Source organism: Sesamum indicum, linkage group LG5 (assembly GCF_026168435.1).
Source record: "Sesamum indicum cultivar Baizhima isolate 11 linkage group LG5, ASM2616843v1, whole genome shotgun sequence".
Lineage (NCBI taxonomy): Eukaryota > Viridiplantae > Streptophyta > Magnoliopsida > Lamiales > Pedaliaceae > Sesamum > Sesamum indicum.
In genome coordinates, this window is record NC_142661.1 from 2519632 (window position 1) to 2573301 (window position 53670).

The 53670-nt window shown below is 33.2% G+C and overlaps 7 protein-coding genes across 8 annotated transcripts; 4 read left to right on the top strand and 3 right to left on the bottom strand.

Annotated features, from left to right (window-relative positions):
* The first annotated feature begins 2066 nt into the window (after positions 1 to 2066).
* Positions 2067 to 6943, top strand: LOC105162704 (hydroxyproline-rich glycoprotein family protein). The gene is made up of 5 exons (XM_011080798.3): positions 2067 to 2584; positions 4494 to 4606; positions 4939 to 5289; positions 5521 to 6244; positions 6510 to 6943. Exons 1-5 carry the CDS (start codon positions 2347 to 2349, stop codon positions 6578 to 6580), a joined length of 1497 nt encoding a protein of 498 aa, XP_011079100.2. The 5' UTR covers positions 2067 to 2346; the 3' UTR covers positions 6581 to 6943.
* Positions 6944 to 8511: 1568 nt separating this feature from the next.
* Positions 8512 to 16716, top strand: DPE2 (disproportionating enzyme 2). Of its 2 annotated transcripts, XM_011080796.3 has the most exons (23): positions 8512 to 8864; positions 9387 to 9797; positions 10030 to 10147; positions 10250 to 10305; positions 10404 to 10531; positions 10696 to 10822; positions 10963 to 11159; positions 11347 to 11425; positions 11562 to 11600; positions 12181 to 12300; positions 12392 to 12493; positions 12640 to 12723; positions 12811 to 13053; positions 13151 to 13276; positions 13403 to 13477; positions 13580 to 13651; positions 13763 to 13882; positions 14069 to 14166; positions 14375 to 14534; positions 14645 to 14743; positions 15137 to 15334; positions 15973 to 16066; positions 16257 to 16716. In XM_011080796.3, the coding sequence occupies exons 2-23, from the start codon at positions 9444 to 9446 to the stop codon at positions 16490 to 16492; spliced, it is 2925 nt and encodes a 974-aa protein (XP_011079098.2). In that variant the 5' UTR covers positions 8512 to 8864; positions 9387 to 9443; the 3' UTR covers positions 16493 to 16716. The 2 variants fall into 2 exon arrangements, with proteins under 2 accessions (XP_011079098.2, XP_088736720.1); XM_088880594.1 differs by lacking the exon at positions 8512 to 8864 and having other exon boundaries at positions 9658 to 9797; positions 9920 to 10147.
* Positions 16717 to 16861: 145 nt separating this feature from the next.
* Positions 16862 to 21288, top strand: LOC105162702 (phosphatidylinositol 4-kinase gamma 8). Its single transcript, XM_011080794.3, has 5 exons — positions 16862 to 17835; positions 18480 to 18531; positions 18660 to 18725; positions 18998 to 20391; positions 20696 to 21288. The coding sequence occupies exons 4-5, from the start codon at positions 19005 to 19007 to the stop codon at positions 20878 to 20880; spliced, it is 1572 nt and encodes a 523-aa protein (XP_011079096.2). The 5' UTR covers positions 16862 to 17835; positions 18480 to 18531; positions 18660 to 18725; positions 18998 to 19004; the 3' UTR covers positions 20881 to 21288.
* Positions 21289 to 24794: 3506 nt separating this feature from the next.
* On the top strand, positions 24795 to 25758 carry LOC105162701 (3'-5' exonuclease). Its single transcript, XM_011080793.3, has one exon. The coding sequence runs from the start codon at positions 24974 to 24976 to the stop codon at positions 25640 to 25642; it is 669 nt and encodes a 222-aa protein (XP_011079095.1). The 5' UTR covers positions 24795 to 24973; the 3' UTR covers positions 25643 to 25758.
* A 2876-nt stretch (positions 25759 to 28634) lies between these two features.
* Positions 28635 to 30877, bottom strand: LOC105162700 (cytochrome P450 98A3). The gene is given in 3 exon segments (NM_001304410.1): positions 28635 to 29282; positions 29635 to 30032; positions 30394 to 30877. Coding segments are annotated over 3 exon segments (1530 nt in total).
* A 6030-nt stretch (positions 30878 to 36907) lies between these two features.
* On the bottom strand, positions 36908 to 40462 carry LOC105162699 (peptidyl-prolyl cis-trans isomerase FKBP65). The gene is made up of 12 exons (XM_088880420.1): positions 40222 to 40462; positions 39888 to 39974; positions 39540 to 39800; positions 39160 to 39237; positions 38988 to 39068; positions 38573 to 38749; positions 38410 to 38496; positions 38149 to 38309; positions 37917 to 38040; positions 37647 to 37792; positions 37396 to 37523; positions 36908 to 37302 (listed from the first exon to the last, which is right to left on the bottom strand). The coding sequence occupies exons 1-12, from the start codon at positions 40385 to 40387 to the stop codon at positions 37203 to 37205; spliced, it is 1596 nt and encodes a 531-aa protein (XP_088736546.1). The 5' UTR covers positions 40388 to 40462; the 3' UTR covers positions 36908 to 37202.
* A 6182-nt stretch (positions 40463 to 46644) lies between these two features.
* Positions 46645 to 48900, bottom strand: LOC105162698 (WAT1-related protein At5g07050). The gene is made up of 7 exons (XM_011080789.3): positions 48559 to 48900; positions 48407 to 48469; positions 48178 to 48294; positions 47850 to 48093; positions 47582 to 47740; positions 47251 to 47402; positions 46645 to 47133 (listed from the first exon to the last, which is right to left on the bottom strand). Exons 1-7 carry the CDS (start codon positions 48759 to 48761, stop codon positions 46923 to 46925), a joined length of 1149 nt encoding a protein of 382 aa, XP_011079091.1. The 5' UTR covers positions 48762 to 48900; the 3' UTR covers positions 46645 to 46922.
* Positions 48901 to 53670: the final 4770 nt, after the last annotated feature.

Consider the following 53670-nt stretch of genomic DNA (forward strand, 5'->3'; position numbering starts at 1 on the left):
TCCATTATTTTAAATATATTTTTTTATAAATAAATTATAATAAAATGAAAATCAACTTTGTTAATAATTTAATTTAATAATTATTATTTGAATAAATATCATGGTAAGAATTAATCTAAATTTTTGGAAATCAAGATCTTAAATAATGTCAAATAACAAAACAAATATTAAATCTCGATATTGTTATTTTTATTTTAATATATTGTGATAAAAGAAAACTTACCAAAATATTAAATATAAGAAGATATTTAAAATATTATGTAGCTTATTATTATTATTTAGGGAAAAGTATTATTTTAGTCCGCTAAGTATGCCTAATTTTAATTTTAGTCCGATAACTATGTTCATTTTTGTTTAGATCTAGTAACTTACGAATTTGCTTACTTTTAGTCATCTGGCAGATTTTCGGACAATTTTACCTCTATGCAACTTTTGAAAGGCAGTTTTAGTCCATATGCACTCATAGGGATAAAATTGTCCGAAATTCTGACAGAGGACTAAAAGTAAGCAATTCTGTAAGTTACTGGACCTAAACAAAAATGGATATAATTATCGGACTAAAATTAAAATTAGACATACTTAGCGGACTAAAATAATACTTTTCCTATTATTTATTATTATTAGAATTGTATGTGGATTATGGATAAAGGGATAAATATTTGGACATCCCTTTCCCACGTTGACTGCAAATTGAAGCAAAGTTCACCACACCTCAACAAGTGCTTTCACTTTCCTATTTCAAAACTGAAACACACACACACACACACACATATATACATATATATATATTTAATTACACTTAAATTCTATAAACAAATACAAAATTATGTTTTTTAGAAAAAATTCTAAATTACACTTAGAACCTCTTAAAAAATTCATCATTTGCACCTAACCCCTTTTCGTTATAATTTGAATAAAAAATATCGATATTAACAAAAAATTGCATAAATTTTTAATTTCCCATACAGTAATTTTGTTCTTATAAAGAGAAAAATATAATAACATTAATAATTTTAATCCCCTTCAAAGCATAGTCACAACAAAAAAAATAAGATATACACCAATGTGAAGGGGATAAAAATTGTCAATACATGACTAAATTTGTTAAAAAAAATATATATATATTTATGACTAAATTCGTAAAAAAAATATAAATAAAGTAAAATACAGGACCAAAAATATTAATGAACTATTCTTATAGGACCAAAATGTAATTTTGTCCAAATACTTAGAATGTGCATAAAGGCATGTGCAGAAAATATTCGAAAATCACAAAAAGTTGGTGGTGGCTTTTAAATTACTACAAGTTGGACACTCTCTCTCTCTCTCTTGTTTTCTATTTATTAATTTCAAGAATTCATAGTTGTAGGTTGGTTGAGCGCTCTTTCAATTTAAATTTAAATTTAAATTGTAACTATTTTATTATTTTTTATTTTTGAAATTTTTATATTAACTTACCAATCAAATATATTTGAAATTTTCACATACTTGATGATAATTATTATATATAAATGGATAGAATAATACGTATTGAACGCATTATGAACTACAAAATTAATACATTAATTAGGATACTGTATTATAATTCGACAATATTTTTCAAAATTTCCACATTTTAATTGTAAAATAATAATGTATTCGACTTTAATTATCTACTGAAGTAAGTGTATTACAAAATTAAAAAAAAAAATTCAAGAATCTTTTAAATTAAATAGAGTAAAGTATAACGGACTTTTTTAAATTTTGATATAATTATAAATATTTTTTTATTGGAAAAATTATAAATATTATTTTGAAATTAAGGACCGTTTAACAAATACTTCATCGTGATAAGTCATTATAGTGAGGCATTTGTTAGATAATCGTTAATTTTAAAGTATATTTTGTGATTTTTCAAAAAACAGTGAGTATTTATAATTACGATAAATTTAATAGAGTTGGTTGTAATTTATGTTTATTAAATATAATAAAGGATGATTTGTAAGGAGAAAAAGAATAAAAATAAAAAATTGATGTGCTTCACTTTACTACCACATCAAAATATGACAAGACATTGACTTGTCTTTATCTCACAACTGGGGAAAGAAACAGTTGATCTGCTGAAGTTACTCCACAATCTTCCATCCCTAACTTCAAACCCTAAAATTGAAAAATTAAATTAAAAAAGTTTCCCATTCCTCCACCCCTTAACCACTCACTCACCAAAAATTTCCCAAATCTCTCAGTCTTACATAGAAAACAAGAAAAAGGAAAGATAAAGCGCAGGCAGCCATGGCGCTCTTTAGCCAAGAATTCATCAGCAATGGAGCCCAGCTGAAAAACCCACATTACTGAAGTGTTGTGCAAATGGGCAAGGGAGAGGATGTGGAAACTTTCCCAAGTACAGCACTTGATGGTCAGGGTACAAGCCCCGGTGCTGGAAACAGTAATGGCTGCTGCTCGGGCTGCAGTAGGCTTAAAGGGTTGGCGAGTTTCAGATGTGTTTTTGCTTTGGTGCTCGGTGTTGCAGTGCTTTTGTCTGCTGTTTTTTGGCTGCCAGTCTTTCATTTTCGAGATCAGAAAGATCTGGATCTGGACTATGCAGGTTGGTGGGCACTGTGTATTATCTTGTTGGCTTTGAGTTGGAAGTTTTTGGTTTCTGCGGTAATTATTATCAGCATTATGTGGTCATGCAGATCTCTCTTTGTGTGTTGTTTGGTGCTAGTTAATCATATGTTTGGTTTTGGAGCACTGGGTACTACTTGGTGTGATTTTCTGGTTTTGGAGTTTGGATGATTATCTTTTGAGGGGTGGGGGTGGTTGAGTTCTACTGTTTTTATGGTTGGTGTGGGTGCATTTAGTTTGGATTGTGGCGGTGGTTAATGATTTAAATCCCTTATATTCTTGATGTATAATTCTTAGTTCATGAGAAAACTTTCCCTTTCCTTCTTGGGGATTTCTTATCAAGATTGTTAGGGTGGAGAATGAATCAGATGACTACGATGAAAGGAAGAAGAATGAAGCGGCGCAGGATTCATGTTGTTTGGCTTGTAACAGACTTACATTATTGGGCTTTGGGTTTTAAGCTAGGGGAGCGATTCTCCCGTAATAGAAATAATCAAACATTTACAAAGTTAGGTAATGTATTCTCTAATTAAATCTAACACTTGAAGAGAGTATAACCATACAATATAAAGAGAATTTCGTATACAAACATCATTCTCTCAAGTGTTACTCTAATAGCTGCTTAAGATTTCCTTAATCTTAGTCATGCCTTGTCATTCATTGAAGAGAAAAGATATGAATTTATTGGAACCAACATACAGACAAGGCAACAGTTCAATTTGTAGAAGCCATACAATGCTGTGTCGCCTCATTTGTTCTTCCTTCATCATAAACTTATCCTTTTAACCGTGACCATGTCTAACCTTTTCGACCATGACCTTCCATTACAATAATGCTGGCAAGATGCGTGTGTACTTGAAGTCAAGTCACACTAATATCTCCACCCTGATTTGGATTCAACCAAATGAAAATAGTAATGTTACCCCACCTTTACTCGAATTGTCTCAGTATGAAAATTATTATATCTTCCTCCATGCAATTATTTGAATTATTATTTTTTTTAAATTTTGTCGTGATGCTTCAGTATGAGGTTTGTGGAATTCTGATTGAAAAGGTTAAGCTGCATCTACAGTAGTTCCTGAAGTGACGCAATAGAGCTAATTTCATCAATGCGGCCTCTAGATTACAATTGATATAAATGATTAGCATCGTAAGAGAGATACAAATGATGACATGGAATAGTGAAATTCTCACTTAGTACTGCACATTGTGAGGGAACATGAGACAAGACTTAGTTGCCCTTATAGTAAAAGGTGAAGATATGTTTGTGGATCCTGGAGTAAGGGTAGTTTGGAACTTTGCATTTTTTCGCTCATTCGATCCTATAAAGTAAATGTGTATTCATGTATCTATATTTTCATGCATTTGGCAATACAATATAGTAAACATGGTATTACTAGTTCTTATCTAATCTCATCCAACATTTAATACATTTGTCCCATACAAAAAAGTGAAAACAAGCCCTTAGTTGAGTTGAGTTTTTCTTGGCATATCTTTGGGAGGTTGAGATCTTTTGTCTCCTCTTTTTGGATAACTTTGTGAATAACTTTGCCTCTAACTACTAGTAAATGCTTGCAATGCCAAGGATCAACGAAAACAGTCAATTTTCTTCTTCCTCATTTATCAGAAGTTAGTGAGGTATGACATCCTAAATGGAGAGAAAATAATTATAACAAATGTAACTTTGAAAGGACTGGTTTGAAATTTGGAAGGTGTTTATGTGGTTTTCTGATAGTATTTGATGAATACTTTCTTTTTCCTTTTTTTTGGTTGATGAAGAAAAAATGAGGCCACCAGTCATGTTGATGGTTGGCGTGAATTCCAATTTTTCAATTTTGCAAGGTTTTAGTTATTATAATGTAATAAAATATTTATTTGATATTCTCCAGGTCATGATATAGTGGCAAGTTTTATGCTGAAGAAACCAGCTTCTTTTCTCAAAGACTATATCTTGCAACTTGAAGATGATATTTTTGACGAGATGAGCTTCTCCTCTACTAAGGTACTCCTGATAGCTCTGTGTCCGTTTTGAACCTTATTTACTCTTCTCCTTGATCTTTTTGAAAGAGAACTATAGAATGGCATGTCCTCATTTACACTAAATGTTAAAGTATCTATATACGAACCAATACTTCAATAAACTGATCAACATGTCATGATGGCAATCTGCCAACAAGTTTACTTGTGCATTCTGTTAGGGTTAGCAAGAATTTTGCTAGCCGCAATTATTACTTAGTAATGACGGCACTTAGCAATAGCTTAAGGTGGCTTGATAACAGGTAGGATGAACTTATTTTGTGTCGAAATCTTAATTCAGTTTACTTTTTGTGACAGGTAGAAGTAATATCTTTAGAATCGTCCGCTGGATCAAACATAACGAAGGTTGTGTTTGCAGTTGAATCTGATGTGACAACACAAAGTTTGATCAGAGCCTCCTTCGTCTCTCTGGTTACACATCAATCATTTCTCCATTTGACTGAATCGTTGTTCGGGGATCCTTTTTCTTTTGAGGTGCTCAAATTCAGAGGAGGGATCACTGCTAGTCCTGAGCAGAAGGCATTTCTTATGCAAAGTGTTCAGATCCTTTTTAACTTTACCTTGAACTTCTCCATTGATCAAATCATAAACAACTTTGACGAACTTAGGAGCCAACTGAAAACGGGCTTACGTTTGGCTCCATATGAGGTTTGGGATGATACATTTTGTTACTTAAATTATCATATGATATCATTTTTATTGATTTGTGAAGAATATAAAGCTTTGGTCATCTTGTTTTCATTTTTCATCATATGATAATACACTTTGAGATCCACCACATGTGAGCTAGACTCCTAGATGAGGAAGCCTGAAATATTTTCTCCAGAGTCTACAAAATGCAGCTAAAATTCTTCTTTTGCTTCTTTTTCTGAAATGCAGAACTTGTATATTCGACTGACTAATCTAAAGGGTTCGACCATAGCTCCGCCGACAACAGTTCAATCGCAAGTTCTTCTGGCGGTGGGCATTAATCCCTCGAAGTCAAGGTTAAAGCAGTTGGCTCAAACTATCACTGGATCTCACACAAAAAATCTTGGTCTGGATAACACTGTATTTGGCCGGGTTAAGCAAGTTAGTCTTTCATCCATATTGCAACACTCCCTCGGCAGTGATGGAAGCAGTCCATCACCATCACCATCGCCATCACCTTCTCCATCTCCCATGGCGAATTCCCACCATCACCACCGCCGCCACCATCATGATGCCAGTCTTTCTCCTAGGATTGCACCTTCGCCGTCAATATTGAAAGGTGGATCTGTAACTGGGAAAAGATCACCCATGTCTACCCCTGTGCCTGCACCGGCGCCTGGCAAGAATAATGCAGCTGAGCCTCCTGCTTGTCATTTTGGTTACAATAATAGGTATCCGTGGAAGCACAATAAGCACTCTCACACGGCACCCTCTGCATCACCCGTTTATGCACCGCATGCTGCTCCATCACAGCCGAAGCAAACAAAACACGGCACACCTAAAGTGTCACCGGTTCCTGCAGAAAGTCCCTTGCCAAATTTAGCTCACTCTCATAGTCTGCCTCCATCACACAGTGAATATCATGCAAGCGCGCCGGCTGTTGTGCCATTAATTTCTCCCTCGCCGTCTCCGTGTAAGTATATGCTTTGCTTTTTAGATATGTCAAAACAGATCTGTTCTTGTGTTTTTTGTATATCTTATTTCAGAATTTAGTATGACCATCAGGCAAGCGAGCTTCAATCTTGCATCATGTATTTAACGTAATTATGGTGCTTAGAATATTTACTTTGCATGTTGTGGAACATTGTTCACAAGCATATTGTTTCCATACTTTAATTTGACTACACACCTTCTAAACATGTAGAATCATATTTTCAACTGAGTATACTCGTTTGCAGCTTCTGCAGGAATCTTCTCGTCCAACTCTTGGGGTTTGCTGCTGTTAATATTACTTGGATTGCATTTATAGCAGCAGAAAATAAGAAACATCATTTGGTTACTGCCTGGTAAAAGAATGCTTCTGCATATCGATCTGTAAAAAACGAGCAGTTTAAACTGGAGTTTTGCTGGTGAGAGCAATGCCAAAAGGGTATGCTCTTCACCGTTGAGTGCATATATATCGTCAGTTGCTTGTAAATAGTTGATTAAAAGTTCAGTGGCTAAATGCGTGAAGGTCAAAGTCACACAGGTGACAGGCCTACCGTGGCGTGCACTGCCACTGAGTTGTGTATGATATCTCTTCTACATAAATTTGAGGAGGGAAAATCAACAAATGTAAAACAACTTTTTGTTTCTAATCTCTTACAAGCCTACAAGCAATGATTTTTCGCCATTGATGGTAATATATTTCGTTACATGTTATTTCTGATATAGTTTGTTTGTATTGATGGTTGTGTACGAGCATGTCGGGCTCTTTCATTGTTGCTCATACGAACTGTAGGGCAGTGTCGGCAGTAGCTTAATCCAGATTTTCTTGTTATTGTTCCATGTATGCTTGAAAAGCGGAAATCTTTTACCTGAATTGTAACTGCATTGGAAGCGCTAATGGTTATTGCATTTGATGTGTGATTGGTTCTTCCACAAGCTGGACATGAATTGTATTTGTATAATAAATGTAATGTACTTGCTATATCATTAATTTGACTATCAACAGTTTATACACGTGTTTACTAAATAGAATCCTTCTTATACACTTTAAGTCGCATTCTGCTGAAAACTTTTCTTATACGCTTTCAAATTCTATTATTAAACTTACAAGGATACTAAACAAGAACAACTTGGGACATGTGAAATCTCGAAATTGACCCTGTGGTTTCCAATCCACTCTCATTGTGTTTTGGTCTTGAGACAACAAGATATTTGCCTACTTCAGCATGCAAAGCACTTGCCTTGTTCTCATCTTGTCTGCAAAACAAACCAAATTATGAGGATGGTAGTGATGAAAGAGTTGCAATCATCTTTTTCCCATTTCCATATTTTTTAGTGCAAGAATGTCCATTGTCCAAGTAAATATGACAAATATTAGTTTGGCTAGGGCCAAAGTACCATCACATCTACGAAAAGGAAAGCAAATAAAAATGTCGAATTTGACAAAATATTGTAAAATTAGGGATTTATAAATATCTTGGTTCTTCTCTTCCTATAATATTGATAAGAATAAATTACAATATACTCTTTTAAAATTTTTCATAATTACAAATACCCTAATTATTTAAAAGATTACAAATGTCCCTTTGAATAACGGAAGTCTAACAAATACCCTTTTGTGACAATCCATTGTAGGGGGTATTTGTCAGACGGTCGTTGGATTTAAAAGAATATTTGTAAATTTTCAAACAATAAAAAATTTTTATAATTATGACAAACTTTTAAAAAGTTAATTGCAATTTACCCCTATTATTAATATAAAAGGTCACTTATATGCTAATAATATTAAGAATACTAATTCTTTCTCTTTTGATCCTAACAAAAAAAAAGGCGAAATGATAAATGTAATATACTCTCTGAGTGTGATGTTTCGATTATTAAAGTACCCTGATGCTATAAAAGAATTAATTTTAAAATACAACTAGTTTCTAAAAATAAGCTCGTCGTTGCATTGTCATAATTAATTCACATAATTACTTTTGTAAGTAGGAACTTGTTTAAATCTATTGGGCGCATACATTATAATAAGAAGATGGAATTTATTCCACTTGAATTATTACTCAATTGTAATAAACAAGGTTTTTAGAGCAAAAATAAACTATTGAAAAGGCTTTTATTTATTAGTAATGTATAGTACTCTTGATTATGACTGCAATAAGGTAGTTTTCATGCAATAATAATTTATTACAGAATCCCAAAACCCAAGACAAAATGTAGATTTTCAGCAAAGATGAAAATCATTAAATATAACAAGCACTGAAATTCTTGCATGTGGGAGAAAGATCTCATGAAAGTGTGTGTGTGTGTGTGAAAGAGAGAAGCCCAACGGTATGTTTCTATTCTTGTGATAACAAGAAGCAATAGGGCGTTGAGGCGGCATTCAGTTCACTTGCTTTGCTTCAATCCTGGATTCTTCACATGGCAAAATATCTCTCTTTTTCTCTCTCTGTCACGACCCCAATAAAAATCTCTTTTTGAAGAATTTCTGTGGCATATAATAGAAGATAAATCACGAAACCAATCTTCTGATTTCTCCTCAACACTCTTCAGTCTTCTCCACTCTGTAGCTCCTCATCAGCCATATTCTTGGAGACGTTGCGACGAAGGTAATCTTGAAATTATGTCGGTAAATCAACATGTGGGTACTGTATTTCGGATGTTTTCTTGGAATGCATTTCTTGGAAATCGACTAAAACTGTGTGGTATGCGATCTTGTTTTTGGGGTTTGTTTTTCTGGGTTCTCTCCAAAGATTTTATATGTAATGCCACTCTCCATCTACTTCGCCTAACTTTTTATCGAGATTCCAAGATGTGGACTTTCTTGATTTCACATCAAGGTTATGCATATGAATTCGATGGAATTTGCTTTTTGTTTCATTCTTATGTTCTCTTTTAAGTGATTCTATGGATTTTTCCTGGAAAAGAATGTTGTGGTCCACTCTATTTAGTGTGATAATACCAACTTTTGACCTTTTAATGGTTTTTATGCGTGATACGGTGTTATATATGATATTCGAATTATAAATTTGATTGCTGTTCCGAAACTATGTTCTCAACTGATTATGTACTTTTTGCTTCACACATCGTTTGACATGGAAAGTTTAATTATTAGTATGTGGATTTTGTAGATTCCAGATTCCAAGGAATCCAACTTGTGGTCATTGTAGGATTAATTCTCCGTAAAGATGGTGAACCTGGGGTTATTTCCTGGGAGCAAGACATCGAATTCAGTGATCCTGAGCTTCAAAATACCTTATTATACTCACTGGGGGCAGCACCTACTGATATGTGGTTCAGAACCTGTCCTTGGCTCATGGAATGTGAAGAAAGGCCTTTTGCTGAGGCCGTCTCACCAAGGGGATGAGCTTATATGGTCTGGCAGTCTGCCGGTCCCTGCTGAGTTTAATTGTGAGTATAGTTATTATGTCGTGGATGATGAGAAAAATGTCTTAAGATGGGAGGCTGGGAAGAAAAGAAACTTGTTATTACCTAATGGTGTTCAAAATGGACAGTTGGTGGAGCTTCATGATCTCTGGCAGGTGCATAATTTATCCGGCTTTTCATAAGCCTTGCAACTTATGTACATATGGGTGTGCATGCCTTCATTGCACAATGTATTTTGGTTTTCTAACTTTTCGACATGCTCGTATTCTTATTTAAGGATGTGGTGGCATTGAGTAGCTGATGCTTCGAATTATCTTTTGCTGGCTGCTATTATGTTTTTCCTCAACCAGAAGCTGGTAACAGAGATTTGTTGTCTTTCAAATGCAGACGGGTTCCGATGATCTACCTTTAAGGAGTGCGTTTAAGAATGTTATATTTCGAAAAAGTTGGAACCCAGAAGTGGACAGACCCCTTGTATCGGTTAGAAGTGTGCTGGATCATGAAGGTACGTTTATTTCTCTTATGGTTCAAATTGTCTTTGGATATCATATATGACCTCAGAGCTTATCCTGGAGAAGTTTATTTTGCACACAAATGTGATAAACAGATTCAGTCGTCGTACAATTCAGAATTTGCTCCCCAAATATTGAAGAAGACACATCAGTAAGATCTTATGTTTCCAAGTAACCTTCAGCAATTTTAACATGTAGAATTATTGTGCCACAAGTTTTTTTCATTCATGTTTCTCCATGAATGTGTAGGTTTATGTCATTGGTAGTCCTTCAAATCTGGGTCGATGGAAGATTGAAGATGGACTTAAACTCAATTATGCTGGTGAATCAGTTTGGCTAGCTGAATCTGTAATGAGAAAGGATGACTTTCCCATAAAATATCCTTTATGTGTCAGCTGTATGCATGAAGAATATATTTGCTCAATCCACCTGACTACTAACAGTCCTTGTGTGTGTTTTCGTGTCAGCAGATTAATCTGTGTGAATGAATGAGTCTTTGTGAGGGCACTTCTGTATGTCTCTATCCTTAATAATGGTTCACATATAGATACTGCAAATATAGCAAAGCAAAAAATCTTGCTCTAGAAACTGGTGGTAATAGGGAACTCTCTGTCGACTTCTCAACTAGTCAACCCAAGTACATTGTCCTCTCAGATGGCTTGATGCGAGTAAGCTATTTATAAGAATTTAATGAATGTCTTTCTTTTGCTCTTTTTTTTTTTTTTTCTTTTTGTCCCTTCCTGGTTTCTCATTCTTAATTTAAAGTCTGAACAGCAGGATGACCCAACCAATCGATTTGTGTTGGCAGGAAATGCCCTGGAGAGGCACTGGTGTAGCTATACCCATGTTTTCAGTCAGATCAGAGGCTGATATGGGAGTTGGGGAGTTTCTTGATTTAAAGTTACTAGTGGACTGGGCAGTTGAGTCGGGCTTCCATTTGGTTCAGCTTTTGCCAATCAATGATACATCTGTACATGGAATGTGGTGGGATTCATATCCTTACAGGTACATAAACAGGCTGGAATAGGTTATATATGGAGTCCTATCAAACTGATCATCTGATTTCTTCTTTAAGAATATTTCCATTTTGTCAGCAGACAGAGATCATATGAATATAGACACTTATTCTGTACTTGCAAAGGTTACATTTTTTTCAACTACTAACGAGCATTCCGTGCTTCTTGACATGCAGCTCCCTCTCAGTATTCGCATTGCATCCCTTATACCTAAGAGTGCAGGCTCTCTCAGAGAATATCTCAAAGGATATCATGGTATGACCTTCACTCTGCTTAGTATAAAAACAGAAATAGTATCTGCCCCTGAGGTGCATGTTAATTCATTTCCTGGAAAAAATGTTCCAATGATGATTTTTCCTTTTCCATAATGACTTTGGTCCTTCTTCTGCAGGAAGAGATACAGCGGACTAGAAAACAGCTGGATGGGAAGGTAGTTGTTTCTTTTTCAATAAAAAAGACGCTTATAAATAAGAAAATCTGTCTAAACAAGGTTCCTATCCTTCATAAATACCGTTTGACATTTGTAAATTCAGCATCTTTAGCTGATCATTCATCTATTACTGAATTCACGTAGAGAGCAAATGTCATATCATGCCGACATGCTGATCACAATATTGTCATCTCATTCATCCCCTCCCCCCTTTTCAGTGATCATCCCTGTATCTCTGTTTTATAGGTTTTATGATGAATTACAAAAAATTGCATAAAGAATCAGAAGAACATGTAAGAATAATACAAAAAATGTGTGTTCATATTCTTTAAGTTCAACTACGGTCAGTGATTGATTAAGTATGCGAAAAAATCAGTACTATCATTAAGCAATTGTGTTTGTGTATCACTGATGTTGATGAGAAGATATATGTTAATCATCTCACAAGAATACCTGCATCAGCATATATCCTGTTAGCCATTTTGAGATGACCAAGTATATTCAGTTGGACGAAAGCTTAATTTTTGAAATTGAGAAATATTCACTAAAAACTCATGATTTTGGATTTTTATGTGCACAGAATGTGGATTATGAGGCCACCATGGCTGCAAAACTTTCCATTGCCAAGAAGATATATTCTCAGGAGAAGGAAATTGTATTTAGTTCAGTTGCCTTCCAGAACTTCTTTTCTGAGAATCAGGTTATTTGGCTTGCTGTTAGTTTATTAAGTCTACTGGTTTAACATTCAACTCCTTTTTTTATTTTTACATTGCTTTTTTCTTGGGTAACAGGATTGGTTAAAACCCTATGCAGCCTTTTGTTTTCTAAGGGATTTTTTTGAAACATCAGATCACAGCCAGTGGGGTCGTTTTTCTCTTTTTTCAGAGGACAAGGTAATTGGATCTAGGGGCCTTTTTATTCTTTAACTCTCGTTCCTAGGATATTAGTTTGAATAGATAGAATAACTTCAGCGCAGATACAAAATCTATTCTGCTGCGCCAACCTTCTTAATGCTAACAGTTACTTCTCCCTTTTTCAGCTTGAGAAACTAGTCTCCAAAGACAGCTTGCACTATGACATAATTTGCTTTCATTATTATATCCAGTTCCATTTACACATGCAAGTAAGTTGCTTGTTCTACCTTGTGAATGTTTTTCTTTGATCTGAACTGCCAACTCAAAGGTCTTTGTGATGATGTTGGTGATAACAGTTATCAGAAGCTGCGTCATATGCTAGAGAGAAAGGAGTGGTATTAAAAGGAGATTTGCCAATTGGAGTTGACCGGAATAGTGTGGATACTTGGGTGTTCCCAAACCTCTTTCGCATGAACACCTCAACTGGGGCACCTCCAGACTATTTTGATAAAAATGGACAGAATTGGGGATTCCCTACTTATAACTGGGAAGAAATGTCCAAAGATAACTATGCTTGGTGGCGTGGTCGTTTAACACAGGTCATGTGGTAAACAATTTTAGTTAATACTACCACGGGTGAAGAAGGGTTGCATCTGCAGAAGTTTTAAATAAAAACTTTTGTGGTTTTGTTAACAGATGGCGAAGTACTTTACAGCATACAGGATTGATCATATATTGGGTTTCTTCAGAATCTGGGAGCTTCCAGATCATGCAATGACTGGTCTTTGCGGGAAATTTCGACCATCTATTCCTCTGAGTCAGGTATATACTTTACTTCCTTGTTCAAGTTCGTTCCTTCTCTTTGCTCTTTGTTTATTTTCTGAGGCTTTACCTTCTGCTGTTGTGTTGACGGACACTTTATTTTAATTTTACCAATTTTCATTGTAGGAAGAACTTGAAAGAGAAGGAATATGGGACTTTAATCGCTTGAGCCAGCCATACATCAAACAACAACATTTACAGGTATAAAGTCTGCCGTAGTCACTTGTGGCTTTTCCTTTTAGTCAATTACTATTAAAATTTAAGTTATGTTTTATTTATTGCATCTGCACACCTCTATTTCAGGAGAAGTTTGGAGCTTCCTGGACTATAATTGCTTCCAACTTCCTGGATGAATTCCAGAAAGACCATTATCAGGTGATCTATAGTTGGAAAGACATGTTTTTATAATCTTCTGGTGGTTCATAAATGAAATCAGTGGAGCTCTTTCTCTGTGAAGCTATTAACTTATTCATGTCATTAATGTAGTTCAAGGAGGACTGCGATACTGAAAAGAAAATTGCATCCAAGCTGAAGTCATGCTTACAAAAATCCATCTTCCTGGAGAGTGAGGAAAAAATTCGGCGCAACCTCTTTGATCTTATTCAGGCAAGTGAATTGGAGAAGTCTAGTTATCCAGCCCATGCTGATGGAGTAAATAATAGTAACTCAATGCTATATTCCGATTTAAAAGCTTTTTATGCTTTTACAATTCTGGTTATTGGTATTACTATCTTAGAATTTGCGTATTGTCTGTGCTCATTATTGCTTGCATTAATTTTCTGCATTTTGCAGAATGTAGTCCTTATCAAAGATCGAGAAGATTCAAAAAAGTTCTATCCCCGCTTCAATCTTGAGGACACTTCAAGCTTTAGTGATTTGGACGAACACAGGTAATGTTGTTGGCATATCAGCATAACTTCATCTTTTATGAATTAGAGAAAATAGATCGTTGTCATGCTATGAGTCGTCATTGGTAAACATTATTCTTTTCGTTTATCTTTTAGTTTCTTTTCCATTCACTATCATTATTTTCTTTTTTCTGAATTAAGATCTGCTTTGAACAACTACTGCTCACTATGCCATCCCCCATATTTGCAGCAAAAATATCTTGAAAAAGCTATATTATGATTACTATTTCCAGCGGCAAGAAACTCTGTGGCGTCAAAATGCACTAAAGACATTGCCCGTTCTCTTGAACTCATCAGATATGCTGGCTTGTGGAGAAGATCTTGGGTTGATTCCTTCTTGCGTTCATCCTGTATGATGTCACTTCTTGTTCATTTGGAAACACACTAGTCATGATTTATGTGAACCAGTTTTATCAATGAGTTTGAAATGTTTATTTGTGGTTGAACTACCTTGATACAGGTCATGCAAGAACTAGGTTTGATTGGTTTGCGCATACAACGTATGCCGAGTGAACCTGGTGTGGAATTCGGTATTCCTTCACAGTACAGTTATATGACGGTAAGGTCCATCCTGAAATATTTTGTTCTTGAACTTTATCCTTGTAATGGTTTTTGAAATAAACTCTCCGCATTATTGGCTTGAAACCGAAATACACCACAGACCCCAATGAGCCTCTCTGCTTCATTCAATCATAGAAGGGTTATTCAAATCCAGTTTCATGTCCTCAAGGGGACAATCCAGTTGTTCGGGGCCCGCCAGAGTCTTTAAAATAACGTTTTCAGGGAATGGTCCGTGTTTCAAAACGTTACTGAAAATAAATAAAACTATTTTCTTTCTCTGTAAGCGAAAGATTGCTACTCTTAAAGGCTATTATATTGATAAAACAAACTATGAATCAATATTAGAATGAAATAAAGAATCATTATGAAATTAACTCTTTTTACCCTTTAGGTATGCGCTCCATCGTGTCATGACTGTTCCACCCTCCGTGCTTGGTGGGAAGAAGATGAAGATCGAAGGCGGAGATTTTTCCAGACTGTGGTGGGCTCTGATCTGCTACCACCTGATAGGTGCACTCCTGAAATTGTAGAGTTTGTTTTACGCCAGCACGTTGAAGCTCCATCAATGTGGGCAATTTTTCCACTTCAGGTATTTCAACCTATACACACGTACTACATATGCCCTTCATCAACGTAGTTATCGAGGATTTTCCAGATTTTTATGTGTTATATGGATAATAGAAAAAGAATTATTTACTTAAAAATAAGCTTTTGAAATATTTGGATAAAATAAGATTACAAAACTTATGACGTGTTAGCAATGCCAAATTCATAATTATATGATAAAAATTTAAAGGAGGTTGTTAAGATTTTAAAGATCAGCTAGGAATCCCTTCACTTCTCCCAAATGAACATATAAACAACTAACATTTTATTTTTATCTTATAAGCCTTTTTCTGAATACTTTACCGAGAACTCTACAACATCGTGTGAGTTGTTAGATGTTTTACAAGATATTTTAAAAAATTTATGAACTCATCTAAACACCCTCTGCAACTGCATGTTATTAGAGAGGCATGTGGAGTGTAGAATAGAGAATAGATAGTTCGAGACCGCCATTTTTTTTAAAATTGCTACATAATGATTTGTGATAATTCAGATGTGCGTGTAAGGATGCTTGAGAAAAAAATGTGTACAAGAACTCATGGGTGCTTCATGTTCATATATATGGAACTATGACAAAGACCATGTTTTCAGAGGTAAAACATGATGTTTATTTTGAAACAGGATTTGCTAGCACTGAAAGACAAATACACAACTCGACCGGCTGCAGAGGAGACAATAAATGATCCGACAAATCCAAAACACTACTGGCGATACCGTATGTTGACACACTTCAACTATCCCTCCCTGCTCCTCTTTCGATGTATATATTTTTGTGTGATATTCAGTGCTGACCTCTCTCTACAGAGTGGCTTCTTATGATTAATCCGTGCAAATACTTCAGTTTTTTGTGGGACTCTTGAAACACTCCTTTGTGTTCTTACTGTCGGCTATCTTAATTGCTGCAGGGGTACATGTGACATTGGAGTCCTTGCTGGAGGATAAAGAACTTATATCTTCTATCAAAGGCCTCGTCCACGGTAGTGGAAGATCGTGCCCTTCTTCACATGGCGACGAATTGGGACTAGGAAAGTCGAGCAAGGATTCCGTTAAGCAACCGGCCGGAAATGGGAAAGGAGAAGACCATGTTGCCAGTCAGCTGAATGGAATTCCTAAGAAAGAGGAGGCAGTAACAGTTGCTTGATGGGCAGTTGGATCAGTATTTCCAGTGCCAACCCAAAGAAACAAGTCCCTTGAGAGTCTATGCTCTATTTTTGCTTTTCTCCAAGTGAATAAGTGACTTTTTCCCTATTGAATCTTCTCTTTCTCCCTACTTTATTTATAAAATAGGAAAGGAAAATAATATATAATGTATGTGTGAAGACGGGGCACTAAAAGCATCGGAAAAAAATTGATTTTTTGTCGTAATTAATTTCTATAGTTATGTTTGGATTTATGTTTTTGCATTTCTCGAAACAAGATAAAACACACTAAATATTTAGTTTTGTGTTTTTAAACCTTATTTGTGTGTTTTTTTGTCTTTTAACTTTCTATATATAATATAAAAGAGGCATAATTTGTGTCTTTCAAAAATACAATATTAAACATACAATATTTATATATAAAATATATAAAAAAGAGATATGAGTTGATAATGAACGGTAATTTTTGTCTTTCAAATTCCAACATCAAACCTACACCACTTATTTTAAAGTATTTTAAATTACTTCAAAACACAAATCTAAACATTATTCAACATACACTTAATTAACTCTATTTTTCTCTCTTTATCTTTAAAACACAAAACAAAACACAAATCTAAACATAAGGAAAAGTTTTTGGTGATTTTAATGATTAACAACAGTTGTGGACCAATTACTAACCATTATTTCTGTAGCGAGACTTTAACATTAATCATAATTAATAATAATGACAAATAATTTTACCATAATTAAAATATTTGATTACTCGTGATCAAAATTTAATTTTTTATATCGTTTATGTAACTGTTATATATAATATTAACTTATCATAATTTTTAAATTGTAATTATTTATAACCTAGAAAATAATTCATATTTTTTCATAGTGAAATATAGGATGAAAGCCCGACAAGACATAGCCGGCCGATTGATACAAAATATTTGACGTTGATTACAAAAATTTAGACATTTATAAAAGAGAATTTTATTGTTGTACTAAAATTTTAGTATCAGAAGGATATGATGAATGGAGGGTAGTGATATATTATTGGAAGGAAGATGAAGATGAAGATGAAGATGAAGATGAAGATGAGATAGTGTAGGGGGGATGCAAGAGGAGAAGTACAAGGGTGAGCAGAGCAGAGCATCCTATAAATGGAAAACGGTTGGCGGAAACATCGGAAGGAACGTGGGAGGGAGAGAGCTTTCTACTAAGGGACTAAGGTTACCCGATCATGAAGACAACCAAAGAGGCATTGTTTCCTTTTCGGGCACGAACAAAATAATTAGCTCTCGCGCTCTCTCGCTGCCGTTTCGTTTCCCTGAACGCCTCACCAGTGTTCAGAGTATCTCTCTCTCTCTCTCTCTGACCTTTTGAAATGTGTCTCGCATTTTGGATTCTTGATTTTGTTTGATTGTTAACATGGTGGTGGAAGAATGATCCGATGCTGTTCGTTTCTCGCATTTTGTGGAAAAATGCATCTATTTTGTCGTGGACTTTTGTTTGTGGATTCCTAGTATGATGTGAAGTTATTGATCAATGTTGGAAATTTTGAGGATGTAATGATTGATCTTCAATTTGGAGGCGATTGTCCTTCTTTTGTTTCCCTCTGTCGACCTGTTTCTTTAGTGAAGAAGAAGTGAGAATGTTGCAGAGGAAAAGATGTTTGGTATTATTTTGATTTTGTCCAATTTCTTTGGGTATAGTTAGTTAGCGTCCCCTCTCTCGTGCATATGTACATGTGACTGAATTGTTTTAGGACTTGTATCTCCTGTCCTAATCAATGTAAGACAATGAAGTGGACCCTGGAATAAACAATGATTGTTCTGTGAAGCTAATTATTTTTGATGTTTGATGATTGACAGAGTTATTTCTTGTTAGACACGACGCAGTGTTCGATCTATCATTTTTCCTTTATGTCCAACTTTTCTGTTGCTGAAAATGAATAATGAATGATGACGAATGACGATTTTTATCTATCATCTGCAGTCCATTTTGGTGAGTTTTAAGCGGCAGAGCAAGCGAGGGCCTTCATAGTACGGTAGGTGTCGATAAAAATCTTGTAGTTCGAGCATATATTCCTTTTCTTTCTTCTCTTTTGGTAATTGTTTACTATAAGGTTGTAAGATCATATGACGAATGGCGCATTTGTTGTTTGACATTTTGTAGGTGTACGGAGATTAGCACCACATTTCTGGTTGTTGATTTTTGCAGCCTCTCTTCTGCGAATCTCAAGTAAGATGTCTCGTTAGTTACATCTGTTTTTCTGATAATCTGTTCATGATTGATGACTATGAACTTGTGAAGACATTTCTGGATTCAGACATCTTATGTATGTAATAATCCAAAATGCATGAAGGGAGACAGTGAGATATGAAGAATGAGTTTCCTCTTACAGAGAACTTGTAGAAAGCTCGACAAGATCGAGATTCTGACAACCATAATAAATTACATCTCGACTTCTTGATGTTCTGTTCCTTAATCAAGAATTTATGCTTTGATTGCAGAAATGTGATGTATAATCTCCCAGGGCAGACTAACCTTCTAGAGATCAACCAGCCTTTAGCATGCGCAGTAACTCTTCCTGCCTCCACGAGACGACTCTTCAAGATGGCCGTAGCCGTTGATCAAGCTCATGGATTCACGTCACTAGCTCGACCCCCTAGATGTAAACGCAAGTCTTCCAGTAAGTTCGATTACAAGATGCTCAATATCAGTCAATCCGAGCTCACACAGTCTCTGGAACATGCCTTTAACTTCAGTTATATCCACAAGAGCTTCTCCACCCCGTGCCTGTCTCATTCCTCTAGACCAGAAGATGATTCTGCTACCAATCCAAGGATCGAAATCATTGTGGGGCATGATGCCCCCCAAATACACGCTCTGGTGGTTGAGGTTGCAGTAGCTATGGCCTGTGGCGTCAACCCTGAGCCAGTGTCGAGTGGGCTTGGTGGTGCCTACTTTCTGCGTGCTAAAAACGGTGATAGGATAGCTGTTGCAAAGCCTGTAGATGAGGAACCTCTAGCATTCAACAACCCCAAAGGCTACACTGGACGGATGTTGGGCCAACCGGGCATGAAAAGTTCCATCAGGATAGGCGAAACAGGCCTTCGTGAATCAGCTGCTTATCTCCTTGACCATGGTGGCTTTGCCGGTGTCCCTCCTACTGCATTGGTCAAATTTTCTCATGTCCGGTTCAACTCAAATAGTTCAGGATCAAATTCAAGCCCGCTTTATAAGATTGCGTCCCTTCAACGTTTCGTGGATCATGATTCTGATGCAGGAGATATGGGCCCTTCAACTTTCTCAGTCACGGATGTACACCATATTGGGATACTGGACATAAGATTGATGAATCTCGACCGACATGCAGGAAACATTCTTGTGAGGAAACAAAATGAGAGTTATGGCCGGGGAGATGCTGAGCTAGTGCCAATAGATCATGGATATTGCTTGCCGGAGTCGCTTGACGATCCATATTTTGAGTGGCTGCATTGCCCTCAGGCTTCAATTCCTTTTTCAGAGATTGCAGTCGACTACATATCCCGTCTCGATCCATATAAAGATGCGGAGCTGCTAAGAACTGAGCTTCCGTCAATCAGGGAGTCTTCCATTCGGGTTCTTGTGATCTGTACGATATTCTTGAAGCAAGCAACGGCCTATGGGTTGTCCCTTGCTGACATGGGTGAAATAATGACTAGAGAAATCAATGGAGGAGAAGAAAATTGGAGTGTGTTGGAGAACTTATGCATGATTGCTAAAGCTCGCTTGAACAATGGACTCACTGATGATAATGTCATCAAGAGTGATCATGGTGAAGAAGACATTGATGTAAGCCATGAGGATCGCCTCAATCAAGAGTCTGATGCCCCTCCTGTTTTTCACAACTCCCCGGCAAAAGGTAAGTCATCAAAATTTCCAATATTCTCGTTGATGATTGTCTAACATGCATCGAGTTAAGGTTATCAAATCCACCCATGCGGGATGCAATTGAATCTATGTGTAGTCAGATAGATCATACGGATAATGCCGAGCACTTCACTTTATGACATCATTGTATTATGTTCTAAATGTAGGCATTTAGACCACACATGTTGATGTCAGTATTTCACTTTATGCCATTATCATAGTACTGTCCGATGAATGTGATTCTTACACAATTGTGGATGAATTTCATGATGATGGGGATGACAACGACAATGCAGGTTGCTTGATATCCCCGGTAGCAAACTACAATCATGATGGGGAAGGCATTTCTTTCGGGGACATGGACAACGATGAGTGGCACTCGTTCTTGGGCATTTTCGAGAAGCTTTTGTCCAAAGCCTTTGAGAAAAGAACATCCATGGGCTTGTCAAACCAAAGGTTTGGATCTTCTTGTGAATTTTGAACAACATATGGAGTGGAAAAACTGCCTACATTTGGTTAGCATCAAATAATCAATGTACACATTAGAGTATGAACACCCCGGATAAAATGCTTAAGACAGTCGATTAAAAAACATCATAGAGTAGAAGGAAAAGGAATAGGCAAGGCGCCATCCTTTCCGATGTAGGATTTTGACCAGGTTTCGATTCCTCACTTGCTTTTACCTTAATTTCCCACTTCATACAATGTCCTGTTGTTTTGTCTATAGAGCTCGAAATTTTGTGTTGGTATCGAACTTGGTGTTTTTTTTTTTTTTTTAAACATAAGACCTTGTAAGTGATACTCTACTATTATAGCAAAGCATAAGCCATAGGCCGAGGATGTACATACAGCCATTGTCTTGATGAATAAAATATGTCTTATGTTATAAGGGGCTAATACAATACAATGTCTCAAAGGACATATAGTACAGAGTTGAGCTTGCAGGTCTAGATCTGATTTGGACATAGTCGCTTAGTTCCTTTTACTTTTGTTTTGTTAGTTGTATTTGAGGTTTTATGCTTGCAAAGGTTGTTATGGAAGATATGAATCTTTGGATGTTTATTCCTGTATCCTGTACAACATATTTTACTTCGGATGTTTTAAATGCATTTATTGGTTAGAGACATATCATGATTCCAATGGTCAACAATTATAATGATTATTATATTAAGTAGGGAAAAATATTATTTTAGTCCGCTAAATATGCCTAATTTTAATTTTAGTCCGATAACTATGTCTATTTTTGTTTAGGTCCAACAACTTACGAAATTGCTTACTTTTAGTCCTCTGACTGATTTTCGGACAATTTTACCCCTATGCAACTTTTGAAAAGCAGTTTTATTCCATATGCACTCATAGGGGTAAAATTATCCGAAAATCAGCCAAAGACTAAAAGTAAGCAATTTCGTAAGTTATTGAACCTAAAAAAAAATGGACATAGTTATCGGGCTAAAATTAAAATTAGGCATACTTAACGGACTAAAATAATACTTTTCCCTATTAAGTATCAACATAGATGAGAGAAAAATTATTAAAATAGCCTATAAATTAGAAATACTATCAACATCTTTAAAGATACGAGTTCTTAACAAACATTTCACACGAGCTCTAAAAATAAATACGATCTAAAACTATACCAGCTAAAAATATATGATTTAAATTTATATAACATGAAACTATACAAGTTGGGTAAATTTCCTACTCATAGTCATGTGCACCAACAAAAAGAAACTAAAAATATAAAGACATCCAAACTAAAAATATTTTTCTTTCTGTATTTCATTAATTTTATATTTTATTTATTAATATTTGATGCGTACAAAAAATTCACGAATATAATAATTTATGGATTTCTTATCTTGCTTTTGTTTTTGCCTCTTTTACTTTTCTTGATTTTAACTTTTTCTTTTCACCTTAATTTAGCTTTCTAAGTTGGATCTTGACTCATACCTTTGATTAAAATAAGAAATTCCAAATATTAGTCAAAAGTATTTTTTTTTTTTTTCTAAAGAAAAATCGTTTGTTTGACAGTGAATGACATATTTTATGAGAATTTAATTACATACTATCATATTATTTTATTTGATAAAATTACTTCAATGTGAAAAAACAATATTTCCATAAGTTGGGAATATATAACCAAAATTTGGAATTGTAAAATCCTAATTAAATCCTAAATACGTAAAATTAGTTTTTTTATATAGTTTTTTTAAAAATAATTCATTGAATTTTTGTGAATATAATTAAAAATTTAGTTTTAATAATTATAAAAATTATTTTAAATTTAAATATTTTAAACTAAATAATAATTTAAATTTATTTAAATATTTTTAATTAAATAACAATTATAAATAACCTATCAAATATCAAATATTTATAACTCATAAACTTAAGTACTATTAAAATAGCTGAGAATCTTTGTACTAGCTCTTCTTTATTAGGTAACAAGGTGCTTTCTTATCTTCCCTTTTTTTTGTCCTTTTTTTCCCCTTGATTTTAACTTTTTTCTTTGTTTCTTAAATTGGCTTTCAAAATTGGATATGACTAAAGCAAAAGGAGTAACAAGTTTTTTTTTTTTTAAATTTGTAGTATTATGGGGATGTCTAAAATTTGAGTTGATTCACATACTATTTTTCGTGTTTTTGTTCATCCTGATAGAAGCCAAACAACTAGGGGTGGCAGCGAGTCGGGTCGATTTTGAGCTCGACTCGAGCTCAATTCCCTTTGTTCATCGACCCACGAGTTTTTTTTTTTTTTTTTAATTTTTTATGTATATATTTTTATTTTTAATTTTTTTATACTTAATTTCATATTCAATACTTTATCAATTTTATACTCAAAATTGACCATATATTATAAGTATTAATCAACACATATATTTTATTTTGCATAATAATAAATTATGGTACTTTATTTATACATCTAATCTTTATACAAAAATCAAATTAATCAACAATTTTATAAATTACATTATTTTTCATAAAATAATTATTTAATATGACACATATACACTTTATGTTATATTTTAATATATATTTATATTGTGTTATACTTTTTTTAAATTGACAAGTAATTCATTTATGATTCTTTTTATCTATTTCAATCGTTTTATATTTATATATACATTATGCAATCTATTTTATTACTTATAAATTTATGTCAAAATTAGTGACTCTTATGAATTAATCTAAAAATAATGATAATAATAAAAATGATGGTTGAACAATTTTAATTATTTTATTATATATATAATGAGAATAAAAAGTTTAATAAACAATTACGATATCTTAAAATTCGGATACCCTATTTATATCAAATTCAAATATATATAAAACTGTGTCTTTTAGATTATATCAAAAGATATGATTTAAAATCACATAGCCGAATTCAATGATACACCGTTTTGAATGATTACTGCTATGTTTCGAGTACGATATCTCGTCATCTGTATATTCAATAAGTCTAAAACTTTACCAAATATATTTTCTGTAAGTTTGATCAAACCCAACCATTTGATCTGAATTTTGATGACCCGATTAACTCATGTTGTTCAATAATATAAGATGAGATAGTTACATCAACATAATACTAATATTTATAAATATATAAATTTATTGCAGATTGTGATCGTATATTGATCTCAACTATAAAATATTTTTATGTATTTCAATTACATTATTCTAGATAATGTATGCTTTTCTACAATTTAATTCTTTAGTATAATTTTTTTTATATTTTACTAATTATATTACTACTAAACTAAATAGTAGTTTATATTTATAACAATAAATTAAAATATTATATTATATTTTACAATTTATTTCCAATACATATATTTATTTCTATTTTTCTCGCTTTATTTTTAAAAAACAAAACAAAATATTTTAGAAACAAAATCAAACATAATGAATAGCTTTATACGAGTGGCAGAGGAAAGTTAGCACTATGTTTGTTTTCATTTTCAACTTATTTTCGAAACAAGTCAAAACATACTCAATGTTTGCCATCATTCAAATACATTTAGGTGTTTTTAACTGTTTTAGCATAAAAACATACATATATATACACACATATATACATAAATATATATAAAAAGGCATGATTTGACAATGAATAGTAATTTTTGTCTCCCAAAATACAACATTAAACATATAATACTTATTTTAAATTATCTCCAAAGACATGATTTGACAATGAATAGTAATTTTTGTCTCTCAAAATACAACATTAAATATATAATACTTATTTTAAATTATTTACATAAACAAATCCAAACATACATATTATCTCTAACACATACTTGTTTATCTTTGTTTTTCTCTCTCTATTTCCACAAAACACAACAAAACACTCAGAAAACGAATCCAAACATTATGTAGAGGTTTCAGTTTTCCATATACGAATAGCATCCACGCGCCAATCACCGCGCGTTGCATTGAGTTCTTCCCTCCACCCCTTGGAATTCTTTTCTTCCTCCACTTCTCAGTCTTCTCCACTTCCTTTCAGTATACATACAACCCCCTGCCCCCCCGGCCCAATCCCACCCCATCCCCCAGAGTCAGCCAGCAGTAGAGATGGCTTACAATCAAACACCAAGGACGATCGACATTGTAGATCACGAGTTGCCCTACGATTCCCACAACACCTATGACGTCATCTTCTTCGGCGACTCCATCCACACAACCGTCACCCACGACCCCGACGTCGCCACCCAGTGGATCTCCCAAACCGAGTCCATCCACCGCCGCCGCCTCAGGTGCCTCATCGTCGGGCTCGACGTCGAGTGGCGCCCCTCCTTCAACCGCTATATCCAGAACCCTGCAGCGACGCTGCAGCTCTGCGTTGGCCGCCGCTGCCTCATCTTTCAACTCATCCACAGCCCCTTCATTCCCTCGGCGATCATCGATTTCCTGGCGAATCCACACTACACCTTCGTGGGGATCGGCATAGAACAGGACCTGGAGAAGCTGGAGGACTACGAGTTAGGGTTGAACACGAAGACGGTGGATTTGAGGAGCTTGGCGGCGGATGAGTACGGGAGGAGGGAGTTGAAGAGCGCGGGACTGAAGCAACTCGCGAGCCTCGTGCTGGAGAAAGAGGTGGAGAAGCCGAAGAGAGTGACGATGAGTAGGTGGGACAACGAGTGGCTGACGCCTCCTCAGGTGCAGTATGCTTGCATTGATGCTTTTGTTTGCTTTGAAATTGGCAGGATCTTGAATGCTTCTGCTTCTACTTCTGGTTAAACCTAGACAAAAATTGGGATTTGTCGTGTCATTTGGCTGTTCTTCAATTTTGTGAATAGATGGTGGCGATTTTAGTTTCTTGATCCTTAAATGAAATGCAGTTTGAATTTTATGAAGATGTGAAATTCTAATTATTGATCAGTAATTTGTTTCTTGGTGAAACCTAATGTTTTCTTGTCCTTTGCATTTGTATTTGGTGTTTGGTTCTTGATTGTTGCTTATAACTGATTGGGAAATTCTAAGCCCCAAAGTCAGATTAGTTGGATTGGGTCGGGTCGCACCCGAACCGCATAGGCCCAAAGACCCGAAATGAAACCCGTTGATCACCACAATAGGAAGGCTTAGGATCATGTCATGTGAATCTGTATCAGCACGAGTCGTTCGGCTATGTAAATATTGTATTAATAAAAAAAATATAAACTATTTTATCTAAATTAATATTCGGTTAGCATGAATGTAGATATATATTATTTTTATTTAAAAATTTAGGTAATAGTTTGTCATTTTTCTTACTATAAAAAGATTATCTATTAAATTTTTATTTTGAAAGATAATCTAATGGGTACTATTTATAAAACCGTTTTAAAAAAAAATTAAACCAAAATATGTCAAAGATAACAACTTATTTGATTCTAACAAAAAAACAAGATTTTGTTAGAATCTTATAAGTTTTTAGAATCAGATCTGATATCATATAAGCTTTTACATCTTATAAGTTGTTACATCTTATTTTTAGAATAAGATCTGATATCTTATACTTTAATTATATTTTAATTTTTTGTTTTCATCTAACAAATAGATACATTTATTAGTTAAAATTTATCGAATATGCTACTATTAAAAACAAAAAAAAAAAGGAAGAAGAAGAATGAAAGTTTATATTTATCCTTGATTGATTTATTATTAACTTAGTTTAGGTCAAACAAATATTTTTCTGACCAAATTATTTTTATACCTTTTCGTAATGCATTAGCCAGTGAAGATGTATAAGAGTGGTTTGGTCAGAAAAAAATTTGATTTAACTTGTAATCAATTAAGTTAATTGAAACTAAATGTGAATTTTTGTTTAATTTTTTTACTAAATTTAATAAATTTTTACTAATAGAAAGATTTATTTGTTACTTGAAAGTAAATTTCAGAGTTTTTAAATATAATTTTATAAAATTATAAAAAATGTACGAGTAATTATACAATATTTGTGCATATAGTTTCTTATAGATAAAGGTATTTTATTTAATATATAATTTAAGAAACGATTACGCCCATCATTTGCTCTATATCAAAAAATGCACATGGCCTTAGAAGGAGTACAAGTTGAATTATACCTAATACATGCTGCCCCAAGAGAGAAGTGGCCTCTGGTCCAGATCCCTTGGAGGGGTCTAATTAGCAAAGAAGCTTGAGAAGGCCCATGAAGAAGGTTCATAGACAGCCTTGGATATCCAAGAATATTAGACGCGTTCTAACCTTCTTTTAAGAGTCCGATAAGGCTTATCCTCTTAGTTCTGTTTGGTCCGTGTGATTAGCTATGATCAAATTATTTATTATGATTAATAATAAGTTTGGTTTGTCGGACCCAATCTTATTAATCATAATATATGATATTATGAATTAAGCTTATTTAATTAGTATAAATAATCCTCATCTCCACTCTCACCTCTCTTTCTCCCATTTTCTCTTTTTTCTCCCAATGAATTAACGGCGCTTATTTCTCCCCCTTTCTCCCATCTTTCTCCGATCAAATCCGATGAATTATGTATTCTCTCGGTGAGATTCTTTGCTGGCAGTGGTTGATTGAAGCAGCGAGGAAGATTGTATTATTGACAGACGATTATTTCTTCCCTTATCTCCTATCTTTCTTCGATCAAAATCCAACGAATAAAATAATGATTTAATAATAAAACATAGTAAAAATATTACTTCTTTCTTTTTTGGACATTTAAAAAATCCTTGAATTTTTATCATTTTTTACTTAATTGAATATGTATTTTCAACTTCAATTTTATATAAATATAGACAAAAAAAAGAAGAAATATTTCACAAATTAATTTTTATTTAAGTATTTGTATTTCAATAAATAACTTAGTGGTTTTTTTAATTATTTTTTAAATCATTCACAAGCTACAGTATAAAAATATAAATACCTTAAAAATAGATACTCTTTATATAGTTTTTTTATTTTATTTAATTATATGTTATCATCCTTTCAACTAAACACCATAGTATATTATTAAATGAGATATCCCACGGCAATAACTCAGATCAAATATCATATAAATGCAAGATAGGATTAATAGTCATTCAATTTTTCATCCTATCTAATCCTATCACGCTTAATTCTATCACACAAACCAAACGAGCCCCAACCTTTTGCTGAATCAAGTAAAGTATTTTATTTATAAATAATAAAATAAATGAGAAGGAGTCATCTTCCGAGTTCCAATTATTAATTGTTTTCTGTTTCAAAATTAGATGTAGAGATGTGATGGGTATGTTCTGCTCATTCCTAAATTTTTTTTGATGTCACATAATTGTACTGAACGTAAATTTCTATTTCTGTAATAAAATTTACTTTCATTTTCACCATAAGAAAAAATGTTATCTTTTTCCCTCTTCACTCAGACAAAGCCTCTAGGCCTTGTTGGAGGTTAACTTCAGTTTTCTGCATTAAATCTAACACAATTACGGTCAATTTGAAGGAGTTATGACACATTCAATCCGAGTAGCATATTTCATGCCTGTGATTCTGCTTCATGAATAATGGGGGCACTCGTTATGAATCTCAGAGCTTTCAACAGATATATATATATATATATATATATATATAAATATTGATTATGCATCAAACGTTAAACTTTGAAAACTGTCTGAAGAAGTACAGTAGCTGTTCCTCAAGAATAACATCCAAAGGAACAAACAAAATGTTGCAAGAATATGGATCAATGAAGAGCATTGACCTCAGAAAATGTACACAGCCTGAGAACCCTGAGTCTCACACATTTCCGGAAGCCACACGTTTGAACAAGTCGGCAGGCAACCTTGGAGTGGGAACAGCTTGGAGAGGAGTTCTCATGTAAGTCACTGTTCCAGGTTGCTCCATCATGTCCATGTCTTCAGGCTTCGTCCCGGCCGGAGGTGTCCATGTGAAGTGGTGCAACATGTGCCCCAACATGGAGGTCACCAAGTAGATAGCAAGTTGTGCACCGGGGCAGATACGCCTTCCGGAGCCGAAGGGGAGTAGCCGGTAGTCAGTACCCTTCATGTCGATGTCCTCCTCTTGGAACCGCTCGGGCCTGAATTCAAGAGGGTTTTTCCACACGGCTGGATCCCTGGCAAGGGCCCAGACATTAACGCTCACGGTGGCTCCTTTCGGGATGTCGTAACCGCCAATCTTGACATTGGTGCTGGCCTTGTGGGGGAGCATTAATGGGGTTGGAGGGTGCATCCTGAAGCATTCTTTGGTCACACATTGCAAGTAAGGAAGGTTGGGGATATCGGCTTCGGTCATGACACGGTCACTACCAACCACTCGGTCGAGTTCCTCTTGCACCTTCTGTTGCACCCTTGGGTTCCTAACCAACTCTGCCATAGCCCATTCGACGGTAATAGTGGTGGTGTCCATACCCGCAGAGATCATATCCTGCAGAAGTTGAAAAATCTACATCAAGATATGTGGATAGCCCACAAAGATACAGACGCGTACACAAGAAAGATTCTCCCGAAGAATCTTCCTCGGATCTAAAGATGGACATGGGCAGAGTCCAATGTTTACTCAACCACATATTAAGTCATAGTTGTGGATATTTTATCAACGAAACAAGTCCACATCAAACAACATCAACAACCACTTTGTTGAAGAGATCTTCATTGCATAAGATTGCAGGCAACATTATAGACAAGTTTTCTTTCAATCAGGGAAGTACAAAGAGTTCTTGCATATGTATTTGGGGCAGGGTTGATTCACAAGATAACAAGTTTTTCGCTTTACTTACCCAAAGGAGGCCGATAACGGTGTCATCACTGAGATCATATTCTTTCTGAAGAGTAAGCAATGCATCGACAAAGTGGTTTTTAGTATTTCCTGTCTTCTGGCGAGCAAGAGTGTGTTCTTGCATGATTTTCTTAGTAAAACTATCCGCAAGAGCATCGTGCTCGGCAAGTAACTGGTTCTCAGTCTTGAACAAGAACCTAAACCATGGGAGGAACTCTGCCCAGGATTTCTTGGTACCCAACTTAATCCCATTGTGTAGAATAGCCTTCAACTCTTCTCCCTGCCCGTCGACTACGCCATTTGAGTCCATGAACCTCTTCCCGAATGTCAATCTGGTTATGTGCAGGAACGCCATCATCCCCAGGTATTCACGCAACACCAAAGCTTTACCCTTATTTTCTGGGACAGATTAGTGAATTCAATCACATTAGCAGTTAACAGAGGTGCAAGAACATTGCACAATCATTAATTCAAGCAACTGTACTAATCGGACAGAGACAAATAACATCTCAACTAAGTTATCCAGATTCCAGTACGACTATGAAGAGAATCAAATTGTGCTGAACAAGCAATGCATCAAATATGTTGACGCACACATTTCCATGTATCAAACTTGAAAAGATTCAGATCTCTTCCCCTTCTACAGTAGATAAACTCAAAACCTATACAACTACAGTTGCTCGTATCAAGATCATGTCTAAATCCTAAATCTAGCGAGATCCATCAACAGAAACGCAATAACAAATAAACAATTCCTTACCAGGCTTATTGCAGTCCTTGAAGATAGATTCAACCATGGCAGTGACCTCATCCTCCCTAATAGGCCGCAGCCCTTCAAGCCTCTTCATAGAGAAGAGCTCAAGAGTGCACAGTTTCCTGACCTTAACATAGTGGGGGCCATAATCGGACCAAATCAAGTCCGCCCCATTCTTGCTGAACTTAGCAATCTGTCGGGTCCTGTTCCTGTTGGCCAACTGCTGATCATTGTCTTTCAACACCTCTTTAGCTAGCTCAGCTGAGTTCACCACAACGCTGAGGTGGGAGCCCAAGTAGACAGAGAAAATGGGGCCGTAGACTTGAGACCACTCGGTGAAGCAGCGGACGAGGAGAGGCTTGATGTCGTAGAGATTGCCGACGACGGGGAGGGGCCGGGGGCCGGGAGGGAGCTTGTAGCGGAGGCGCTGGAAGAGCTTGTAGGCGATGAAGATGGTGAGGAAGGAGAGGATGAGTAGAGGTAAAGCCATGTTGACTTGGGGGGTGGGGATGAGAGATGGGTGGGGGGTAGGGGGGTGTATTTATGGGAGGAAGTGGGGATAGGGGTTAGTTGGAGTGTGTGTTTGTGTGTGAAAGTTTGATGGATGGAGAAATGCTCTACCACTTGAGTCGTTATTGCATTCTCAACTATTACGAATTTACGATAGTTGTCGGGAATCTGATATAACGAAAATTTTTAGTCAGATTAAGTCTGGTTAAATAAAATTAATTATATAATAAATATATTATATTTGTTATGTGATTGATTAATTTTTTTTACCACATATATTATACTAGTCATATGATTGATTCCATATTATCGAGTCGGGTTCGAATTAGAATTTTCTATGATTCAAAGAAAATTATACCCGGATCAGTTTTAGTTAGTTCTAAACCAATTATATAAGATATATAATATATTCATCATACAATCGATGTGCAATTTAAAAAAGTGACCAACCACATAGCAAGTATATCACACTTACTAATTTAATCATTAAGATCGGGTATTTATCATACTTTATGTGAGTTATTGTAATTTATTTATTATTCTTAATGATATCGACATATTTAACTAAATTGATGTATTACTCAATCTATTAAGATATTACTGTAATTACGTATGTAACTATTTACAAAGGATAAAAAAAGAAAAAAAAATACTTGTAGCCTTATTCCAATGTTGTATGTATAACAAACCATTGTCTGATGTTCTCTTTGGTCGTAGACGAGACCTAATTTGATTGGTAAAATAAAGATTTATGTTCAAAAAATTATATGTTCGAGTCAACAAAAACTGTAAAATTGTTACAGATTAATTATATTTGATATTGATAAATACACTAAAAGTTAACGAGATGTGTTGGTTTACCAATTTTTTTGACTCTGTAATACAGTAAAAGTTCCATCCGAATGTTTTTTACAGCAACGATTTTCCTTAAAAAATCTACCAGATGTCAGAAAATGTGAATTTTGGCTTGAAAATGTATGATATTACTCTAAATATGATCATTAATAAATGTACGATTATATGTTAATTTACTAATTTATGCAATAATATATATATATATATAATTTAATTTTATAAGAAAAAATAATCAAAAAATCATGTCCCATATTTTATTTTATTTGGAATAAAATAAGGGACATGGAAGTCATAAAATTTCACCTAACTCAGACCCCACGTGGTTTAGACTACCAACGAATCGCTATCACCTCCCATATTTCAACAATAAGAAACGTGTCTTCCATCAATATTCTTTTCCCAATTATTCATTAATTATAAAAAAAAATTAAAAAACCAGTTGACCAATTAATATTATGTATTTTATATTTATTTTTACAATTGAGTAAATTACAACCGATTATTTTAAAATTTATTATAATTATAAATATTCTATTATTATTTAAAATTTATAAATATTCCTTAAAAGTAATGGTTGCTGAATAAATATCCCTGCGTGGTAGTCCGTTGTAGATTATTGTTTGTTAGATAATTGTTAATTTAATAAAATATTTATAATTTTTTAAATAATAAAAAAATATTTATTATTATGACAAATTTCGACAGAGTCATATTTAGATTGAAATTTTTGAACATGAGAGAATTGTTTAAATAAAGGGTCACAAATTATTGCATATCATAAAATTTTGAAAGTCCATCAAAATATTTGAAATTTTTTACTATTATGGTAATATTAAATGATCCAAATAAATTTAAAAAAATTATTATTAAAAATTTAAAATTTCAAAATTCAAATTCATTAGAACAAACACAATTTTAAAGAAATGTTGAATTTTGGAAAACCAAAGATCAATTTTTTATTGGCCCAAACTTGAATAATAAAAAGAAAAATTACATGCGATAATTTATATTTTGTCGTGTGATTGTATTAACTTAAAGAAAATCGCAAATCACAAACGAGTAGGATCACAACGGATATTGTGGTTAGTTAAGTATTATGCATATTCGATATGTGTGTATAATTTAAAATTTTATTATATTTATTTAATTGAAATTTTAAACAAATAAAATAAATAACTTGTTGGAATTGATAAAAATAAATTAACTTTAAATATGATAAATAAAATATTATTAATATAATTAATTAATAACAAAACAGTGACTTATGGAAGAAATAATATCGATTTATTGTGGTTCGCACGTAATAATTTATTACTTATAAGGAGAAAGATGTAATAATGTTAAGCTCACTCCACACACGCACACACGCACACACACATATATATTACATTTATCCCTTTATAAGTATAAAAATTTACTTGAAAATGTTAAATAAATGACAAAATAAAATAAAAAAAATTACGTAAATTTTGTTTTTAGTATTTCTCATCCATACCCTAATAGTATAGAGTCAAGTAAATAGAGAATTTTAAGAGAAAATATAAATAATATTTTAATTTTTTTTTTGAAAAAAAGTATAATGTTATATTTTTTAAGGCAATCTATGTGTAACTAGATCACTATGTTTCCTAGTACTAATTGCTTAGATGCATGTCTGTACAATATGGCTCACTACAATGCCCTAAATATAATTTATTTTCAGTTGTTAATTAATATATTTTTAGGAGAAATTATGAGGTCAACATGAATTCTACTCGGATTGAATTTTTTGTTGCAAAATAAAAATGACATCATATATTTTATTTTATTTTTAAAAAAATTATATATATATTAAATGAAATACGAGATGAAATAAACTTTATAATAAAAATTTGAATGTGTGCCACTCATAAATATTTGACATTGGGTTAGGTGGAGTTGTATAAATTTGGACATACTGAAATTTTGGGTTCGAGAAGAGTTTCAGACTGATATACTGTCTAAATTCCTTATCTCGAACTTAAATGTAGTTGAAGTCTCTTACGAGACACTTCAATGATTGAAAAACAAACATTTTATAGTTGAGATGTTGGGTCCAAAACTTATTGAACATGTATATAAATAGGGGCCTACATCGGTAATCTCCAATTCGTAATTTGTGTTGCATTCGATATGTGCAAATTGTGTAATACTATTTAAAATAAAATATTTATTGTTGAACATAATATATACAAAACATAATAACTAAATATTAAATTTATAAGAACATGATAAAAAAAATATGCATGAAAAAAGTATCAAAAAATGGTGGATAAGTGGAAAATCAGATAAATAAATAAAAAGAAGTTAAACTAAATATTAAAACAATAGACAAATAAAAAAAAAAAAAAAAGACAGAGACGCTAAAAAGGTACTCTTCCTTAATATATAATATAGATACGTAATTATCATATGATTTGTATTAGTAGATGTCGCACTACTATGATTATTTTCTCAATAACAACACGAACTTAACTATTAACGTAGCGCTATTTTATTATCCGATGCAAATATTAAAAGAAAAAAAAGGAATTTTGTAAATAAAAAAATATTCTTGAAAACCCTTTACTTATTATTTCATTAATTTATATATATATGTATATATATTATTCCTAGTGGGAATATTTGGATTTTTTTTTTTAATTAATGATTGAGGCAAAGTCCAAGGTATTTTTCCACTCAGCAGCCCTCAATGGGTTAGGTCGGGTTCTGAAAGAGTTGAATGGTAGGTTAATAGATTTATCAATTATTTTTTATTATTTAAAATTTCCCACCTACCTACCAACTTTCTCTTTACCTTTTTCTTTTTATTTAAATAAATAATAAATAATAAATTATTAAATTTGAGACATGACGTATTTAATGTGGCTACTATTTAATTTTAATTTGTGAAAAATCATGTAGTAAGAGAAGCATCACGTGTCATTGCCACCTACCACACACAACTTCTTCACAATTAATGCACTTTATTTTTAGTAGGGTAATTACGACGAAATTTGTTATAATTATCTAAAAAATATTATTTAAAAAATTATAGATATTATTTTAAGAATAATTACACTATCTTCTCTTGCGATTTGGTGTAATTATACGTAAAAACTTTGTAGTTTGGAAAATTGCATTTAGCACTCATAAAATTTGCTTTCGTCTAACAGATATATACTCCGTTCTTTAAAATTCATGAAAAATTTAATATTTTACCCTTGATTGACCTAAAGTTGACTTATTGTAGGTCAAATAATTTTTCTGAACTAAACTACCCTTATAACGATGAAGATATACCTCCTCATATGTATTAATGCGTAAATACATATGACGGTAAATTTGGTCATAAAAATATTTATTTGACATGCTATAAGTTAGTAATAAGTCAATCGAGGGTAAATATAATTTTTTTTTCTAAATTTTTTTCAACTTCAGCAAATTCAGTGAAATTTTGACTAATAGGGGGGGCTTATTTCGTAAACAGAAGCAAATATTAGGGGTGCTATAATAATTTTTCAAACTACAGGAATTTACAATTAATTATATAAAACTTCAGGGGAGGAAAGTATAATTATCCCTTTTTAGAATTAACAATTATTTAACAAATATACCTTAGTAATGGGCTGTTACGGGATATTTATTAGACGGCTATTAATTTTAAAAATTTATCTGTAATTATGATAAATATCAGGATAATCTGTTGTAATTTATCATTATTTATAAGGCCACACTCAAAAATGTCCAAATAATAATATTAATTTTACTAATTAAATGGATATGATCATAAAAAAAAACTTTAAATATATATTTGAGTTTGTCTTAAGTAAAATTGTACTTTTATAGAAACTTTGAACAATATTTCTTTTTTTTTTTCCTTCCCTAAAGCATTTAAAATTTTTGGAAATAGTCAAATTTTTCCTAGTTTGGAAGCCCACAAAATTGGAACAGTGAAAAGTTACATGATGCATAAAATATGTGACACGTCGTTCATGCGTACATATAAGTAATTAATAATTTATTCATGAAAAAACATGTGACACGTCGCTCATGCGTGTATATAATAAATATTTTTTTGCACTTTCAAATGATTTTTATATATAAAAGTAAAATATAGAAATCAATACATTACATAGCTTTATAAAAAAATATAGTATAACGATGTCATTAAACGTCATTTGTGACTGTAGTGGATCTTTTCTTGTTATATTAGTATAGAAGCATAGATATATTTGAATAAATAGATACCTTAGGCGTGTCTATTAAATTAATGTATAATAAATATCTGATTGTGTCATCATGAATACGTTTGAAATTATGAGTTTGAGTCCCACAAAATGTGTGTGAACTTGTTTGACTTAATGTAAGTATAATAATGAGTATGTATTTCACTTATTATGAGTTTATAGTAATACAAAATTTATTATAATTTGAGTTTATTGATAAAATGAGTATAATTCCTCAATTTATTGATATTGATGTAATTATATAATTATCAACTTTATAAAAAATAAAATAATGAAACCTGACTTAACTAGCAAGTGGGCGCCCCGGTTCATAGGTTTTGGGCCATTACACGTTCCAGCCCATATCTAGTTGGGCCTGTTTCTTAAAACATATAGATCTTTTTCTTTTGCGGCCCAATCAATTCCAAATCCATTTAACGGATCTATTTAACTAACTTTCAAATTCTCAACTAACTCTCTCTCCAAGAGCAAGAAAAATGAACCAGAATTTTTTAAATTTAACAACAATTTACAGTTTTATAACCAGTTATATAAATAAAAAATTCTAATACCAATCGAGTTTGATCAAATTTAAATTAATTATATAATAAGTATAATACACTCATCGTTTGATTGACGTACAGTTCAAGAAAAATAATCAAATCATATGACAATTGTACCGATTGGTCTGGCCAAACCTGATTCGAGTAAGAATTTTTTATTATATGAATTGTGAATTCAAAAATCATAACCACGTTTTCTAAAATTAATTATTCCAAAATCAGTTATCTGATATTAATTATGCAACCACCAGACCAAACTGAGCCTCGAAAAAATCCTATATCAGTGTTTAACGACAACAAACCATCAATATTTACAAGATTCAGTGATCCACCATGCTGTATATGTTTCACATGTAATAACACATATTTAATGAAATACGAACGTATTCCTAAAATCAAGTGTTCCAAAATCAATTATCCCATAATCAATTATGCAACAGCCAGCCCAAATCGACCCTTGGAAAATAAACAACAAGAAAGATCCACCATAGTGTATGTTCATGGGAAATTATAACCCAGATTGAGTTTGATCGAATTTGAACTGATTATCTGACAAGTGCAATACACTTGCCGTGTGATTACTGCACAAAGAAAGTGACCGATCGCTTGGTAAGTTTGTGTAATAATTTTCCATGTTCCACATGTGTTAACAGTAATTAGGTCAAGCTATCCTTGAAACCATGGTGCTGAAAATCTTGGCTTCCTGTTTCACATATTGCTTCTGTTTGTCTCTCAACTCCTTGAGTTTGATCTTCAAGTCTCTGGTTGTCCGAAAAGTTCAGTTTCAACAACATTAGTCAGTGTCCTGAACAAGGATAAGAATGACTTGAAACAGACAAGTTCCGGATACGTACTTGTTGTTCGGGTCAATGCCTAAAGCCCTGTTAATATCTTCCTCAGCTTTCTCCAGATCTGATGTTCTCATATACGCTTGCGCTCGTCTGAAGAGTGCTTTCACGTTACACGGATCTAGTTGCAGTACCTGTTGCAAAGCGTGATTTGATTGTATGATTGATCATATTTTTTGAACTGTACACTGATCACTTGACAGTGTCGATGCTTTCTACAATGGATGTAGACAAAGAGAGAATCGAACAGGGACAACCTTAGTGCAGAGTCTTGAGGCCTCTTGATCTTCTCCGAGTTTTAGTTTGCATGCAGCATCATTCAAATAACACGCCAACCGCAGTGTGTTTGCCTTGTGTTTTTCATCGTAGCTCAAGGAATGGCTGTACTCGACGTATTTTGAAGCCTGCAGAGGTGTTAGAAGATTGACAAAACTGTATCAGTCCGATGAAAAATTAACTGACAGGATTTCAGTTTTAGCAATTCCTAGTATTTTGCAAACTATTGTTTTGCTTTCCTAGATCACATTCCTTCTCATACTTCTTAGAGGCCAGTTGAAATTTCCCAGCTTTGAAGAGTATGTTTCCCTCAAGCTTCTTTGCTTCGCATGCCGTTATTCGTTCTTGGGCATCCATTTTCCAAAAGGGCTTCTCCTGCAACCCAAAATTAGGTCAGCAGTGGAACCTACGTTATGCTGATGTGTTGTGATCAGTACTATATGCAAGAATCGTACGAGTACGAACTTATGTAGGAAAGTAAACCTTGACGAAGTCGATCAGTTTGATGTCATAAAGAACTGAGGAAGCAGAACTCAATCTCTCATCTTTAGGGGCATTCAAGAACTCAGAACTGATCTTCACTACAGCTTCTTCTCCTTTCCTCATGGTCATAACTGCCCTGTCCAAACCCTCATGGATTTGTTCTGCAGAGGAATGTGAAGAGGAAGTTTATGAATGCAGCAAAACCTATGCGTTAAAAGAACTGAGAAACTGAAGAAGAAAATGAAGGACTATGTTATATACCTTCTGCACACATGTACTCAAAGGGTTCTTCCTCGGATCCTCGCCTTTCAAAAACCGTACCATCTTCTAGCTTACCGACGTACACCACTGCAACAGTTCAGACAACATGGATACTGAAAATGCCAAGAATTCTAGTCGGGGAAGGACAATTTGCGGAAGCTACCTTTTGCGATGGACCCTTCGTTAGGACGATCAAATGCTTCTCCCTTATTCATTATTTTCTTTAGGATTTTGTTGTCTCCTCTGACGTCAACTACCGTTTTCCACGATACAAGTTCAAGATGAATGATCAAATCCGGATATGGTGGGAAAATGCCGTCTCCGCAATGCCTAAGGCCATCTACAGATTACCATAAAGTTGAGTATGGGGAGTTGGGCATTATATTGCTTGAAAAATAACAATTCGACTGCAAATTGGAATTACATCTCGTCTTGCACTTCATAAATTCACACCATGTGTATATAACTCATATCATCTGTATTTTTAAGAAATACTTTTATACACGAGAGATATACATCTGAACGTATAGTACCAAGTTGTAACGGAAGCTTCGGACAGGAAAAACAGATCAACTTACAAGAGAACTTAACGCATAGCTCGGCTTTCTCTCCCTTCCTCATGGTTTTCACAGCTCTGCTCATTGCAGGACAGAGATGGCCTAATAAAAAATCTCACCAAATTAGTGCTATAAAACAACCAAAACTTAGCATAGACAGCCTTAGTAAGAGCAAATGTGAAACTTAGCTCACCGTTTGTCAAAGAGAACTCCAGGCCTTCCTCAGACTTAGAGATGACAACTCCATTCTCGTTCTTGGCTATGTACTTGACTACAAGAACGAAAGATGATAACCGGATTACATTTCCAGCACAGTTCAAATGTTAGCAGCCAATGTGGGAAATGGGAATGATGATTAGTACAGTTATCTGGAGCCATTGTTCAGCTAGAAACTACGTAACATGGCATTTCTGGTAGAAACGCCCTCTCTATAACAATAGGGATGGCAACTGATCAGGTTTTGGAGCGCTCTGCTAAGACCTGAGGCTCGACTCGCCAGCAAACCGTTCCACCCAACCCAAACCCACTATGCAATCGAATCAATGCAGATCAGATGAACACATAAACAGTTACCTAAAACTTCATCGGCATCATTGGGAGTAGCCCATCCCTCTCCTTCCCGTGTTATCTTCTTCAGTATTCCTCCGTCCCCACAAATATCTCTGACGGGGCACCATGATATCAGCTCAATGTCGAAAATGAGAGTCGCGTTTGGAGGAATAATAGGAGGAGAGCCAGTTTTCCCATAGGCCAATTCTGGTGGGATTGTGAAAACTGCTCTTTCACCTTTTCTCATAGTAGCAATGCCCTCATCCCATCCTTCTATGACTTCACCTGTTTTCAAATCCAAGTTCCTTTACTTACCAAAACATGGTTCAAACAAAACAAGTAGACAATGTTTAAGGATACTGGAGCACATACACTGTCCTAATTTGAACCTGAAAGGAGCTCCCTTTTCTCGAGTTGAATCAAAATACTCCCCCTCTTGTAGTTTCACATTGTAATGGACTGAAACAAGAAACAGAACAAGTAGTTGTCTGTAAGACAATGCAGCCACAATTCTTGAATCTGAATTGATTTTTCGGCACTTTTCACTTTCCCAAACGACCTTCACTACTATGTATGTACACAAAGTTGATAATATCAGCAACCTTTCTGACACACTAACAAGAACACATATGCTTGCTTATTCAGACGGGACCATTCCGATTGCTTTTTGCATGGGCTTTTTTTTCAAAAGGACAACATAGTTTACCTTCAACTTCGTCACCTGAGACCGGAGTTTGCCATGAAATTCCTTTCCGGACGATCTTTTTGCGCAAACCTCTTGTCCCAATAACCGTCTCAGGCAAAACTGGAACCTCTGCTTCAGTCTGTAAGGAGATTGAGTTATGCCAAGAAATTACCATTTCCTTTCCCATTCCTATGTGCGAGAGAGAGAGAGAGAGAGAGAGAGAGAGAGAGATAAGGGTGTATTTGTATGTGTGTATTACAATGTTACAGTTGAAGATAAGCCGTTAGTTTCCCTCCTTAGGTTGTCTTTCTGTTAAGTGGTAACTAACTTACAAAGTTTGGGCCCATTCACAATGGGCCTAACTCCAGAGAACTTATAAACGGAGTTATATCTTGGACTGAATAAGTTCAGTTGGGCTGGCCCAATTGATAATGCCACTGAAGCCCAATAACGAGATAGTTCCTATCACTATGTTATAGATATGTCATTAATTATCTGTGGTGACAGCTTTATGCACAAATTTGGTCACTAATAATTATATAGTGATAAGATAAAACTTGTCAATTAATAAATATTTTTAGTGATAATTTTAAAATTGTAACTTGATATCTTATTATTAATATAATATTTTTTTGTAGTGATTGGTAGAGGCTTAATTATTTTTTTACTATAAAAAAAGAAAATTATAAAAATAATATTTTTTGAAATAGTAAATTACAATAAATTATAATGTTAAAATTTTATTAATTAAAAAAATTACAATTATCTATACAAATGTAATAATATGTAATTTTTTTATAAATGTGCACTGGCACATTTGATCGTCTTGAAGAATCTCCTCTTTGTTGGTAGTGTTGCCCTTTACGAGATTTGCGGTCAATCTTTCTTGTTCTGAATACGTGATTTTTGGTTTCGACCAGGACGTGTAGATATATGAATAGTAGTATCGTGGACCAACTTAAAGTTTGGGGTGTTCCAATAATCTTCTGATGGCAAAGGTTCAAAAGATTTAAAATATGTATTTCTATAAGCCATTATATCATAATAATCCTTAATCATTGATCCAGTATTTTTGTATGCAACACATATTTTTTGAGCATGAGAGCAAAGGATGCCAAATTGAGTATACTTGTCGCATGAACATTCTCGATTGGCAATTTTGACAACATGGATGTTAGTCCATGTCCATACTGGCGTTTTGTAGTGACCGAGGCGGACTGTTGAAATTGATGGTATTTCGTGACAGTATGCTCAACAAATTTTGTTCTCTGTGCTTTTATTACAATTAATTTAATTTATGAATGATATGTACCGTTATTCATTGTCAAGAATATTTGCCTAGCTAATTGAACTTGCAAATTCGTAATTATTTGTTTAGTTCAATATAACTAGTAGTAACATAGCATAATTGATTATGTAAAATTTTTTGATTATGTTGTGGGGAATGCACAATCTAACTTGAATAAATCACTGTAGGAATTTATTGGTTAGAATTGGGCCTTTCTAGTTCTTAATATTGTCGATAAATTAAATTTTGAGGACGTTTCCAAGGTTGTTTACTGATTAGGGATTTAGTCAACGGACATTCCTTGACTATCCACATATGAGGTCGTTAGGTCGTACCAATGACCATAACCAATTTATCTATCATGAATGATTGTTATCTTGCGTCTATGATCGACCGTAGAATTAAGCATGATCCTGTCTTTAACTGGAATACTTTTCTTTTATATTTACCCTTTTAGTTTAATTTAGTTTTTATTTTTATTCTTCTTCACAATCAAAAACCTCCAATTATTTTTATTTTTGAAGGAATTAATTTAAAACCAATCCCTATGGATTCGATCCTACTCACACTTCTACAAAAAAGTTCGTATAAATTATTTTTGGTGGATTCGACACCCATTAGTGTCACTAGAAGAAATGCGACTTTTTGTTAAAGTTAATTATCATAATTAAAAAGTAAAAAATTATGATAAATATTAGCTAATCATAATTGAATAATGAATATTAATCGTTGTTTCCGCAAGCGAGGCTAAAACATTATCTATAGTTAAAACTCATCACAAATATTTTTTTCATAGTTAAAATTGTGGCAGGTATTGATTAATCGTATTCAACACTTAAATTTTTGTATTGATTTTATTTAACTGTGATAAATAGTATTAATTTACTCTAATTTTAAAACTTTATTATTTAAATATAGGGAATAAATTTATTATTTATTTATTTTTGTTAATGTGTCCTTTTTTTTTTACCTCAGCTGTACAATTAGGATCCTACTCAGCCACTAACACAACAATGTCACCTTCAAATGTTGTTAGAATCCCACAATTTGATATATCCAATGATGCAAAAGCAGATGGAGTATAGATATTATTAAATATAATTATATTTATTATATGATTGATTGAATTAATTAAACAAAATAATTCGATTTTAAACTTATGTTGAAATCAGGTGAATTTGATTATATTAAGTAAATCATATATACTGCAAGTATTATTAATATTTATTATTTGATTAATTATTTTTTTTATATTGCTCATCAATCACACAGAAGTGTAATTTATTCATCACGTGATTAGTTTTGATGCATAGTTGAATACGATACTATAGACTAAAATTTATAATAAAATAATGGATAAATTACAACGAGCTCCCCTAAAGTTTGCATAATTATATATATATATATATATATATATATTGTATTTGAAAAATTATCAATACCCCTAATTTTCACGATCATCTAGAACCTAGCCCAATTCGTTAGTCCCATTAGGGTTTCATCTATTTTCTATGGTTGACTGACTAAAATGTCTTTGTAAACTATTAATTATAATCTTTTGTACTTTTTCAATTTTTTTTATGGACTAATTGGATAGTTTATTTTACAATTTTTCAAAATTTTTCATCCACCTCCTCTATTTTTTTTTTATATTTTTTAATAAAAAAAGATACTGTAAGAACAAAATTGAAAAACTCCAATTCTCCATAAATACATAACTTCATCAAATATAAAAAAATATTTATAATTTTTTAAATAATAAAAAAAATATTTATAATTATAAAAAATCTGATTAGAATTCATTATAATTTATCCTAAAATATATACAGAAAAATAGTCACTATGTTTGTTTTCATTTTCAAATTATTTTCGAGACAAAGTCAAAATATACTCAATGTTTGTTGTCATTTAAAAACACCCAATTTATGTGTTTTTAACTGTTTTAGCATAAATACATATATATATACACACACATATATATAAATATATATAAAAAATATATAATTTGACAATAAATAGTAATTTTGTTCTCCCAAAACACAACATTAAACATATAATATTTATTTTAAATTATCTCTAAAAATAAATCCAAATATACATATTATCTCTAACACACACTTATTTATCTTTGTTTTTCGCTCTCTATCTCTAAAAAACACAACAAAACACTCAAAAAACGAATTCAAACCTTATGAGTAAGTGGTGGAGACTGTTAAGATGACGACTGCTAGAATCAATAATTGCAATGTGGGACTATTGTTTTTGTAGATTACATCATCTTCACATATATATATATATATATATAATATATGTTTTGGAGTGTTGTGTTGGTGGAAATATTATATTTGATACGCTCTTAATTTCTTAGGGTTTTTAAAATGGAAATCGCCTTTTAGTTCTATTGTATATTAATTAATTCCACTACTCTTTTCGTCCCAATATTACTTAATGGGCCAAAAAGCGTGCCCTATAAATCAACTTTTGCTCTCGTAATTCAGATTATTTGATATTTTTAATTTTTAATTTTTTAAAATAATATTTGGTTATATATTTTTTTATTTTTGAAATATTTTTTTATTGGAGTTTATTATTCTCATCGGAAAAAGCACGTGCAACTCACGCGACATTTTGAAATTGTGGGAAAAATTGTATTTTTGGTCCCACATAATAGAGGATGTTATACTTTTGGTCACACAGTTTACCAACTTAGTATATTTAGTTATAGGATAAAAAGTTGTAGCATCTTTGGTTCTATAAAATAAATAATTGTGGCACATTTAGCCCCATAAGATAAAATATTATAGTATTTTTTTATTCCAAATGTGCTAATTCTGTAAATTATGGCTTTATCGTATGGAATCAAAAGTGTAATTTTTTTAAAATTAGGACTGTATTTTTATTAACTCATTTTTTATTAATTTTTTTGTTTTTTTATTTGTAGTTTTTAGAATAGCATTTTGGTTTTGTATTAGGAAAAGACAAATTATCAAATTATAACGAATTTAATTAGATAGTGGGGGAAGATTGCAATGTTTGATTAATGGGTTGGTGATGAGTGTGTGGCGGCAATAGGACACTGTCTTTAGCTAATAATACAACACAAGGGAACAAATTCTTACAATACTAAATAATGATTATGTGGAGAATCGATGTTGCATACATAGTGCTCTCGCCATTATCCACATTTTCAACATTAGTTTTCCTCCTCATCCAAACATATATATGTGTGTACATAATTAATGATGTCCTAATCTAATAGTTCAAGTTCAGGCTGAGGCTTTACACATAAGTTTGAGGTCGTGGTTTCAAATTCTGTTGGACGTGTGGATATATATTTATCTCATTTTATGTGAGTTTTTATAATTTATTTATCTGTGTTACTGTATTAATGACTTGGCTGAATTGATGTATTACTTAGTATAGCAAAATATATGGTGAGACAGATACCTACACATCAGATGGACCTCAACCTTAATCATAATCACTAAAGTAAAACATTATTGATTTTTGTTACAACTTATTCCCACTGCATAACTTGAAACTATTACAAATACTAGGTTTGATATATAAATGATCTACCAAAAACGTTGTATATATATATTCTTGGCTAGATTATTACATATACGTTAGTATCATACATGGGGTATATATGAAAATTTAATGTTAATTATACTTTCAAGCATGATTAAGTGCTCCATCGAGTATGGAGTACATTAGTTATAATATTTTTGTTAAAGAATAAACGATAAGTTACAGCTCCTTTTTATAAAATTTGACATAATTATAAATACTTATTTGTCGTTTGAAAAATTAAAAATATTTTTCTCAAATAAAAAATAATTATATAGTTCTTTAGATGGTGAGGTTCGAATTACTACTTAATTATCCTTGGTGATTTTATTTTTTATTTTAAAAATAACTGAGGGTGAGTAAAGTAAATAATTTATTGAGAATACACTAGAAAAAAATTATTATTGGCTACAATATTAATGGCTATGGTTAAAAATCATGTAAATAACTATTATTAATCACGATTAAATAAAATCAATGCAAAAAATTAACTTTTCAACATTAAAAAAAATATTTGCTATAGGTAAAAGCCGTGGTAAAAATATTTACCATGACAAATGCTTTAGCCACCCTCACAAAAAACCACGGCCAATAACCGTTGCGTGGCCGTAGCCAATAATTATTTACCAGCGACTATTTATTTTTGTCATGGTTAAATTTTATATTTCTTGTAGTGATATTAGTTCATAAAAATGTTTTTTATAAAACCTCAAAAAGTATATAAATAAAATTACATTGGGCAGTCACCATAAAAAAATGGATGAAAATATAATGGAATGGGCTCGTTGTTACACCGACGTTAAAATCAGAGGGATATTTATAATTTTTCAAACAACGAGTAGATATATATAATTATGTCAAATTTTGACATGTGAGTCGTGTAATTTATCCAAATATTAAATATATATATATATATATCTATGAATCATATATATAAAAAAATATTAATATGAATATATAAATTAATTACATCAAAACAATATAAATCCTATTACATATACAGTCTGATTCTAATTGTATATCCTCATCCATATGAGAAAACTATGCAATAATTGGACAATATATAGTTGAAAGTTGAAATGGGAACTTTATTTTTATAGTATTTGTAAATGGTAAAAGGAAAAGGAATATTAGCCTAAATGCTTATAATAGAAATTTGGGATATATAGATATGATTATGTTGATGATAATGAGAGGACAATGTGAAAGTAGTCCCTTTCCCATCTCACTATTCTCTTTTTCTGTTTTTTACAAGACAAGATTTTGAGGAATCGGTTCTTATGAATCAACATATTTTATTATGCCATCTTTATTCAATATCTTTTTATATATACAAATAATACATATTTTTATGCATAATCTTTTGTATATTAAATATAACATTATTTTTTATATATATTAAAAAATTAAAATGGGAAATTACGTCTGTCGTTTGAATGGATGATTGGGTTTGATCGTACCTAAATTAATTATATAGTAAGTGCAATACACTTATAATAGTGATATTAGTGTATATATAATTAACAAACGGGCGGAGGGGGGGGGGGGAATTTATAAGTGGGATTCCGAATCAGACATCAGCAAAATTGTCCAAAATCGATACATTAATTATTCATTGCAATGTGGACATAGGGAAAAAACCACTACCACGTACCAAATATCCAAAAGAGATAACAAAAAAAAGGTTCGATTTTCGTCCATGAATTCCTCTTCAGAAACTTTCAGCTCATGACTTACACTAAAGTCTACAACCTCGGCCAAAATTAAAAGCAATTATGCAGAAACAAAATTAACTAAGGTAGATATGATTAGGAGATATTAGTATCTCTAATTTCTTCCTAATTTTCTTGTTAATTATCTTTAATTAAGCTCTGTTTGATTCGTTGGTGGTCTGAATTTCGACAGCATTTGCTTCGATATCGTCATGAGTTGTGTTGTGATCGTTACAGCCTGCTCTGATGATCGTGTCCTTTACTGGCTCAGGAATTTCGTCTGCTTCCTTCTCCTTGAATTCCTTGTATTTTCCCCACAACACTGAGTACAGTCCAATCACAATCAGTACTGCTCCAAGAACCCTGGACGATCAACACAACAAATTAGACGGATTCAGGTAATAATTGGGGTGATATATATGTAATAAAATTATAGTAGAAAAAACTAGGGTTTCTCGAGAGGAATAATAGAATCTTTACCCTCCAACGTAAATCTTTTCAGCCAGGATGAAAGAGCCCATGATTGCCACGATGATCATCATCAATGGGCTGAATGCAGTCACGAATACAGGCCCTCGTTTTTGCATCACAAGTCCTTGCACGTAGTAAGCAATGCTTGATGAAACAATACCCTGCATTAACATTATTACATGAATCGAGTTGGAATAATAATTTTGAAATTTTATATTTAAATTTCATTTTTCAACTTATTGAGTCGAGCTCGAGAGCCCAATTCCAAATTATATCAAATTATAAAAAGAAGAGACAGATCGAGTATCAAGTAGTTTGATTGGTCGTGTAAGAAACTTACAGCATAGGCAGCGGCAAGGAGGTTCATGTCCCAGCCAATGGCCCAAGCATTTGGTCTGTGCTCCATGACAAATGTGACAGCAATAGATTGCAGTGTTCCCAAGAAGCACACAATTGCTGTCAGTGAGAGCTGGGCTGTGTATTTCCTCATTGTTATAGCCTATACATATTTCCACAAAAATCAAACATATAAACCTCAATTACATCATGCAATATCTCTTCCTTGTTACATAAATACCTAAAACAAAAAACACAGTAGTGTGTGCTACCTGAAGGATGAAGAAAGAAGCCCAAGCAAGAGTGGCTAGGATGAGAAGAATTGAGCCCTTAACCCAATCCTTGTCAGTGTCTTGAGTGGGAAGTGCAGCAACATTGGATGTGTTCCTGTTGGACCATACCAAGTTTATGACATGACCTTTATAGAGTGTCATCAGCATCGCCCCAGCAACTGTTACTACTGTTCCTACAACCTTTGCTTGGCACCTCAACTTCTTCATGTCCAAAATCTCCATCCTACACCCACCAGTTAATCTCTCAGCTCCATTAATCATACAAACATATATATACACACATATATGTGTGTGTATGTGTTTATACCTGCAGAGAACTGCCATGACGAATGTCATTGCAGGAAGCATGTTGCTCATGGCACATGAAAAGGTCGGGGAAGTGAATTTGAGCCCAACATAGTAGAAGTTCTGATCAATCACGGGTCTGTATAAACAGTCGATTCAAGATCATTGGATTAAATTAAAGAAAAAAGCAGGTGAAAGCCAACCACTCATGTAATTCAACGTCTTATAAAAGAGTGGGTAACGACACTCACCCAAGTAGTCCTAAGACGAACATCTGCATGAAAATCATGAACGTAATTTTCGGCCTGACTTTCCTGTGTCGAAAATAAAACAAGAACATACAGACGTCAGATGTATAATTACAACATTAATTTATAGGGGTAATGAGCAAATAAATGTTTACCTTTCAAGTACAAGAGCAAAGGGAGCAATGACAGCAGTGGCAAAGGCATGTCTATAGACCACAAGAACATAGTGGCTCATCCCTCTGTTGAGAGAAACTTTGGTGATAATGTTCATTCCAGCATACCCAAATTGCAAACAGATCATGGCTATGTAAGGCTTAGCCTTCTCAAAGAAACTCCCAAGGCATGCTTTTCTTTCCATTTTTGCCTTCAATTCTCTCACTAGCACTAGCCTGCCTGATGAGAGAGAGAATCTAATGATGTTAGAAGGAGAAGTACTAGGTGAGTTGTTCTAGCTAGAGAGGGTGGAGAGGAAAACACTGGAAACAGGTGCTTGTGTTTATCCTAGGGAATGAAGGCTTCAGACAAGTATATTTATAGGCACTTTGGGGGTGGGGGGAGGGGGAGCAATTTGGATTTAACCTAGATTATCTTTTGTTTTAAAATTAATATTTCATATCAATCATTTATTTAATTAATGTGTATAAAATATTTGCAATAGTAAATTTAATTCATACCTATATGAAAATGAAATACTGATATAGCCGAAATTACACTTTTAATCTCATAGGATGGAAGGTTTAATACTTTTGGTTCTCTACTTTATGAGATTTTTAAATTGGCTTGAAAATTGGAGAAACTCGACGAATTTAGTCCATTGCTTTACGGGATTTTTAAAAATCGTAAAATTGAGAAGAAATCATCATATTTAGTCTCATAATTATCTCGTAAAATAGAAGACTAAATGTGTCGAGTTTTCTTAAATGTGAAAATCCCGTAAAGCGTATGAACAAAATATGTTGAGTTTTTTTAGTTGTAGGACTATTTAGAAATCCCATCAAACAGAGATAAAAGGATTAAACTCCCTATCTTATTGTATTAAAAATATAATCTCGTAAATTAATACCAGTAAAAATGAATAAAATTCTCAAAAGCTCGTGCAAATGGATAAAATGTCCGAACTAAGTCAAGAGCTTTGCACTTTATTCTAATCGGGTCATCAGGGTCGACCCCACCTAAATTGATTCACAAGTTGAACTATGGATTGTTTGATCTAAATTGATTCACAACTCGAACTATGAATTGTTGGTAATCAGGCACGTTGTATCAATAATTCGTAAGACAATACACGCTAACTCCATCTGTATCATAATATTCTCTGATAAATACTATATTTCAAAAATCAACTAAGGTATGTATTTATTAACGGTCATTAATTACTACCTTTGATCAAAAGCTAATCTGATCGTCAAAATGATTTTTTTGTAGTAGTATTACAACATGCTTGACACCCAAAATTTCGATCAAACGACGTAATTTATTGTAACTGTTATGAAGATATTAATCTTAATCATTAAATTGAAACATCATCGATAAAACGATGAGAAGAATCTAATTGAATATTCTGAAATGTATGTATATATATCCAAATGTGAATTCCAGGTGGAATCAATCGGAAATAATAATGTTTGAGTGGGTTCCATGTGTGTTTATTTCCTCGTAGTGGCCAAGTGGTTTGAGAGCTACCAAAACAAAGGTGAGTTAGTGGTGGCTGATGCCATCAACCAACCTTTATACAAGGTTGTGGGATCCACCTCTCGTCAACCCCGACGCGGCACTCCGACGCCTTTGCCCCGCCGCTGCGCGCGGTCGCGGTCCTGGACATATTAATTAATTGTTGCGTCAAAACTTTTAAATATATATATACATATTTATAATCAAGAAATGTCATAAAAACTATTTAATTTTAGCCTCATGCTTTTCTTTATTTCTTGCTAATTTTAATTCTAAATTGGTTTTACATTAACATTTTTTTTATTCAATATATATATATATATATATATATATATATATAATATTGGTAAGAAATTATTGCGGAGTTTGAATTGTCAGATTCAGTAACCAATCAACTCAATTATTTTATTACAAAATTTTAATAAATTGTTGTGGTCAAATGATTAAGGTTAAATGTTGTTTATTCACACCCACAATGTGGATCCTCAAATCCTTATAAATTTTTTGGTGGTGCTAGACGTATGTACTAACCTGTGTTAATTCTCATGCAATTACACCTTGATTCGTTACAGAAAAGAAAAAAGATATTATTTTGTAACAGACAATTTACAGCAGATAATATCCATCCCAATTTGCAATGACTTTTACAACGATTTTGAGATGGATACCATCATGACATGATTTAGGACAAGTTGAACGTCCCAAAATTTGATGAAGAGTGAGAGTGTTCTTGACGAGTAATCAGTTATAGAGACTTTGATCGGCATACATGACGTAAGTACAATCCTTATCGACAGCCCCCTTTACTTTCACAGTCGTATAACCCAAAAAGAAGAAAAAAAAAAAAAAAAAGGAGGCAGGCACGCTAGCAATTGCAACAGAACATCAAAAAGTTTGAACACTTCATGCCTTTGGTTGCTTATATATTCTGTTTCTTTGTCTGATTCCATGTTGTAATTAAATAACTTTTCATGCAAAGTATTCGATATCTCTTAATACTACATCACGACACGACAATTTAAAAAGACAAGAAATACGTCTACTGTGTGTGTTTCTACGTGCATCAATTCTTATCCGTACGAACAGATGATTTAATTTCTGGAAAGGTCTGAAATAGTACGTATATATAGATACGTATCTATATATACACACGTGGATAGACTTGGGACCTTTTATCTGGATATGATCTCACGATGTCTGATTTCTAACAAGATTTATGATGTTAAAGTTGACATGGGATTTGTTAGCTGAGGGTGCGATATATATTCCTGGGCATATATAATAGGTGATGAGAACTAAATCAGCTGATAGCACAGTTGATACCCCATATAGTGCGAAACGACGTCGACGCCGATACTCACGAATTTCTACACTTATTACGTTCCACGAATATAATCTCAATAATTAAATTTTTTTATACGTATAAATATCACAGTGATGCTATTTTACGTATCTCGATTTAATTAATACATACTTTCAACATTAATTTTTCAATTACCGGCTTATAAACTATAGTAATTTATATGTTCATAATTGATTAATTATAAATTTTGATCATCTTCAAGAAAACGTGATTTATTAAAGAAAAGTCGCAAATTTAATCCTAGAGAAAATTATAATTTTAGTTCTGTAATTTAAGAATTGGCATTTTTGGTCATATTCGAATTGAATTTTTACAATTTAGTCTTGTAACCTTAATATTTTGAAAATTTTAGTCCATTTTTCGATCTATGTAGCCAAAAAATTACATATAACTTACACATAACCCAATTAAATTACGATTTTAGTCATACAATAAATTTTGTCCTGAGACACGAAGACAAAATTAAGGAAGCAAATGCGAAGGTACGTAGGTAGTGGTGTTAGAGAGATTTGTGTTTCCGTCAGCAGAAGAAAGTAAGAGGTGGGGTGGGGTGGGGGTGGGGGGGGGGGGGGAGGGGTAAGTCATTTTTTGTGCTAAGAATGGGAAAGTGGAGCACCTAAAATGGGCATCTATTCACATCCAATCATCCAACTTGTTAGAGTTGTTAGGAATTGCAAGACGCCACCAAATTATAAATAGTTTTGTCCGATTTATTTGATTTGTAATAAATTTATAATATGAGTTAAATATAAATTATTATTTTAGTTTATTTTGTTAATATCAGTAAATTATGTTGAATATACTCATGGGTAGATCTATTTAATAGATAGAAATAAATATTAGGGGTACTAGCTAGGTGTAATTAATCACTAAAAAAAAATCGTACACCGCAAATGTCACGATTTAGACATCATAGTAAACCAACACTATTAACAATAGTCTATAATACACGGACACTCCACAAAATTACTCAATGCAGTGTCAGACACGGATACACCTCGGACACGTATTGCATATGGCATCTGCGTGTCCAAAACTTTAAAATAAAAAAGAAAAAAAGGACAAAAAACCTCGAACACGTCATATTTTGGACACATTAAGGTCTTCTTTTTATAATTTCAAATTTTTTTTGAGAGATTGCCATGATGATTTAATTAATTTTGAACTATTATAAATTTTTCATTACATATTTTTTAAATAAGCTGATGAATATTTTTGAAGTCACATTTGATTTAAAATTACGTGCCGCCGTGTCCGTGTCCATAGATCATAGGCCATTGTCAAACAAAACCAATTTGCGAAAACTTAATTTTTTTTGTTTTACTATGATTAATCAATATTTGTCATGGTTTCAGCTACGGCTAATGTTATAGCTTCACTTGCAAAAACAGTAGCTAATGATCGTTGCAGGATCGTAATTAATTTATGATCATAATTCGAATTAAACAACTTAATATTAATGATAATTTAAGTTGTAAGTGATCCAAAGGTTTCTAAACATTCCAACATTAATGTGGTGAGGTTGTAAGAATAATAATAATAATAATAATAAATGTGAGTTGAGAATCCACTGAGAAATTATTGGAGTTGAATTGGGGGACAATTGTGGGATTGATGCAGTGCAGTCGATCCATCCATCTGCATTCTGCACCATGATTTTCAAAGAAAGACAGCATGTCATTCACTCTTCCCCTCCATCGCTTGCTCAATCAGACAAGCTGTATATGTATGATGGAACGCCTCATTTGCATACGTTGTTTGCCTGTCTCTTACATTCATAACTTATATAATACATTTATTTCAAAGGAAAAACAAAAACTTTTACTCACAGTACGGATCATGTCACATTAATAAATAAGAGGGTATATTACAGCTACTTCTCTTAAGGTTTGATGTAATTATGAATATTTAGCCGAAAGATACGATCATCAAAATTAGTCTCTTCTACAAACCCTAATTCTGAATTAATGTATTTTCATAAGTGAATAAGACGAAAATTAATTTTGATCCTCCTTTAAGAAATAAAAGGACAAGACTACCCCTCTCTTCCGACCTCGGAGGGCTAACATAACATGAAAACGTGATAAGGGCTTTTCCCGTCTCAAATATGAGAAAAGACATTTTTTTTTTATATATTTTTAATAGTGGGCTTCCTTTTTTATTTTATTAAATAGTGGGCTTTCTGCCTACCACTTAATATTAAAACATAATTGTAATAATATCACACTTGCAA

What these genes read in the sequence shown, in the direction of transcription:
- LOC105162704 (XM_011080798.3), top strand. Translation starts at nt 2,347, where the DNA reads ATGGGCAAGGGAGAGGATGTGGAAACTTTCCCAAGTACAGCACTTGAT. An exon ending in TACGTTTGGCTCCATATGAG is followed by an intron (nt 5,290 to 5,520) that starts GTTTGGGATGAT and finishes TCTGAAATGCAG; the next exon opens with AACTTGTATATTCGACTGAC. An exon ending in TTCTCCCTCGCCGTCTCCGT is followed by an intron (nt 6,245 to 6,509) that starts GTAAGTATATGC and finishes ACTCGTTTGCAG; the next exon opens with CTTCTGCAGGAATCTTCTCG.
- DPE2 (XM_011080796.3), top strand. Translation starts at nt 9,444, where the DNA reads ATGGTGAACCTGGGGTTATTTCCTGGGAGCAAGACATCGAATTCAGTG. An exon ending in ATATTGAAGAAGACACATCA is followed by an intron (nt 10,306 to 10,403) that starts GTAAGATCTTAT and finishes ATGAATGTGTAG; the next exon opens with GTTTATGTCATTGGTAGTCC. An exon ending in ACCTCTTTGATCTTATTCAG is followed by an intron (nt 13,883 to 14,068) that starts GCAAGTGAATTG and finishes TGCATTTTGCAG; the next exon opens with AATGTAGTCCTTATCAAAGA.
- LOC105162702 (XM_011080794.3), top strand. Translation starts at nt 19,005, where the DNA reads ATGTATAATCTCCCAGGGCAGACTAACCTTCTAGAGATCAACCAGCCT. An exon ending in TCACAACTCCCCGGCAAAAG is followed by an intron (nt 20,392 to 20,695) that starts GTAAGTCATCAA and finishes ACGACAATGCAG; the next exon opens with GTTGCTTGATATCCCCGGTA.
- LOC105162701 (XM_011080793.3), top strand. Translation starts at nt 24,974, where the DNA reads ATGGCTTACAATCAAACACCAAGGACGATCGACATTGTAGATCACGAG.
- LOC105162699 (XM_088880420.1), bottom strand. Translation starts at nt 40,387, where the DNA reads ATGGGAAAGGAAATGGTAATTTCTTGGCATAACTCAATCTCCTTACAG. An exon ending in TGAGTACATGTGTGCAGAAG is followed by an intron (nt 38,310 to 38,409) that starts GTATATAACATA and finishes ATTCCTCTGCAG; the next exon opens with AACAAATCCATGAGGGTTTG. An exon ending in CCTCAAGACTCTGCACTAAG is followed by an intron (nt 37,524 to 37,646) that starts GTTGTCCCTGTT and finishes GCTTTGCAACAG; the next exon opens with GTACTGCAACTAGATCCGTG.
- LOC105162698 (XM_011080789.3), bottom strand. Translation starts at nt 48,761, where the DNA reads ATGGAAAGAAAAGCATGCCTTGGGAGTTTCTTTGAGAAGGCTAAGCCT. An exon ending in TTCGTCTTAGGACTACTTGG is followed by an intron (nt 48,295 to 48,406) that starts GTGAGTGTCGTT and finishes CTGTTTATACAG; the next exon opens with ACCCGTGATTGATCAGAACT. An exon ending in CTTCTTTCTTCATCCTTCAG is followed by an intron (nt 47,741 to 47,849) that starts GTAGCACACACT and finishes AAATATGTATAG; the next exon opens with GCTATAACAATGAGGAAATA.